Consider the following 72,089-nt stretch of genomic DNA (forward strand, 5'->3'; position numbering starts at 1 on the left):
TAATCCTAGAAGTGAGCCAACTGATTCTCTCCAAGAGCTACGCAAAAGTTGTCCCCAAGTCCGATCCACTCCACGCTTCCTGCAACATCGCTCATCAAGCCTCCCTCTGGTCTACTGGAAAACCTGAACTGGACTATGACCTGAGGCTGCATTGCTCACCAAAAATATGCATAAATTGCCCAGCTGACTACACTACATTGTCTGTAGAAATTGCGCAATCATGTGAATCGAGCCCCTACTGCCTGTAACTGCATTGTTCCAAGGAATTGCATAGATTTGGCTGGCATGCCCTCTTGTTGACTTTCCCTGCTCTCCCTCTGAGAATTGCGTAGATATGACTCGCATGCCCCATGTTGGCTCGTCTTACTCTCCCTTCGAAAATTGTGTAGTTTTGATAGGAAACCTCCCTGCTGCCCCGCTCTGCACTCATCCCATAAACTACTTGTCAAACACTATCCCTCAGAAATGCGCAGTTATGACCAATAGCTCCTTGTAACCCAATCCAACCTTGCTTTGATAAACTGCGCAGAAATGTTTGCTAGTGCCTCCTTCTACCCGCTTTGTCTGCCTCGGAGAAACTGCACAGATTCCCACCTAGATCCCCGGATGATCTGCCCAGTCCTCATCTTGAAAACTGCAAAGAATTTTCTAGCAGTTCCTCCTGATACCCTACCTTGTCTTCCTCCCAGGAACAACATAATTCTGCTTCCCAACCAGGTTCTACCTCGCAACTGTCATAGCTATCCTGGATTGCACAAATCTTCCTCCCAGTGACATCTGCGTAGTTTTTCCCGACAATGCTTTCGAGCCTCACACCTTGGCCTGAGTTGTGCTCTGCGCAGTTTCAGTGCCTTGTCCCTCTCCCTGACACCTGCACTGAAATGGAAAACAATGCATCATGTTAGACTAGGAGATTTCTAGATTAATGTCGGCTCGTCATGAGCGATTGCAAGAATAGGTATATTGATTAAACATGGTAGGACGACAAAAGGGATGAAGAAGGAGCGCATGCTAGAAGACTTGCTCGCAGTTGAACGAACGCATGAAGTACATCGAACAATAAGCAAAAGGGACACATACACGAGCACCATCCAGCAAGACCAAGACCATCAAAGACCCCGCACACTTTTCTATGCGGATGTGAAGACACGTTACACTGAGAGCACACCCATCACCCAACAACACAGTAGCTCAATGCAAACACCATAGTCAGCCAGTACATGTCAACAACTTCATGTTGAATTATGTCATGAGTTGTCTCGGCCACATCACTATTATTGGCCATACTCGCTGTAATAAAATGTAATGTAATGTGAAAGTCCAAGAGACGCACATATTAAGTTGAAGAGTCATGTTAGTTGAAAAGACATAGGAAGTCAAACAATCATGAGGGAAGTCGAAGGGTCACAAGGGTCAGTTACCCCCCTTGGCTATATATACCCCCTCATTGTATGAGCAAAGGAAATTTCACCTTGGCTCCTCCCACATAGCCTTGAGAGTTTGTAGTTTGTTCTTTGAGGAGCGAGGAGTGGCTCCAATGTCCCACTACTGGGGCTAGTGATGTATGGTGTACATATGTGTCTTGGAACTTTTTCTTAATTCAGAATCCTGTCTCACGTGATCATGTTTTCACAAATGTTTTATATCCATTTGTCAGACTATTCTTTAAATGTTTGTAATGCATGTTTGCTTAACCTGTACTAAGATAGTTGAAATACTTTGGTTATTTTAGTACTTACATTGTTGACGATGTGTTGTATTATTTATCACTGTTGTCTCGTTCGTGTGGGCTACTCCATCGGACACTAGATAGACAATCCTTGTGTTTTCTTGGTTTTAATGACCGTCACCCCCGTGTGGACTACTCCGTTGGACAGTGTACATTTTTTCCCTTGAACTTTGGTTTTCACGACTGCCGCATCCGATGTGGACTATTCCCCTTGGCGTTGGACAGACCCTTGTTGTTTATGGGAGCATGCTGCCCTAGGGAGATCTCTTCGGATTTTTCAGGTTTGTTTGAAATATTCACCTTTATGGTAGGTGAAATGTTTTACATGTTCCCTTCCTTGAATGCATTAGGTGCTGGGATCGGATTTTTGAACCAATCTACTTTTCCTGGTGGGAGAAAGTCTTTTGATTCAATGGCGCAAATGTTGTGGGTCTGTACACTGTTGGGAACATTTTTTATTTTTATTTTTTATTTTTTTATTTTTTTATTTTTTTATTTATGTTTATTTTTTATTTATTTTATTTATTTATTTATTTTTTGTTAGGGTAGAAAATCCGGTTGATGGTGCATGGCATCCCAAGGATATTCAAGTTCTGTCATGGCTTCGAGAATATCTTCGTCTGAATGAAAAATATTATCCAAATTTGACTTGGGGCATTCCAGGTCTTGAATCTGAGATGTGATCTTGGTTGTGTTGGTGGATAAGCAAGAATATGATTCATTGGTTGAGGTCGTAGTACCCAGAGAGGTTGATAAAGTGCAAATTGGGTGGTTTTGTATCTTGAAGTTGGTACCACTGTTGAGGTGGATTTTGCCGTCTTGACACCAAAAAATGATGAGTAGACAACACGAATCGTGGTTCCTACGGATGAGGAAATAAATCGTATATGGTGTTGTGTGTCGTCAGCATTGGGTGGTGGCAGAATCTCAGTTATGGGAGACTGCGATTGTCTGGGAGGAAGCTCTTGCATTCTTGTTGGTGTACAAGGGGAAAGAATAGCTTCTTCCATAGGATTCTGTTTTTGAATGCTAAGATGTCGAAATGTATGTAACATAGGGAATGCCTTATTTCTATGAGTCGTATTAGTACAGATTCTACATACCTACCTCATAGTACAGGTTGTTGATGCCTCGCTACCTTATGGAAAATAAGATTTGTATTGGTGGTGGTAGGGGGGATAAGATGACATGGATATGGCTTTGTTGTTGGTTTTCGTTTCTCCTCAAACACACACAGAACGGACCCTGATGCTTCATTCCTAGTGGGTGGAAAATGATTTGATGGTTCGGTCTCTAATCCGGCCAAATCATAATTCTATGCGATAAATCGCCACATGAATCCTAACAATGGAAAGAATTGAGAAATATGGGGACAACGTCGAACGTGATGGTTTCTCACACAAATTTGGAAAGTGTGATGTTTGTACCTTGATTTAATTGGTTGGGTGACATTGCGAACATGAAATAATCAATTGAATTCCTATAGATCAGGGAATTAGTTAATTAAATGTTTTGGTGTGTCGCATAGAGCACAAGTAGGTAACGGTGTGGTATATGTTTGTTGAGATCACCTCCGATCATGGTTGGAGGTTGATGGACCTATCGAAGGAGAGGAGAAAGAAGATTCTTCTCATATGATGTAAAAAATATTTTTGGAACCATCCTCTGTCGAGAGTAATGGGGAATTGGATTGGGTGAGTGCAACTAATGCATCCTGGTATCAAGGAACTTCAGGGAAACGATGGGTATAATTATCGTACTCTGCATAGATGGCACATTCGTGATTGGTGCATAATGCTTTAAGATGTGTGGGTGTGTTCTTCTTCTTGATAGGGGGGAGGGTTTACAAGATCTTTTGGGGCATGTATCAGAGCTTTAAGCTCTTTTAATTCACGACACTCATTGGTGGGGTGCCCTATGGTTTCACACAAGGCGTAGAGTTGAGGGACATTAGAGGAAGGAGCGTTTGGGGCTTCTGCCTTTTTACCTTTTTTATAATCCTTTGGTTTTATCTCAGCTAGTGTTGGTATTGACACTGCTTGTGGCATAGGCGCTACCTGGGTATGTGATGTATGGGGTGTCATATTATCCTCAGGAGGAATAGGGAATACCCCTATTGCAATGTAACCTTTTCTAGTTGGCGTGGCCCTGGGGACCAAATACCAGACTGGTATTATGAGGGCTATGCCAGGAAATGAGAGTGTTGCGATGCCTTACCCCATGTCTCAAAATAGTTTGGTTGATATCAATTCTAGAACCCTTCTTCCTCACTATTAATAAGCACTATGCCACTATATCACCACTTTTTGTGCCATTGTTTCACCATTGAGACTATTTGATTTTTTTTTTTTTTGAATTCCACACCTATATAGCATCAAGGAGTAATAGATAAGAGATGGGGGGGAGGATATAATAGAAGGGAACCCTCAGACACTAGGAGAATTCACAAACACCCTCTTATAGTTGACATCTTCAGAAACCACTAGTGGTCGGGTTTCTTTGAGCTGCTAAAGGGGTACGATGATGATGTTTCCCATGAATTTTCCATGGAATTACACTCTCAAGAGGAAGAAAGTGCCACAACTATTTTCAAAGGGTTGGCCATCTTTCTAAGTCTTGAAACCATCAGCCGAGTGACCATCTTGCCTCTAAGAGTTAGATGATGCAAAGAAGAGAAGCAAGTAAGTGTCACATTTAGGAAAAACTTCTTCATTTCAAAAGAGAAGCCTGTAAAAGACATGAATGGAGTGAGAAGAGAAAGTTTGCCTTACCCTTGGGATGAGGTAGCTTACCATATCCTTAAATATAGATCTTGTGAAGGGAGATTAAGTGTGGTTTATGCCTACCACTTCAGGCTACTCTAGGAGGTGATATTCAAGGTAGAATTATCCCTTTCTCAAAGACTTAGTGTCCCTCATTTCCTTCTGCAGTCAATCATGGATATGAGTCAGAAGGAAAGGGAAGGAAAACAACTGCATTTAGTTCACCATGGCCTCATGAAATTGATAATGGTAGATGATCTGAACCACTTGAGAATCCCTATCATATGGAACAAATTTGTGGACATGGATAGGGAGATTTTCATAGAAACACAAGTCCTCACACCACGAGAGACTTCAACCCCTAATGTTAGAGGAAGAGAAGGAAAAGAAAAGGAATAAGAAGGAGAAAAGACAGAGGAGGAAGAGGCAACAAGAACAAAAGAAGAAGAAAGAAAAACAGAGGAAAAAGATGTGGTAAAGACAGAGGAAGGAGAAGTAGAGATGAAAGGAGAAGAGGAGGAGAAGAAAGGAGACAAAGGAATAAGCCCCGAGGAGACTTCTCCACTCCAAGGAGCAGAAGACACTGAATAGGAAGTAGTTTCAACCTTAGCTACATTGGGCACTCCTGTTAAGCCCAATAGGTAGCAATCAAGACCAAGTCAAATGTATTTTAGAATTGGAAGGAGCACTAGAATTAGACAAGGGAAGCCACAAACTCCTACAAGGGTTCCTATAATTATTGATGAGTCATCCATAACATCTGTGGGTAGCCCTACCACTAGGTCTATCACCTTTAATAAGCCAAGGACACAATCTCCCTTTGAGGAAGAGGAAAAAGAAAAGCTACAGGAGGATATGGGTTTGCTACAGGAGAGACATGGTTTGCTACAGGAGGGGCAGAGTCTGCTACATGCAGGACATGGGAAGCTACAGGAGCACAAGAAACATTCACAAGTGGAAGCCACCACCTCAAAGACTGTTGAAAAATACCTACAAGAGCTCCAAGAACCTATCCCACAACCTAGCTTGAGCTCCTACTCCAAATTCATTGAAGGAGGAAGGATTATCCCTGAAAATTTTTCAATCCCACTCCTTTATGAGTTGGAGATAGAGAGAATTATAACCCACAGGTGGATGAAAAATGCTAAATCTAAGAAGGTAGAGGATATAGGCCTCGTGGAAGAAAAGGTCATTGAAATGGGCAAGAAGTTAAGAGATTTGAGAATGACAGAGTCTATGATGAAGGATAAACTACAGGCAAAAAACATGAGGTTGAGAGAGAGGTTGCAGGAGAAGAAAACACAACTTGCCACCATGTCATGTCACTCCATGGAAGCACTACAATACAGATAACCATCAAAGTCTTATGTCATTTTTCTTAAATAAAAGTGGCTGCAGTTCCAAATCAAAGCTTTGGCACAATATGGATCTTTTCCATTTCAGGACTACAAGAATTTCATTAAATTTTGCAACCAAACTAACATGGAAGACATAGCAAAATTGCTTGAATTTTACATGCACAACCTCATTTTGACAAATATGAATTTTTGGGATCCTAATTCAAGATTGGGAGATATGTAGCTGATGGATTTAGCATCTTGGATGACTCACGAGGAGACAAGAGATGAGGAGGTGAAAAGGGTAATGGCAAAGGAGGAAAAGGAACCATTGTATATTAGTGTAGAGTTAGTGAGCCCAAAGGTTTTCATTAGCAAGCATCGTCTCATCTCTAGTGATGCTACTTTAGCACCCAAATACATTGCTACCCAAGAGAAAGTCATTCTACACTTTGAAGACACATTCATGATGTTGGGAACAAAAAGTCTGCAAGCTTTCTAAAGGAGATGGCACGCATATGGCATGCCTTAAAATAACCACGGTTGATGGGACACTTATTCCAAGCTGAATTTTGGGCAAAAAAACAGTGTTGGGGATCACTTGTGGTTAATTAATGGCTAAGGAAATTGACTAAGGCTTTGGAAAGGAAAAATGACATTATGACACATTTATTTATGAAAATAATGGAAATTAGGAGAAAAGGGAGGTGAAAGGTCATAGGTTGCATGTGAGGAGGAAATTGAAGGAAAATAATGGAAAATGAAGAAAATAGAGGCCTCATTAATAAAAAGTCTTATGAGGATCAATTCACAGACTTTTGTCAGTTCAGTATTGGAGCTCTCCCCCTATTTTCTCTCTCTCATACTCTTGGACACTTAGAGTTTTCTTGGAGCACTCTTGGAGGGTGTGGCATACTTGGAGTTTTGGAGAAAGAAGGCAAAGGAAGAGTAGGAAAGCGCAAGAGGACATTGGGATCAACAACTACAACATGTTTTTCTTGTAGGTATTGAGTTGCATTGGCATGAAGCAAAACCCGTTGTAGTTTTGGCATGAAGCATTTCCTCCATGGTGTTTTTGGAATTGACGAATCCCTAGTTTAACTATGAAGATCATGAAAATTTATTATTATTATTTTAACAATGTTTATTTTATTCTTTACACTACTCAGAAAAAAGTTTGGATATGTTTAGTTTTTGAGATTTAGTTTGATCAACCCTTGATATAATATTTTAGTTTCCTTTTACCCTATAACACTTTATCACCCCACTATTTAATAATAATTAAATTTTGTTGCCATAATATCTTTAATAATAATGTCATTATTCTTCAAAATGATCTCCTCTTTTATCTCTGAATGGTCTAGCCAAGGTTGGGCATCCTTATGCCATCCCATTTGAGTTGAAGGTGTTTTTGGTTAGAGTTACAAACAATTTTAGGAAACCTCTCATGTTTGGTGTTATTTAACCTCTTCTTGTACATATGATATTGTTTCCATGCTTTCAATGGGGAAAGACATGCTTTGATGAAGAGGATATGACATTAGGGTGTATTTCCTTAATTCTCAACATAAACAAAATAAGTAACTATGAAAATTATTAAAATTGTTGTAATAATAATTAAAAAAAGGTGTTATGTCATTTTAATAGTTGTACTATCTAACACTCTAAAATGGTGCCATCTCTTAGACTTACTATAATAACTCAATCAATCTAGACAAAACATTTGCCATACCATGAAAATATAACTAAAATTTAGGTTAATAATAATATCAACCATTTATTATTTATTAATTTCATTATATAATTTTATCTTAGAAAAATTTCTTGCATAACTTATTATTTGTTATGTAATCATTTATCAACTTAAATTTAATTTAATAGAAAACAATAAATAATACGTTGCTATAATTTATATTATATAATTGGTTTTGATGTTTAAAAAAATAAATTTAAACATAATATAAGTCTTATATAATATTTTCATGTTTATTATAAAATGTTATCAACCTCTTAACATAATAGAATATGATAGCCAATGCAAAAAAAAATATTAATAATACCTAAAATTAAAGTTGTTACTATAAGAAACATATTGTTATAAATCCATCATTAAATCAATTTTATAAACCCTTCAAAATTGCGCCAACGATATACTAGAATAGTAACTCAACACATATACTAGAATAGTAACCTAACACATATACTAGAATAGTAACCCAACACAGACACTGTAGTATTTCCTATATCAAATTATAATTAAATTGGTTAACAATACTAACATACAAATTATCCTTGTCATCAAATAATATTAATTAACTTTTTCCCACAAGCCATAAATAATATTAGAAGAAATATTATAAGGAGTCCAATATTAAGAGAGTGAAATATTTGTTGATGTAAGTTTATATAAATTTCTTTTATATACTTTATCATGATAAGTTTATGACAAATAATGGTGAATAGATACATTGAAAGTAGTGAAGTAACCAATTTTCAAACTTAATCTAGTTAAAGTTTTAAATTCTAGATCCATTGTATAATTCCAAATTTAATGAAATGTATTTGTTTTTGAAGTCATTGTAATAGAATTTTTCTAATTTTAATAAAAAATATTTTAAATATGTTAAGTAAATAAAACTAACAAAGTATTGATCATAATAAGATGATAGTTTATTATTATATTGTTCACCTAGTGTTTACAGCCTTCTCAAAAGATAAACCTATTACATAAACAATAGTCCAACGCTGGAATTAAAGGTAACCTGCCTACCGACGTAATTACTTTAAGTGAACATTTGATACGAACCATTCATCATGCGTTGTCGGTGGTAAGATTCGCCTTCCGAGAGAAAGCAATTATTGTACCCACTTACTTTTACAAGTGCCACACCGACAAATATGGTCTGTGGATGCCACCTATTTTGCATAATAAATTATCAGGGCCCCACAAACAATTGATTGTGGTAAACAGATTTGCTTTATGTGAGGGCCCAACCACGAAACTTCTTCCTTTCCCGTTCAAATCAACGGACTACTTCCATTCAATGAATCGTAAAATAATATTTTAATAAAAACGAGAAGGGAAATATATGCAACTCAAATAAATCATCCAGATTTCAGTGCAGTTTTGTTTTGTTTTCAACCGATTGGCAAAATATTGCGATACAGAGACGCAGAGCGTCTTAGAGTTGGAGCTCACTGGTACGCACTTTGCACTTGTGGGATCGAGGGATTGGCCAAGTATTGACATATACAGACACACAGAAGTTGCAGCTGGTACGCACCACACAGAAGTTGCAGCTGGTACGCACTTTGCACTTGTGAGATCCAGGACGACCAAGATTTTGAGGGTGAGTTCAACCACGCAATCTCTCTCGCCTATTTCTTCACCTTTCATTTTTCTATCATAACTCTCTACTGTATCCCATGGCCTCTGCATCTGCATCTGCATCTCCTTCTACTTCATATGAGATCGGCAACAACTACTATCCATTTGACGTTTTTATTAACCATCGGGGTCCCGATGTCAAGAAAGGCCTCGCCAGCCATCTCTACCATAACCTTAGTAGACAAGGATTAAGGGTATTTCTTGACATCGAGGAATTGCAAGCCGGTGACAATTTAAAACCTCAAATCGAAGGGGCTATTAATACAGCCTCCCTCCATATTGCAATTTTCTCTCCAAAATACGCGGAATCACCCTGGTGTCTCAATGAACTCGTCCAGATGCTGGAGACCGGGAAAACAATAATTCCGGTCTTCTATAAGGTCAATCCTTCAGAACTTCGATGGGTGCGGAGTGGAAATGGAGTGTATGCTCAAGATCTGCGCATTCTCGCAAAGAAGAGAGCATTCGATTCTAAACCAAGACACGACTCCCATACTATTGAAAAATGGATGAACGCTCTTTCTGTTGTCGCAGAAATAAGCGGTTTTGAGCTGAACGCGTGTGACGGGTAAGGGAATTCAAGTCTCTCTGTTCTTCTTAGTTATTGACTGGATTGATTATTTGGTATGTCGTACTTTATTTCTGTACTTATGATTAAATTGTGAACAATATTCAGTGATGAGGGGCTGCTCGTCCAGAAGGTCGTTGAACAAGTTTTCATAGAGGTTGGGAAAACACCGCTGGATGTCGCTAAATATCCAACTGGCCTCAACGACAAAGTGGAGGATTTTGAGAGCACAGTGTTATCACAGCGCCAAAGCGAGCAATCTACAGCTGTTGGAATTGTGGGTCTTGGCGGGGTCGGAAAATCGACCCTCGCAAAGGAACTCTTCAATCGACACAGATCAAAGTATGATCAATCTTGTTTTCTCTCTGATGTGAGAGAAAATGCAGCCAAGGGCCTTCTAAACGAGTTGCAGAGCAGGCTTCTTAAAGACTTGGGTCAAGGAGATGTACACATAAGCAGCACCCATGAAGGCATAAAGACGCTCAAAAGACATCTCTCACATTCTCCCTGGGTTCTCGTGGTTATGGATGACGTTGATCATATGAGTCAATTAGATGCATTATTTTTACCAAGTAAACATGCCATTCATTCATCTAGCTTAATCTTAGTCACATCTAGGGACAAGGATCTTCTTATAAGCTCGGGTATTCGCGAGTGTTTTATATACAAGCAAACAGGACTAGATTCAGAACACTCGCGAGAGCTATTCTGTTCGCATGCCTTCAACCAGCCATATCCTGGTATGGGATTTAAAGAACTGGTTGAAGAGTTTTTGAATGCCTGCGACGGATTGCCACTGTCTCTCAAAGTCATTGGAGGACTTCTTTATGGAAAGAATTTGGAATATTGGAAAGCGCAACTACACAAAATCTCCAAAATACTTCCCAGTGATATCCTGGGCAGTCTCAAAATTAGTTATGACAGCCTGGATGAAGAGGAGCAGCATATATTCTTAGATATTGCGTGTTTCTTTATAGGAGAAGACAGGGATACCGCCATAAGAATATGGGACGGATCCCAGTGGCAAGGATGGCTGGGTCTTCGGAACCTAGAAAACAAATCCCTGGTGGAGGTGGACAGTAAGAACCGTCTAAGAATGCACGACCACCTTCGCGACCTGGGTAGACAGATCGCAAAAAGAGAAATTCCGCATCGGCTTTGGCGGTCAGATGACATTGTGTCCGACCATTCACCTGTACGTATTTTGCAGCTTTCGTCCAGCTTTATCAAACTTGTGTTTCTCCTGCTTTTTATTTTAAAAACTTTGCCATATTGTCAATCTTGACTCTAACAGCCCCGAATGGACAATTCAGGTGCGGGGAATCAGCATGGTCGACAGGACTGACCCTGCAGAATCTTTGGAAATACCAACTAATATGCGTGAATTGCAGCTGCTTAGGGCTCAAGGTAATAGCGTGGAAAGAATATTAAATGTTCCACAGCCACCCAATCCAGTGTGGCTCCACTGGGATTCCTGTCCGTATTTCTCCCTACCTTCCTGGATTTCTCTAAAGAATTTGCGAGTTTTGCATATAGAAGGGGAAGAAATGGAAACACTCTGGCAAAATCAATCTCAGGTAGTCATGTTGTTTCTTCACATTCACAAAACTGTTTGTTTTGTTTTTTCTTCAAATTGTAAAAATTGCTTTGCTCTTCAGTTTTGTCTTGTCTTCGCATACATTACCAGAGTGTTGAAATGGAGAGGATAAAACCCACGTTCGAACATGTGAACATTGCAGGCACCTCTGCAGTTGAGGGAATTGAATATTGATGCTCGCCTTTGGAATGTTCCAAAGTCCATTGGAACGCTCAAGCACCTTGAAAAATTTGTCCTGCAATGGACGGGTGGATGGTTGGACGGTGTTCCTCTTGAAACTTTGCCAGACGAAGTCTGTGGTATGCATTCCTTGAAACTCTTGAAGTTAGAGCAATGTAAAAATATCAGGTTTCTCCCAAATTCAGCGGGAAATTGGAAGAACATCCAACGTATCTACTTGCACAGGTGCTCCGCCCTACAGGGACTCCCAGATTCAGCTGGGAACTGGACGAGCCTCAGAGAAATCAATATAAGCAGCTGCTCCGCCCTACAGGGACTCCCAGATTCAGCTGGGAACTGGACGAACCTCACAGAAATCGACTTGAGCCAGTGCTCTGCTCTGCAGGGGCTCCCAGATTCAGCTGGGAACTGGACGAACCTCAAAAAGATCGACTTGAGAGAGTGCTCCGCTTTGCAGGGGCTCCCAGATTTAGCTGGGAACTGGACGAACCTCACAGAAATCGACTTGAGGCACTGCTCCGCCCTGCAGGGGCTCCCAGATTCGGCTGGGAACTGGACGAACCTCAAAAAGATCGACTTGAGAGAGTGCTGCACTTTGCAGGAGTTCCCAGATTCAGCTGGGAACTGGAGGAACCTCACAGAGATGATCTTGACCGACTGCTACGCCCTGCAGGGGCTCCCAGATTCAGCTGGGAACTTGACGAACCTCAAAAAAATCGACTTGACATGCTGCCTCACTTTGCAGGGGCTCCCAGATTCAGCTGGGAACTGGACGAACCTCACAGAGATGATCTTGAACAACTGCTGGGCCCTGCAGGGGCTCCCAGATTCAGCTGGGAACTGGACGAACCTCACAGAAATCGACTTGTGCCACTGCTCCCCCCTGCAGGGGCTCCCAGATTCAGCTGGGAACTGGACGAACCTCACAGAAATCAACTTGAAGTACTGCTTCGCCCTGCAGGGGCTCCCAGATTCAGCTGGGAACTGGACGAACCTCACAAAAATCAACTTGAGCTACTGCTCCGCCCTGCAGGGGCTCCCAGATTCAGCTGGGAACTGGGCGAACCTCAAAAAAATCGACTTGAGCGAGTGCTCCACTTTGCAGGGGCTCCCAGATTCAGTTGGGAACTGGACGAACCTCAAAAAGATCGACTTGAGAAAGTGCTCCGCTTTGCAGGGGCTCCCAGATTCAGCTGGGAACTGGACGAACCTCACAGAAATCAACTTGAGCAACTGCTCCGCCCTGCAGGGGCTCCCAGATTCAGCGGGGAACTGGACGAACCTCACAGAAATCAACTCGAGCAACTGCTCCGCCCTGCAGGGGCTCCCAGATTCAGCGGGGAACTGGACGAACCTCGAAACAATCATAGATTCAGCTGGGAACAGGAAGATATTCAAAATGCCGAGGTTATCTACTCCATTTTTTAAGCCGAGGTTTTGATATGAAAAACAATTCATAATTGCAGCTCCGTCATTAACCTTCAAAGGAATAGCCTACATGTATGTATTCTGTCATCACTACCTGTTAGCTCGACATTTTCCTTCAAATTTTGGCGGGCTTAAATATTTTTGCCGTCTATAAGGTGAAGAAGATAAAGTATATTGAGTGGATTTCATTTACTCCATTCTCAAGCACAATTTATCATTATTAATGTATGATTTATCTTTATAAATAATAATTATATTATTTCCATTATTTTTATATGCATCAATATAGTTTCATATAATTCAAAGATCTTAAAGTTTGAGTAATTCAATTTTTTTTTTTTTTAACATAAAATAATACAAATATGTTTTTATTAATAAATTAAATTTAAATGGATCTATAATATTATTATTAAATTTAAATATTATAAAAAGATATTTATAATTTTCTTAAATTAAGTTGATGTAAGACTTAGTTGATTAAAATTTTAATTAATTTGTAATGTAATATGGCAATATGGATACCTTTAGAGGTTATGGAAATTGGAAAAAATCATTCATTTCAGACAAATATTTTTTTTTCAGAGGAAAAAAACCAGTATAGATTTATATTAAGAAAATATAAAAGGTCTTCAGTACATAAGACAGATGAATGAGCTGTAAGATAAAGCCCTCCACTATTTGCTGAATAACAATAGACAGATAGTCCAAGTCAACCAGTGACTGAAACAGGAAAAACGTAAGACAGATGAAAGAGCTATAAGATAAAACCCCCCACTATTTGCATAATAACAAAAGACAGATAGTCCAAATCAACCAGTGACTGAACCAGGAAAAACCCATAAAACACATCTATATAGCCCGCTTGTCCAAGATTGCCACAGATTACAAAACTGGAAGAAACAGCCCACATAATGTAGAAGGATCCGACAGCTTCTCCTTTTAACGGAGATCCAAAAAGTCTAAAACCATTGGTGCCAGAAATTAAGCAACCGCAGAGTCATGTATCATGAGCATTTGGCGAGAGGACATTTTGGTGAGAAGATTCATGGAAAGCCAGGATCTTCTGAAGAATAGCATGTAGGGGTTCAGTTACTTTAGAAATGTGTAAACTAGCAATTGCACGTGAGGTTGCAAATGAAATGTTGTAAGGCAATAGCATATAGTACTGATTAATGTTTCTTTGACAATTGTTAAAATATAGAAAAATATCAAGAAAAGGCAAGGAACATGCTACAATTAAATCTTACTGCAATACTACTTCTTTGAGCCTTACAAATCATGAGTCTTATGTTGAAGAAATTGATTGTGATTTGCTACCTTCAAAATTAGAGGTTGTTTTGGTACAGTTCCTCGATATTTATTCTTGATCACTTCCTCCTGCTATAAACAACCTTAATCAGTACAAAGAAATTTTTTTTATAGTTTGAAACATGTGTCTACAAAGGACTATAACAATTTTGTAAATAAACAACACTTTGGAAAAGGAAATACATTTTTTTGTAGGGAATTATCCTACCTTGTACAAGTCCAAGACTCTTTTTGTTTTGTTTTGTTTTAGGGAACTCATTTATCATCCTCAAACACATACAATTTGAAACAAAGACCAGAAATCTCAAATTATAAGCTATTTTTACTAATTTTACCAAAATTAGAACTTTGGTCGCAAAAATACACTGCAACATAGAACTTCGAATGAAAAAAAAGACTGAGATTCCACATGCAACAACATAACAACAAATTGGTTTTACTCCCAAGCCAATTTGACTACCCAATCAGGGAAAAAAAGATTGCTTTTTAATTGGACACATTTTCAACCAACTCATTCCCTAGTTCATAGGTTCCCAATCCTTTTGTATCTAGTAAATCCTAAATAACAAGTCCCTGTAGTTCTTGGCAAAGGACACAAGGATTATCTACTTATGTAACCCATCTTGTGCATTTGTCTTTTTATATAAATAAAAACTCCTAGTTTTTGTTTAAATTTTTTTATGTTACTCAATGGTATTATTATAATAATGATTTCTATCAAATTGTTGTTAATATCGCCCCTCAAATTTTAATCTTGTTCCAAGCATAAATTAAAGTTATAAAGTCAATCCTAATATTTGTTGAATTTTGACTTGAGTGGCTTTGAATCTAGTAAATCATGAATAGCAAATTATTGCAACTCCCTAGCAAGATAGTACAAAGATTAGCTACTTGTGTAAATCCATCTTGTACATTTGTTGCTTTTTATATAAATAAAATTTATAGAATTTATGTTAAAAAAGGTTTACTCAATGGTGTTATTATACAATGGTTCAAAATTTTATAACTTCTATAAAACAATTGAAGACTTTTATACAAGTTCCCATCTTTCACCATATTGATAAGAAACCGATAGTGCAAACTATCTTACTATCTATTAATCAAATATGATATTACATAGATACATGAGTATTGTCTCATGATAAGAAAACTATCTTGGACACACAATCTGTTGGTTGAGTGAATATCTCAACCACACACAAAGTTAGGAACATAGTTAGGAACAGACTCCTCCAAATAGAAATAGTCACAATTAAAACAAGTAAGAATTACATATTCCAACACACCCCCTTAATGAGTACTTGTCTCAATATCAATCTGCAAAGTCTAGTTGTGGTCAAACATAACAAAAAAATATGTTGATGTCCATATAAAGGAGCAACCATCCACCAGAATACATGGGTGCTAACCGCTGCAATCGTCAGTCTTGTAGGATGTCCTTCGCACACATGATTCTGTCAACCATTATAACTGCATAAATGTACCTATACCTGTAAATCCCCCTCCAATATCACCATGGGTTTTATCGGATTACCCGTAACCATGCTCTAGGTTTTATCGGATCACCCTCAACCATGCCAACAAGGGCTCTCAGCCACAACCTTGCCACTAGGGCACTCCGGCGACTCTGGGCTACAAACCTGCCACTAGGGCACTCCAGCGACTCTGGGCTACAAACCTGCCACTAGGGCACTCCAGCGACTCTGGGCTACAAACCTGCCACTAGGGCACTCCAGCCACTAAGGCACACCAAAAGACATGACTCAAACAGGCCGAGGGTTTTCTCGGCTAACCCTAAACCATGCTAACAGGAATCTATGTCCCACTTCACTCTTACATGTGGTTTTTAGCTTACCACAAACCGACACTGCAAATACAAAGTGGTTTTTAGATTACCATGAATTGTATGGGGTTACACATGCCTTATCAGGCTTACATTTCACACTCGAGCTCTTGGAGTTACCAGGTACATACTTTACAAAGACCATTATAAAACATGCTAGATTTGCTTACTAATAAATGTATGTGACACATACTACATCATGAGTTTATTCTACAAACTCACACTAATTCACACAAACTCGATTGTCCATCATCCTCCAATATTTGTGTAGAATTTCCCACTGTAGATCAATAGATTATGCAATATACTAAAGCAAAATACAAGATCTACTTCTACAACAAACTTTGCGGAAGCTTAATCAAATATGAGCAAGATCAAATAGAAAACATATAACTGAGAATGAGAAAGCAATCAAACATGAACACAGAAGAATACTCTAGGGAAAGCCTTAGCCTAAAACCCCAATCTCTATAATATCGTACAAGTGGAAATATGTCCAAATTACAGAAATAATCAGCCCACAAGCTATCATTCTCTCTTTGCAATCAAACAATACAACTCACAGACTAAATAGACACAACATATGTCTTCCTCCAGCCCTCCAAGCCTCCTATTTCCTTGCGCAGTTTTTCTTGGCATCTAGTGATGCCACCTGTGTGTATTGGCCTCATCACACACTCACTAAACTGAAGAAGTAACTGCGCAATCTCTAAGGAATGAATTCCTTCTGCATGCAAGAGATATCCTCCAAGGAATATTCCTGCAACTGATAGTACACTGTCCCATCACCTGATCTCAACTGGGTCTCTGATTGAACTGACATGCATGAGTTATTTATGAGAGAATATTCAGTTATCTGAAGTGCAGCAGTTACATGCATGCATGCATTAACTAACTGAACTCACAATTAGTTCAACAAACTATTTGAACTAATCTAACTGGACTTAACTCAGATAACTGAGCTAACTAATTACAACTCAAAGTACAACTCATCATCATCTCCTTTAATCAAGGGATAACTTCCTCAATCAATGGAGAAACTATTGCATGTCTTCACATAGACTTCATGTTTGATTTCCTACAACTAATTAACTCATGATGAATTAATTAATTATTTTACAAACAGCTGCTAAGATCAAATTTGAATTTTACTTCTCTATTTTAGTTTAGGGACTGACTAAAATAGGAAGGTAGCTCGAAATGCTATTTATAGCAGTGCTATTTTTAGCACTTCTATTTTTAGAATTTATTGTTGCTATTTTCAACACTCCCTCTCAACAAGAAATGGAGTATCAGTAACCCCAATCCTGTCTCTGTGGAACTCGAACTTGCATTTTGACAATGCCTTTGTCAAAATATCTGCGTCTTGTTCCTCGGTCGAAACATACAACAACAACATGATCCTCTTGACTACACAGTCTCGAAGATGGTGATACCGGATATCTATGTGCTTGGACTTGTCATGAAAAACTGAATTCTCAGAGAGTTTGATACAACTCTGATTATCATAGTAGATCACTGTAGGATCCATCCTCTGACCAAACAATCCCACTAGAAAATTTCGCATCCAAATGGCCTCACATGCAGCTTGACTAGCAGCCATGTATTCAGCCTTTGCTGAGCTAAGTGCAACTGATCTCTGTTTCCTGTTGTACCAGGAAACTGCAGCTAAACCAAGGTTGAAGATTCCTCCAAAAGTGCTCTTCCAGTCTGATGGACTCCCTGCCCAATCTGCATCTGTGAAGCCTTGAAGCTTCACTCCCTTTGTCCATCTGTACCACAAATCATACTGAGATGTGCCTCTGAGGTATCTCAACACATGCTTCGCTGCCTTCCAAAACAACTTGGTAGGCTGAACCATAGCATGACTCAACTGGTTCACCACAAAGCATAATTCGGGTCATGTGTTCACCAAATACATAAGTGAACCCACCAGCTACCGATAAACAATAGCAGCTACTACCTCACCTGAAGTAGCATCCTCCTTCCTCCAGTTCCCAGCTAGAGGAGTCTGCATGGGTTTGCACTTCTCCATATGCAACCACCTGAGGATCTCATTGGAATACTTGCCTTGAGACACAAAAACATCTCCATCTCTCTACCACACTTCCATGCCTAGAAAGTAGTGCATAAGACCCATATCTTTCATTTCGAACTCTCTTGCAAGGCCCTCCTTGCAAGACTAGATCAGCTGAACATCACCTGTCAAAACCAGATCATCGACATAAAGAACAATGATCGATGACTTACCTTCTACCATGATGTGGTAAAGGTTCACATCTACTTCACTTTTGGTGAAGCCCAACCTGGTGAAATAGCTGTCGATCCTGGTGTACCAAGCACGGGGTGGTTGCTTCAGCCCATACAAAGCCCTCTTGAGTCTGCACACATGCGACTCACGATCGAAGGTCTTGAAACCTTTTGGCTGCTCAATGTACACCTCCTCCTCAATCTTCCCATTGAGGAATGTTTTCTTCATGTCCATCTGATGGATCCTCCAACCCATCTGAGCTGATAGTGCCAACATCGATCTGATAGATGAGTACCTTGCTATAGGAGCAAAGGTCTCATTGTAGTCGACCCCCTCAACCTGTGAGAAACCACGGGCAACAAACCTTGCCTTGTGTTTCTCAACGCTGCCATTAGCCACCTGCTTTACCTTGTAAAGCCATATGGAAATCACCACTGACTTGTTCTGAGGTCTTGGGACAACATCCCAAACACAGTTCCACACCATGGAGTCGTACTCCTGCACCATTGCATCAACCTAGACTGGTTGTTACACTGCCTCCTCGAATGAAGAAGGCTAAGAATCTGCACACTCCCCAACCAGGGCCATGTAACTAGTGTACCGCTCAGGCGACTGATCCAGGGATCTTTTGCTTATAGATGTATGAAAAGAGTCACATGTGAAAATTGCAACTTAACATAGAAATTTAATGTGCACATAAGAAAGGAGAAGAGACACATAAAGGCACAAAAATAAGACACCAAGACTTGATAGCAGAGTTTGTCCAATGTGGACTACGTCTTTGGGCCCTGCTCGATCAATGAGGAAGCCTTCATTGATTAAATGGCATGAAAAGAAGAGAATACAATCACCAATTACATAAAAGGAGTCTATACCTCCATTCTGAAATATGGTTGAGAAAAGGAGGGCTCAGATGAAGAAATGGATAGCACCACTGCGTTCGTGGCATCGAGAAAGGCAGAAACCATATAAAATTTGCTCAATTCAGACAAAATGATCAATAGACCCTCCTGCAAGCTGCTGCGTCGAACTACGTACAAAAAAATCCTCTCCTCCATACTTTTCCAATCATCGGGCTTTTATAATGTCTCAAGGCCACTTAAATCGGGTTGTTTTATTTATAATAGAGGCTGGTTAGGTAGAAGGGTCGGTGGGCACAACAAAACCCCAAAAAATGGCTTTTTATCGTTTAAAACAATAATACATAAAAACCCCATAAAACACTGAAAATCTGACCAAAACTGCAAAAGCCAGACTTCAAATATATCAAATCGGACCTATAAGTCCATCGGGTCCGGTCCTCATCACAAATCGCTATCACTAAAGTCCATCGCCGATCACCGATACGCCGATTAGATCTGGACTGTTGATCTGTCCCTTGATTGGACGGTCCACATTGCATCGCATCGCTCCTTGGTATCGGAGATCGTCGATTTGCCGACCGCCAATTTAATCCTGGCCATCAATCTGTTTCTCGATCCAACGACTAAGATTGCACGTCATTGATCGACAGATCGCAATCGCAACGGCCCAGAGGTCCTGGTCTTGTGCCCTGTGTTTCGCTGACTTGATTCGCTGACACCGATATCAGTGATTGCTATATCGTCGCTCTGAAGCCCACGATATCGCCGATTTCTAGTCTTCCTCCGACCTGATAGATCGACGATCCTTGATCGAGGGTTGTTAAGTCTGCCCCTTGCACGTTTTTCGATGTGATTTCCCTTTTAAAGCTAAAAACCCATTTTTTAGGGAAAAAGCCATATTTTCCAAAGGATCAAAGTAATCTTCTTTCTGCCATAACTTCATCATCCGGACTCGGATTGGAGTGTCATTCACACCGTTGGAATCAGGGTGACGAGCACTTCGATTTGATGTCAAGATACTTGCCTTTCTGCCACTTTGAATTTTGAGCTTTTCCATGCCACTGTGTTTGAAGATCCACCTGGATTAATCCTCCCCATTGAGGAGCTTTTGGACTGCCAAAAGCTTTTATTAGTCAATTGGCAAGTGAGGGAATTGTTCCCTCACTCTTTCTTTCTCCAACCATTTTTCCTTGCTAGGGTGCATCCCCTTGAAACCAACTCGAAGGTATTCCACATCTCCTCGTCGTGAAGTCCTGGTTCTTCTGTTGAGAATGATGTCTTCAGGTAACTCATCGAGATATTCTGGTGCAAAATCATCAACTGTAGGAACTGTGCCCACCTCCTCGGTATCCATAATCAAAGGTGGTTCATACAGGTTTAAGTTCTCCACATTCACTATTGAGTACATCTGCATATATATCGGCAAATCAAGATGAAAGGCATTATTTCCAATCTTCTCCAAAATGGTAAATGGTCCATACTGGATTGGTCACAACTTCTTCCCTTCTCCCTTCATCCTGTCTTTGTTGATATGGAACCACACCTGGTCGCCCACTTGAAATTGATGGTCGACTCGGTGTTTATCATGTCGAGCCTTGTAACGGGCTTGACTTTTCTGCAACTGCTCTTGTACTACTTGGTGAATCAATTGGATTCGCTGAATGAACTGCTGAGCTTTGTCCTTGTCATTACGTCCACTGGAGTCATCTTCCCTTCCAAAGACCATATCAAAAGGGTCCTTTGGCAGGTAACCAAAACATGTCTCAAATGGTGAACGCTATGTAGATGAATGCACTGCTCGGTTGTAGGAATGTTGCACATATGGGAGATGCTCATCCCACAACTTAGGATGTTTCCCACAATAGCCTCGTAACAAGTGTACCATGGTGCGGTTGACAACCTCTGTCTATCTGTCAGTCTGTGGATGAAATGTCGTGCTTCTTTTCAGCTTGGTGTCCATCATCTTCCACAAGCTGGTCCAAAACTCTCCGAGAAAGCAAGAGTCTCGATCTGACACAATCGATGTGGGCAACCCAAAATGGACCCAAACATGCTGAAAGAAAAGATAAGTAGTCTGCTCTATAGTGATTTGCTTTTTACAAGGCATTAGAATACACATCTTACTAAAATGGTCCATGATGACATACAAATAGTCATGACTCTTTCTAGAAAAAGGTAAACCTTCTACAAAGTCCATTGACACACTTTCCCATGGACGACTGGGAATAGGGAGTGGTGTGTAGAGCCCGAGTCTTCTATTAGAGGGCTTTGAAACAGAACACATCACACAACCCTTTACATAGCGAGTCACAATGTTCTTCATGTGAGGCCAAAAAAAAAATATTTGTACATGACATAAAGTCTTTTCGACACCAAAGTGTCCAAACACGAGAGGTGTGGGCCTCTCGAATTACATGTACTCTTTCCCCTGTGGGAATACACAATTTGCCAAGGTGATACAACAGTTTCCCCTGCAAGTGATAGTTTTCCACCTGAGAACCATGGGTTAGTTTTGCATAAATCTCCTTAAAGTCATCATCGTTAGCATATTGTTTAGCATAACTCTCAAAAGATAACAGAGCATTATGCAAAATAACAGAAGCAAAAATAGGAGGGCGAGATAGCATATCGGCCACTTTATTGCTAGTACGCTTCTTATACTTTATTACTAGATGAAAATTCTGAAGAAAGCCCATCCACCTGAAATGATGAGATTGTTGCAACTGGTCTATGACTAAAGGTACTGCAAGGGCTGATGTTCTGTATGGATGATGGTCTCCTTGCCGATCAGGTAGTGTTTCCACTTTTTTACACTCTGGACCAAAGCATAAAGATCCTTGTCATAAGTGGGATAGTTTATCACAGCTTGAGAAAACTTCTCAAAATGGTAACAAATCGGCTTGTTTTGCTGCATCAATACAACTCCCATGGCATAACCGTTGGCATCAGTTTCGATCTCGAATGGCTGTTGGAGATCGAGTAAGGCTAAGACTGGCGCGGTGCTAATATTTTCCTTCAATGTTTCGAAGGACTTTTATTGTCTTCCTCCCCATTGGAAGACCTGTTTCACACTCATCAGTGTGTGCAAAGGTGCTACAATAACAGAGAAATTAGCAATAAATATCCTCCAATACTGGACTGCACCTAAAAAGCTGCGGACCTCGGTTACACTAGTAGGCTTAGGCCAATTTAGAATTGCTTCAATTTTAGAAGGATCAATCTTTAACTGACCCTGACCAACAATATGACTTAGGTAATCCAAAGAGGTTTTCCCGAACTCACACTTTGACAATTTTACAAAGAGTTTTTCTTTTTTCAGTACTTCAAGTACTTTGTTTACATGACACACATGTTCAACCCAACTTTTACTAAAGACAAGTATATCATCTAAATATACAAGAACAAATTCATCAATGAAAGGCTGAAAGAGATCATTCATGACCCTCATAAAAGTGGCTGGAGCATTGCAAAGTCCGAATGGCATCACCATCCATTCGAACAACCCCTGTTTGGTCTTGAAGGCGGTTTTCCACACGTCCTTTTCTACAATTTGGACTTGGTGATAACCACTGCGCAAATCCAATTTGGTGAAATAAACAACATTCTTTAATTGATCTAATAAATCATCTATGCGTGGAAGAGGGTAACGATTTTTCACCGTAATTTTGTTTAGTGCGCGGTAATCCACACACATCCTCCATGTGCTATCTTTCTTTGGGACTAAGACAATTGGTGAGCCACACGGAGAAGTGCTCGGCCTGATGACCCCTTAGTCCAGCAATGCCTGCACTTGTTTCTTGATTTCCCCCATCTCAATGGTCGACATCCTGTACATGCCAATATTCGGTAAAGGAGCGTCATGCTATAAATGGATCTCATGTTGGATTTCCCTCTTCAGAGGTAATCCCTTCGGTTCCTGAAACAGCTCATCATAATTAGAAATTAATTTAGATAATTCCTATTTATGTTCCTGATCACAGAAAAGGAACCATTGTATATTAGGAAAAGGAAAAGGAACCATTGTATATTAGTGCAGAGCTAGTGAGCCCAAAGGTTTTCATTAGCAAGCATCACCTCATCTCCAGTGATGCTACTTTAGCACCCAAATACATTGCTACCCAGGAGAAAGCCATTCTACACTTTGAAGACACATTCAGGATGTTGGGAACAAAAACTCTGCAAGCTTTCTAAAGGAGATGGCATGCCTTAAAATAACCACGGTTGATGGGACACTTATTCCAAGCTTAATGTTGGGCAAAAAACAGTGTTGGGGATCACTTGTGGTTAATTAATGGCTAAGGAAATTGACTAAGGCTTTGGAAAGGAAAAATGACATTATGACACATTTATTTATGAAAATAATGGAAATTAGGAGAAAAGGGAGGTGAAAGGTCACAAGTTGCATGTGAGGAGGAAATTGAAGGAAAATAATGGAAAATGAAGAAAATAGAGGCCTCATTAATAAAAAGTCTTATGAGGATCAATTCACAGACTTTTGTCAGTTCAGTATTGGAGCTCTCCCCCTATTCTCTCTCTCTCATACTCTTGGATACTTAGATTTTTCTTGGAGCACTCTTGGAGGGTGTGGCATACTTGGAGTTTTGGAGAAAGAAGGCAAAGGAAGAGTAGGAAAGCGTAGGAGGACATCGGGATTAACAACTACAACGGGTTTTGCTTGTAGGTATTGAGTTGCATGTGTGTTTTCCTCATTAGTTTTGGCATGCATGGCATATGCATGTAGTTTATTGGACATGATCTGTCATTGGCATGAAGCATTTCCTGGATTGACAATGGATTTTCCTAGCCTTACCACTTCTTGGATTGTCATGGTGTTGTGGGTTTATTTCCATGTTTTTTTGTTGGTTCTCATGTTTCCTTTAGCTTGGGTTGAGTTACTAGTTCCTGGAGCCTTGGTTGGACAAACACTCTGGAGCCCTGTAACAACTTAAGTTGAGTTACTAGTCCTAGAGCCTTAGTTGGACAAACACTTTGGAGCCCTTGGTGGGTTGAGTTACTAGTCCTAGAGCCTTGGCTGGACAAATGATCTGGAGCACTGTATAAGATGTGGATTGAGTTACTAGTCCTAGAAACCTTGGTTGGAACAAACGTTGTGGAGCCCTGGAAGGCTTAGGTAGAGACCAATATGATGATGGTTTTGTGATGTCAAACTGTGAGGTGGAATCACTGTTTGATGGGTTGAGGTGGTTTGTCTATGGAAGCCTTGAATGGTTTTTGATTGATGTGTTTTATGAGATCCCACATTCATGCTTGGAATATGGCACAAGGGTGACTGGCTAAAGATATATTTTTCTCAACCATGTCTACGGTCGGGTGGTTCGTGCAAGTCCCATAACTAGTTGGCCTTTGCATCATTAATATGAGGTTATTTCTCCTTATTATTTCATGAGTATTATACTGGTTTATATGTGGATCATATGGCTGTTGTTTCCTTGGTATTTCTGTTGTTATTATGCTGGTTATGAACAAGTATTATGGTAGTGGCTATATATCTCTCTCATCATATTTTCACTTGTGAATGAATGGACAATGTATCTATGGCCCAATGGATGAATTGGTAGCTAATGTGTTGAGGCATCAATGCTTCTTAGTGATTCTTAGATGAGTATGAGACCTCTATGCTTAGATATGTTGTTTACACATGTAGATTACACATTCATGATATGTTTGAAGAAATGCCTGTCATGGCTAGTAGGGATCCAGTAAAACCCTTGTTCAAGTAATTTCATTTGTATCATCGTTCCAGTGTTATATATTTTTTTTTTGAAGGTGTCATTTAGTTCTAGGCAATGATATGGGCTTTGGGCCTGAAAAAGTGGCTCAAAACCTAGGGATGTAGGCACAACATTAAGCAAAAAAATCCCTGGACACTAGCATACCATGTTGTGGGAGCGTTCAGAGCCTTCTAGATGCATGCATGCCCATATCATGCGAGTGCCCAAGGGTTAATTGGTCTAAACACTCAATGAGACTCAGGGGCTAGTTACCTAAGAGGTTGGGATGGTTCCTGGGAGTCATGTCGCTGATGTGGGAAGTTTGTATGGTGTGTTTCCATCAACTCCACTTCCTTAAGGTGAATTAGGAGGTCAAATCATATCATAGTAACTTCTCATCACATGTTTACCCCAGTTGGACAGTTACTTGGGTAGATGTGGGAGGAGGGCATTACAGATGATGATGATGATTAACATCCATTAAGAGTGAATATGGTCTGTTAGACCTTTATAACACATAAAGAGATTACTCAAAATTCTTTGGAATTTTATTTACATGCTTGAAAAACATTAAGAGAAACATTTTAATATCAACATAGTTTTTTCGAGTTTAAAGGTCAAGAAGGTTGTTGTCAAAAATATTGAAATTTAGATATGTATGCACTAGACAATGTAAGAGAACTTAGCGATTTTCATATTCAACCCTTTTAGTGTTATATAGGTGACAAACACTTTCCTCCCATGGTGTTTTTGGAATTGACGAATCCCTAGTTTAACTATGAAGATCATGAAAATTTATTATTATTTTAACAATGTTTATTTTATTCTTTACACTACTCAGAAAAAAGTTTGGATATGTTTAGTTTTTGAGATTTAGTTTGATCAACCCTTGATATAATATTTTAGTTTCCTTTTACCCTATAACACTTTATCAACCCACTATTTAATAATAATTAAATTTTGTTGCCATAATATCTTTAATAATAATGTCATTATTCTTCAAAATGATCTCCTCCTTTATCTCTAAATGGTCTAGCCAAGGTTGGGCATCCTTATGCCATCCCATTTGAGTTGAAGGTGTTTTTGGTTAGAGTTACAAACAATTGTTCGGTGTTATTTAACCTCTTCTTGCACATATGATATTGTTTCCATGCTTTCAATAGGGAAAGACATGCTTTGATGAAGAGGATATGAAATTAGGGTGCATTTCCTTAATTCTCAACATAAACAAAATAAGTAACTATGAAAATTATTAAAATTGTTGTAATAATAATTAAAAAAAAAAGATATTATGTCATTTTAATAGTTGTACAGATATAACACTCTAAAATGGTGCCATCTCTTAGACTTACTATAATAACTCAATCAATCTAGACAAAACTTTTGCCATACCATGAAAATATAACTAAAATTTAGGTTGATAATAATATCAACCATTTATTATTTATTAATTTCATTATATAATTTTATCTCAGAAAAATTTCTTGCATAATTTATTATTTGTTTTGTAATCATTTATCAACTTAAATTTAATTTAATAGAAAACAATAAATAATATATTGCTATAATTTATATTTTATAATTGGTTTTGATGTTTAAAAAAATAAATTTAAACATAATATAAGTCTTATATAATATTTTCAAGTTTATTATAAAATGTTATCAACCTCTTAATACAATAGAATATGATAGCCAATGCAAAAAAAAATACTAATAATACCTAAAATTAAAGGTGTTACTATAAGAAACATATTGTTATAAATCTATCATTAAATCAATTTTATAAACCCTTCAAAATTGGGCCAACGATATACTAGAATAGTAACTCAACACATATACTAGAATAGTAACCTAACACATATACTAGAATAGTAACCCAACGCAGACAATGTAGTATTTCCTATATGAAATTATAATTAAATTGGTTAACAATACCAACATACAAATTATCCTTGTCATCAAATAATATTAATCAACTTTTTACTACAAGCCATAAATAATATTAAAAGAAATATCATAAGGAGTCCAATATTAAGACAGTAAAATATTTGTTGATGTAAGTTTATATAAATTTCTTTTATATACTTTATCATGATAATTTTATGACAAATAATGGTGAATAGATACATTGAAAGTAGTGAAGTAACCAATTTTCAAACTTAATCTAGTTAAAATTTTAAATTCTAAATCCATTATATAATTCCAAATTTAATGAAATGTATTTGTTGTTGAAGTCATTGTAATAGAAATTTTCCAATTTTAATGAAAAATATGTTAAATACTTAAAGCATGTCATCTTCAAAATAGAATGTGTAAATTATAATGTGATAATAAGTAAATAAAATTAACAAAATATTGATCAAATAAATAAGATGATAGTTTATTATTATATTGTTCACCTATTGTTTACAACCTTTTCAAAAGATAAACCTATTACTTAACATACTATATCTACCTTTTCAAAAGATAAACCTATTACTTAACATACTATATCTTTGAAAACTTATAGTTTTAGACTTTTTTTTTTTTTTTTGTCTCACAAAGTATTAATTAAGGAGATATGTAAATACTATCAAAACATGATGTCATTTCACATTCATCAAATGTGCTCACAAAAAACATGGTAGGGTAGGAAGTTGATGTTGAAAAGTGTCTTACCTTTGAAGTATGCCAAAATTAACAACCTTCTAATCCCTCACATATCTCGCAATAGAATAGAAAGTGATGTAAGCTAGAAAATCTTCCTCATGTCTAAAATATACATCGCAAAAATGAAAAAAACATAAAACAAATGAGATTCATCCTTTTATGGGAAGAAATAAATAATTATCATAAAAAAACATAAAATATAATTGTATATAAAACTTACCTATTAAAAAATAAATAATCAAATGATCAGTGTTAAAAAATCCTTCCATATAACATCTTTGCATATAAGCACTCAAAAACAAACATCTTTATATATCAAAACAATCTCCCTTTTGATCAATAATTAATCAACCAATTAATATCTATTAACTTTTTAACTATTATATCTAATTATACTATAGTAAAATATAATCAATATAATTACCCATAATTATATCAACAAACTTATATTGGCGCATAAATTATGTTAAACACTATCCTACTTACCTTTAAAGAAACACAATTTAAGAAACAAGGGTTAAGAAACACCATTACAGTTTCCTTTAAAAAGTTTATAAAAAAACGGACTTCAATTTTTCTTTTTCAACAAACTGAAACAATAGTCCAACACGGGAATCAAAGGTAACCTCCCTACCTACTTAATTACTTTAAGTGAACATTTGATACGAACCATTCATCATGCGTTGTCGGTGGTAAAATTCGCATACCGAGAGAAAGCAATTATTGTACCCACTTACTTTCAAGTGCCACACCGACAAATATGGTCTGTGGATGCCACCGATAATTTTGCATAATAAATTATCAGGGCCCCACAAACAAATGAATCATATCTTGTGATTGTGGTAAACAGATTTGCTTTATGTGAGGGCCCAACCACGAAACTTCTTTCTTTCCCCTTCAAATCAACGGAATACTTCCATTAAAATAATATTTTAATAAAAACGAGAAGGGAAATATATGCAACTCAACCGATTGGCAAAATATTGCGATACACAGACGCAGAGCGTCTTAGAGTTGGAGCTGGTACTCACTTTGCACTTGTGGGATCGAGGGATTGGCCAAGTATTGACATATACAGACACACAGAAGTTGCAGCTGGTACGCACTTTGCACTTGTGAGATCCAGGACGACCAAGATTTTGAGGGTGAGTTCAACCACGCAATCTCTCTCGCCTATTTCTTCACCTTTCATTTTTCTATCATTACTCTCTACTGTATCCCATGGCCTCTGCATCTCCTTCTACTTCATATGAGATCGGCAACAACTACTCTCCATTTGACGTTTTTATTAACCATCGGGGTCCCGATGTTAAGAGAGGCCTCGCCAGCCATCTCTACCACAGCCTTCGTAGACAAGGATTAAGGGTATTTCTTGACATCGAGGAATTGCAAGCCGGTGACAATTTAAAACCTCAAATCGAAGGGGCTATTAATACAGCCTCCCTCCATATTGCAATTTTCTCTCCTCGATACGCGGAATCACCCTGGTGTCTCAATGAACTCGTCCAGATGCTGGAGACGGGGAAAACAATAATTCCGGTCTTCTATAAGGTCAATCCTTCAGAACTTCGATGGGTGCGGAGTGGAAATGGAGTGTATGCTCAAGATCTGCGCATTCTCGCAAAGAAGAGAGCATTCGATTCTGAACCAAGACACGACTCCCATACTATTGAAAAATGGATGAACGCTCTTTCTGTTGTCGCAGAAATAAGCGGTTTTGAGCTGAACGCGTGTGACGGGTAAGGGAATTCAAGTCTCTCTGTTCTTCTTAGTTATTTACTGGATTGATTATTTGGTATGTCGTACTTTATTTCTCTACTTATGATTAAATTGTGAACAATATTCAGTGATGAGGGGCTGCTCGTCCAGAAGGTCGTTGAACAAGTTTTCAAAAAGGTTGGGAAAGCACCGCTGGATGTCGCTAAATATCCAACTGGCCTCAACGACAAAGTGGAGGATTTTGAGAGCACAGTGTTATCACAGCACCAAAGCGAGCAATCTACAGCTGTTGGAATTGTGGGTCTTGGCGGGGTCGGAAAAACGACCCTCGCAAAGGAACTCTTCAATCGATACAGATCAAAGTATGATCAATCTTGTTTTCTCTCTGATGTGAGAGAAAATGCAGCCAAGGGCCTTCTAAACGTCTTGCAGAGCAGGCTTCTTAAAGACTTGGGTCAACGAGATGTACACATAAGCAGCACCCATGAAGGCATAGAGACGCTCAAAAGACGTCTCTCACATTCTCCCCGGGTTCTCGTGGTTATTGATGACGTTGATCATATGAGTCAATTAGATGCATTATTTTTACCAATTAAATATGCCAGTCGTTCATCTTGCTTCATTTTAGTTACATCTCGGGACAAGGATCTTCTTATAAGCTCGGGTATTCGCGAGTGTTTTATATACAAGCAAACAGGACTAGATCCAGAACACTCGCGAGAGCTATTCTGTTCGCATGCCTTCAATCAGCCAAATCCTGGTATGGGATTTAAACAACTGGTTGAAAAGTTTTTGAATGCCTGCGACGGATTGCCACTGTCTCTAAAAGTCATTGGAGCACTTCTTTATGGAAAGAATTTGGAATATTGGAAAGCGCAACTACACAAAATCTCCAAAATACTTCCCAGTGATATCCTGAGCAGTCTCAAAATTAGTTATGACAGCCTGGATGAAGAGGAGCAGCGTATATTCTTAGATATTGCCTGTTTCTTCATAGGAGAAGACAGGGATACCGTCATCAGAATATTGGACGGATCCGGTTGGGAAGGATGGCTGGGTCTTCGTAACCTAGAGAACAGATGCGTGGTCGAGGTCGACAGTGAAAACCGTATAAGAATGCACGACCACCTTCGGGACCTGGGCAGAGATATCGCAAAAACAGAAATTCCGCATCGGCTTTGGCGGTCAGATGACATTGTGTCCGACCATTCACCTGTACGTATTTTGCAGCTTTCGTCCAACTTTTTCAAACTTCTGTTTCTCCTGCTTTTTATTTTAAAAACTTTGCCATATTGTCAATCTTGACTCTAACAAGCTCCGAATGGACAATTCAGGTGCGGGGAATTAGCATGGTCGACGGGACTGACCCTGCAGAATCTTTGGAAATACCAACTAATATACGCGGATTGCAGCTGCTTAGGGCTCAAGGTAATAGCGTGGAAAGAATATTCAATGTTCCACAGCCACCCCATCCAGTGTGGCTCCGCTGGGATTCCTGTCCATTTTCCTCCCTACCTCCCTGGATTTCACTAAAGAATTTGCGAGTTTTGCAAATAAAAGGGGGAGAAATGGAAACACTCTGGCAAAATCAATCTCAGGTAGTCATGTTGTTTCTTCACATTCACAAAACTGTTTGTTTTGTTTTTTCTTCAAATTGTAAAAATTGCTTGCTCTTCTGTTTTGTCTTGTCTTCGCATACATTACCGGAGTGCTGAAATGGAGAGGATAAAACCCACGTTCGAACATGTGAACATTGCAGGTACCTCTGCAGTTGAGGGAATTGAATATTGATGCTAACCTTTGGAATGTTCCAAAGTCGATTGGAACGCTCAAGCACCTTGAAAAATTTGCCCTGGACTGGACGGGTGGATCGGGGATGAGTGTTGATCTTGAAACTTTGCCAGACGAAGTCTGTGGGATGCATTCCTTGAAACTCTTGAAGTTAGAGGCATGTAAAAATATCAGGTTTCTCCCAAATTCAGCTGGAAATTGGAAGAACATCCAACGTATCTACTTGCACCGGTGCTCCGCCCTAGAGGGACTCCCAGATTCAGCTGGGAACTGGACGAACCTCACAGAAATCGGCTTGAGCCAGTGTTCCGCCCTGCAGGGGCTGCCAGATTCGGCGGGGAACTGGACGAACCTCAGAGAAATCAATCTATCCCACTGCTCCGCCCTGCAGGGGCTCCCAGATTCAGCTGGGAACTGGGCGAACCTCAGAGGAATCCATTTAGAACTCTGCTCCGCCCTGCAGAGGCTCCCAGATTCAGCTAGGAACTGGACGAACCTCAGAAAAATCTATCTACGCGGCTGCTCCGCCCTGCAGCGGCTCCCAGATTTAGCTGGGCACTGGACGAACTTTACAGAAATGGACTTGACATTCTGCTCCGCCCTGCAGGGGCTCCCAGATTCAGCTGGGAACTGGACGAACCTCACAGAAATCAATCTATCCTACTGCTCCGCCCTCCAGGGGCTCCCAGATTCAGCTGGGAACTGGACGAACCTCACAAAAATCAATCTATACTTCTGCTGCTCCCTGCACGGGCTCCCAGATTCAGCTGGGAACTGGGCGAACCTCAGAGGAATCTATCTAAACCTCTGCTCCACCCTGCAGGGGCTCCCAGATTCAGCTGGGAACTGGACGAACCTCACAGAAATCTATCTACGCGGCTGCTCCGCCCTGCAGGGGCTCCCAGATTCAGCTGGGAACTGGACGAACCTCACAGAAATCTATCTACGCGGCTGCTCCGCCCTGCAGGGGCTCCCAGATTCAGCTGGGAACTGGACGAACCTCACAGAAATCAACTTGAGCCACTGCTCCGCCCTGCAGGGGCTCCCAGATTCAGCTGGGAACTGGACAAACCTCAAAAAAATCGACTTGAGAGAGTGCTCCGCTTTGCAGGGGCTCCCAGATTCAGCTGGGAACTGGACGAACCTCACAGAAATCGACTTCAGCCACTGCTCCGCCCTGCAGTGGCTCCCAGATTCAGCTGGGAACTGGCCGAACCTCAAAAAAATCAACTTGAGCGAGTGCTCCGCTTTGCAGGGGCTTCCAGATTCGGCTGGGAACTGGACGAACCTCACAGAAATTGACTTGAGACACTGCTCCGCCCTGCAGGGGCTCCCAGATTCAGCTGGGAACTGGACGAACCTAAGAGAAATCTATCTACGCGGCTGCTCCGCCCTGCAGGGACTCCCAGATTCAGGTGGGAACTGGCCGAACCTCACAGAAATGGACTTGAGATTCTGCTCCACCCTGCAGGAGCTCCCAGATTCAGCTGGGAACTGGACGAACCTCACAAAAATCAACTTGAGAGGGTGCTACGCCCTGCAGGGGCTCCCAGATTCAGTTGGGAACTGGACGAACCTCACAGAAATCAACTTGAGCCACTGCTCCGCCATGCAAGGACTCCCAGATTCAGCTAGGAACTGGCCGAACCTCAAAAAAATCAACTTGAGCGAGTGCTCCGCTTTGCAGGGGCTTCCAGATTCAGCTGGGAACTGGATGAACCTCACAGAAATCGACTTGAGCCACTGCTCCGCTCTGCAGGGGCTCCCAGATTCAGCTGGGAACTGGACGAACCTCACAGAAATCGACTTGAGAGATTGCTCCGCCCTGCAGGGGCTCCCAGTTTCAGCTGGGAACTGGACGAACCTCACAGAAATCCACTTGAGCGAGTGCTCCGCCCTGCAGGGGCTCCCAAATTCAGCTGGGAACTGGACAAACCTCCTAGAAATCGACTTGAGCTACTGCTCCGCCCTGCAGGGGCTCCCAGATTCTGCTGGGAACTGGACAAACCTCACAGAAATCCACTTGAGAGACTGCTCCGTCCTGCAGGGCTCCCAGATTCAGCTGGGAACTGGACGAACCTCACAGAAATCGACTTGAGCGAGTGCTCCGCGCTGCAGGGGCTCCCAGATTCAGCTGGGAACTGGACGAACCTAAAAAAGATCGACTTGACAGAGTGCTCTGCTTTGCAGGGGCTCCCAGATTCAGCTGGGAGCTGGACGAACCTCGACTTGACAGAGTGCTCGGGTTTGCAGGGGCTCCCGGATTCAGTTGGGAACTGGAAGAATCTAGCATATATGGATTTCGATTCGAAAAGGTGCTCCAATTTGCGGTGGACTGGGGATGTGGTGGAGCTGCCGCGGAATGAGGATGAGGTGGAGCTGCGTCGCCAACGGGTGCAGGAGGTTTTTGATATGAAAAACAATTCATAATTGCAGCTCCGTCATTAACCTTCAAAGGAATAGCCAACATGTATGTATTCCGTGATCACTGCCTGTTAGCTCGACATTTTCCTTCAAATTTTGGCGGGCTTAAATATTTTTGCCGTCTATAAGGTGAAGAAGATAAAGTATATTGAGTGGATTTCATTTACTCTATTCTCATGCACAATTTATCATTATTAATGTATGATTTATCTTTATAAATAATAATTATATTATTTCATGTATTTTTATATGCATCAATATAGTTTCATATAATTCAAAGATCTTAAAGTTTGAGAAATTCAATTTTTTCTTTAAATATAAAATAATAAAAACATTTCTTTTATTAATAAAAAAATTTAAATGGATATATATTATTATTATTATTAAATTTAAATATTATAAAAGGATATTTATAATATTCTTAAATTAAGTTGATTTAAGACTGTTGATTTAAATTTTTATTAATTTGTAATGTAATATGGCAATATGGATATCTTTAGAGGTTATAGAGATTGGACAAAATTATTCATATTAGACAAGTATTAGTTACTTTAGAAATGTGTAAACTAGCAATTGTACGTGAGGTTACAAATGAAATGTTGTAAAGGAAATGTTGTAAGGCAATAGCATATAGTATTAATTAATGTTTTTTTGACAATTGTTAAAATATAGAAAAATATCAAGGAAAGGCAAGGAACATGCTACAATTAAATCTTACTGCGATACTACTTCTTTGAGCCTTACAAATCATGAGTCCTATGTTGAAGAAATAGATCGTGATTTGCTACCTTCGAAATCAGAGGTTGTTTTGGTACAATTCTTACATATTTATTCTTGATCACTTCCTCCTGCTATAAACAACCTTAATCAATACAAAGTAATTTTTTTATAGTTTGAAACATGTGTCTACAAAGGACTATAACAATTTTGTAAATAAACTTTGAATTTCTCCAACACTTTGTAAAAGGAAATATATTTTTTTGTAGGGAATTATCCTACCTTGTACAAGTCCAAGACTCTTTTTGTTTTGCTTTTGTTTTAGGGAACTCATTTATCATCCTCAAACACACACAATTGAAACAAAGACCAGAAATCTCAAATTATAAGCTATTTTTACTAATTTTACCAAAATTAGAACTTTGGTCGCAAAAATACACTGCAAGATAGAACTTCGAATGAAAAGAAAAGACTGAGATTCCACATGCAACAACATAACAACAAATTGGTTGTACTCCCAAGCCAATTTGGCTACCCAATCAGGAAAAAAAGATTGATTTTTAATTGGACACATTTTCAACCCACTGATTCCCTAGTTCATAGGTTCCCAATCCTTTTGTATCTCGTAAATCCTAAATAACAAGTCCTTGTAGCTCTTGGCAAAGGACACAAGGATTATCTACTTATGTAATCCATCTTGTGCATTTTTCTTTTTATATAAATAAAAATTCCTAGTTTTTGTTTAATTTTTTTTATGTTACTCAATGGTATTATTATAATAATGATTTCTATCATATTATTGTTAATATCACCCCTCAAATTTTAATCTTGTTCCAAGCATAAATTAAAGTTATAAAGTCAATCGTAATATTTGTTGAATTTTGACTTGTGTGGTTTTGAATATGGTAAATCATGAATAGCAAATTATTGCAACTCCCTAGCAAGATAGTACAAAGATTAGCTAATTGTGTAAATCCATCTTGTACATTTGTTGTTTTTTATATAAATAAAATTTATAGAATTTATCTTAAAAAAAGTTTACTCAATGGTGTTATTATACAATGGTTCAAAATTTTATAACTTCTATAAAACGATTCAAGACTTTTATACAAGTTCCCATCTTTCACCATATTGATAAGAAATCGATAGTGGAAACTATCTTACTATCTATTAATCAAATATGATATTACATAGATACATGAGTATTGTCTCAAGATAGGAAAACTATCTTGGACACACAATATGTTGGTTGAGAGAATATCTCAACCACACACAAAGCTAGGAACATAGTTAGGATCAGACTCCTCCAAATAGAAATAGTCACAATTAAGACAAGTAGGAATTACATATTCCAACACACCCCCTTAATGAGTACTTGTCTCAATATCGATCTGCAAAGTCTAGTTGTGGTCACACATAACAAAAAAATATGTTGATGTCCATATAAAGGAGCAACCATCCACCGGAATGCATGTGTGCTAATCGCTACAATCGCCAGTCTTGTAGGATGTCCTTCGCACACATGATTCTGTCAACCATTATAACTGTATAAATGTACCTATACTTGTAAATCCCCCTCCAATATCACCATGGGTTTTATCGGAATACTTGTAACCATGCTTTAGGTTTTATCGGATCACCCTCAACCATGCCACCAAGGGCTCTCAACCACCACGGCTCAACTCAGCCACGAAGGCACTCCAGCTACTCTGGGCCACAACCTTGCCACTAGGGCACTCCAGTGACTCTGGGCTACAAACCTGCCACTAGGGCACTCCAGCCACTAAGGCTCACCAAAGATATGACTCAACCAGGCCGAGGGTTTTCTCGGTTAACCCTAAACCATGCCAACAGGAATCTATGTCCCACTTCACTCTTACATGTGGTTTCTGGCTTACCACAAACCGACACTGCAAATACAAAGTGGTTTTTAGATTACCACGAACCGTATGGGGGTACACATGCCTTATCAGGCTTACATTTCACACTCGAGCCCTTGGAGTTACCAAGTACATACTTTACAAAGACCATTATAAAACATGTTAGATTTGCTTACTAATAAATGTATGTGACACATACTAGATCATGAGTCTATTCCACAAACTCACACTAATTCACACAAACTCGATTGTCCATCATCCTGCAATATTTGTGTAGAATTTCCCACTGTAGATCAACAGATTATGCAATATACTAAAGCAAAATACAAGATCTACTTCTACAACAAACTTTGTGGAAGCTTAATCAAATATGAGCAAGATCAAATAGAAAACATATAACTGAGAATGAGAAAGCAATCACACATGAACACAGAAGAATACTCTGGGAAAAGCCTCAACCTAAAACCCTAATCTCTGTAATATCATACAAGTGGAAATATGTTTAGATTACACAAAGAATCTGCCCACAAGCTATCATGCTCTCTCTGCAATCAAACAATACAGCTCACAGACTGAATAGACACAACATATGTCTTCCTCTAGCACTCCAAGCCTCCTATTTCCTTGTGTGGTTTTTCTTGGGGTCTAGTGATGCCACCTGTGTGTATTGGCCTCATCACACAGTCACTAAACTGAAGAAGTAACTGCGCAATCTCTAAGGAATGAATTCCTTCTGCATGCAAGAGATATCCTCCAAGGAATATTCTTGCAACTGATAGTACACCGTCCCATCACCTAATCTCAATTAGGTCTCTGACTGAACTGACATGTATGAGTTATTTATGAGAGAATATTCAGTTATTTGAAGTGCAGCAGTTACATGCATGCATGCATTAACTAAATGAACTCACAATTAGTTCAACAAACTATTTGAACTAATCTAACTGGACTTAACTCAGATAACTGAGCTAACTAATTACAACTCAAAGTACAACTCATCCTCATCTCCTTTAATCAAGGGATAACTTCCACAATCAATGGAGAAACTGTTGCATGTCTTCACATAGTGATCCAGATTTAAACAGGAACGCAACAAATTACAGAGATAACCATATACACAAAGATGCAGCGGAAATAATACTTCATTTCATTAATGGAAAATATTGAAATATGCTTACAACCAGAAATGGAAATAAACCAGCTAGGGCGATGGTGGCTTATCTCTGAGAATAGATGTGATGGCTACATGCCTCTGAACTGTGTTACAATGAGGCTTGAAGGCCTATTTATTGTTGAGAAACAATGGAAAACCCTTAACATTCCAAAACCTAACCCTAGGATATGAAACGCCAAACTGTGGGCCCCGTTTTGGGGTAAATTGGTACATCAACTTCCCAGGGTCGTAACTTTGGCATATGATCTCCGTTTGACGCATACAATAGCTCGTTAGAAAAATCTATCCGAGTACTACCATTGTTGGAACGGGCAACATCGGTCCATCCATTCCATGGACCCATGTTGCCCCCGGAATCCCAAAAAAACGTCGTTTACGGCCTCAAAACGGCTCCGGAAGTTCCGGACCCGAAAAACTGCTAAAAATAGTAAGTTGTGCTACAATTAAGGAAACTAAAAATGCTGAGAAAGACAATGGTGGGGGTCCAGGTGGACTTGGCAGGTGGCCACCAATATCCACCTGGATCACATAGACTTCATGTTTGATTTCCTACAACTAATTAACTCATGATGAATTAATTAATTATTTTACAAACAGCTGCTAAGATCAAATTCGAATTTTACTTCTCTATTTTATTTTAGGGACTAGCTAAAATAGGAAGGTAGCTCAAAATGCTATTTATAGCAGTGCTATTTTTAGCACTTCTATTTTTAGAATTTATTGTTGCTATTTTCAACACTCCCTCTCAACAAGAAAGGGATTATCAATAACCTCAATCTTGTCTCTGTGGAACTCGAACTTGCATTTGACAATGCCTTCGTCAAAATATCTGCATCCTGTTCCTTGGTCGAAACATATAACAACAACATGATCCTCTTGACCACATAGTCTCGAAGATGGTGATACTAGATATCTATGTGCTTGGACCTGTCATGATAAACTGGATTCTCAGAGAGTTTGATACAACTCTGATTATTGTAGTAGATCATTGTAGGATCCATCCTCTAACCAAACAATCCCACTAGAATCTTCTGCATCCAAATGGCCTCACATGCAGCTTGACTAGCAACCATGTATTCAGCCTTTGCTGAGCTAAGTGCAACTGATCTCTGTTTCCTGCTGTACCAGGAAATTGCAGCTGAACCAAGGTTGAAGATTCCTCCAGAAGTGCTCTTCTAGTCTGATAGACTCCTTGCCCAATTTGCATCTGTGAAGCCTTGAAGCTTCACTCCCTCTGTCCGTCTGTACCACAAACCATACTGAGATGTGCCTCTGAGGTATCTCAGCACATGCTTCGCTGCCTTCCAAAACAAATTGGTAGGCTGAACCATAGCATGACTCAGCTGGTTCACTGCAAAGCATAAGTTGGGTAGTGTGTTCACTAGATACATAAGTGAACCCACCAGCTGCCGATAAACAGTAGCAGCTACTACCTCACCTGAAGTAGCATCCTCCTTCCTCCGGTTCCTAGCTAGAGGAGTCTGCATGGGTTTGCACTTCTCCATATGCAACCGCTTGAGGATCTCATTGGCATACTTGCCTTGAGACACAAAAACTTCTCCATCTCTCTTCCTCACTTCCATGCCTAGAAAGTAATGCATAAGACCCATGTCTTTCATTTTAAACTCTCTTGCAAGGTCCTCCTTGCAAGACTGGATCAGTTGATCATCACCTATCAAAACCAAATCATCAACATAAAGAACAATGATCAATGACTTACCTTCTACCATGATGTGGTAAAGGTTCGCATCTATTTCACTTTTGGTGAAGCCCAACTTGGTGAAATAACTGTCGATCCTGGTGTACCAAGCACGGGGTGCTTGCTTCAGCCCATACAGAGCCCTCTTGAGTCTGCACACATGCGACTCACGATTGAAGGTCTTGAAATCTTTTGGATACTCAATGTACACCTCCTCATCAATCTTCCCATTGAGGAATGTTGTCTTCACGTCCATCTGATGGATCCTCCAACCCATCTGAGCTGATAGTGCCAACATCGATCTGATAGATGAGTAACTTTCTACAGGAGCAAAGGTCTCATCGTAGTTGACCCCCTCGACCTGTGAGAAACCACGGGAAACAAACCTTGCCTTGTGTTTTTTAACACTGCCATCAGTTGCCTGCTTTACCTTGTAAAGCCATCTGGAACTCACCACTGACTTGCCTTGAGTTCTTGGGACACCCAAACACAGTTCCACACGATGGAGTCATACTCCTCCACCATTGAATCAACGTAGACTGGTTGTTGCACTGCCTCCTCAAATGAAGAAGGCTCAGAATCTATACACTCCCCAACCAGGGCCATGTAACCAGTGTACCGCTCGGGCGACTGATCCAGGGATCTTTTGCTTATAAGTGTATGAAAAGAATCACATGTGAAAATTGCAACTTAACATAGAAATTTAATGTGCACACAAGAAAGAAGAAGAGACACGTAAAGGCACAAAAAGAAGACACCAAGACTTGATAACGTAGTTCGTCCAACTTGGACTACGTCTTCGGGCCCTGCTCGATCAATGGGGAGGCCTTCATTCATTAAATGGCATGAAAAGAAGAGAATACAATCACCAATTACATAAAATGAGTCTATACCTCCATTCTGAAATAATGGCTGAGAAAATGAGGGCTTAGATGAAGAAATGGATAGCACCACTGCATTCCTGGCGTCGAGAAAGGTAGAAACCATATAAAATTTTCTCAATTCAGACAAAATGATCAATCGGCCCTCCTGCAAGCTGCTGCATTGAACTGCGTGCAAAAAAATCCTCTCCTCCATACTTTTCCAATCATCGGGCTTTTATAATGTCTCAAGGCCACTTAAATCAGGTTGTTTTATTTATAATATAGGCATGTTAGGTAGAAGGTTCGGTGGGCACAACAAAACCCCAAAAAAAGGCTTTTTATCGTTTAAAATGATAATACATAAAAACCCTGTAAAACACTGAAAATCTGACCAAAACTGTAAAAGCCAGACTTCAAATATATCAAATCGGACCTATAAGTCCATCGGGTCCAGTCCTTATCACAAATCACTATCACTAAAGTCCATCGCTGATCATCGATACACTGATTAGATCTGGACCGTTGATATGTCCCTTGATCAGACGGTCCAGATTGCATCGCATCGCTCCTTGGTATCGGAGATTTCCGATTTCCCAACCATCGATTTAATCTTGGCCATCGATCTCTTTCTCTATCTGACGTCTGAGATTGCATGTCGCTGATTGACAGATCGCAATCGCAACGGCCCAGAGGTCCTGGTCTTGTGCCCTTTGTTTCGTCGACCCTTTATTTCCAATCTTCTCCAAAATGGTGAATGGTCCATACCGGATTGGTTGCAACTTCTTCCCTTCTCCCTCATCTTGTCTTTGCTGATATGGAACCACACTTGGTCGCCCACTTGAAATTGATGGTCGACTAGGTGTTTATCATGTCGAGCCTTGTAACGGGCTTGACTTTTCTCCAACTACTCTTGTACTGCTTGGTGAATCAATTGGATTCGTTGAATGAATTGCTGAGCTTTGTCCCTGTCTTTATGTCCACTGGAGTCATCTTCCCTTCCAAAGACCATATCAAAAGGGTCCTTTGGCAGGTAACCAAAATATGTCTCAAATGGTGAATGCTGTGTAGATGAATGCACTGCTCGGTTGTAGAAATGTTGTACATATGGGAGATGCTCATCCCACAACTTAGGATGTTTCCCACAATAGCCTCGTAACAAGTGTACCACGGTGCAGTTGACAACCTCTGTCTGTCCGTCGGTCTATGGATGAACTGTCGTGCTTCTTTTCATCTTAGTGTCCATCATCTTCCACAAGCTGGTCCAAAACTCTCCGAGAAAGCGAGAGTCTTGATTTGACACAATCGATGTGGGCAGCCCAAAATGGACCCAAACATGCTGAAAGAAAAGATAAGTAGTCTGCTCTGTAGTGATCTGCTTTTTACAAGGCATTAGAATACACATCTTACTAAAATGGTCAATGACGACATACAAATAGTCATGAATCTTTCTAGAAAAAGGTAAACCTTCTACAAAGTCCATTGACACACTTTCCCATGGACGACTCGGAATAGGGAGTGGTGTGTAGAGCCCGAGTTTTCTATTAGAGGGCTTTGAAACAGAACACATCACACAACCCTTTACATAGCGAGTCACAATGTTCTTCATGTGAGGCCAAAAACAAAATCTTTGTACATGACATAAAGTCTTTTCGACACCAAAGTGTCCAGACACGAGAGGTGTGAGCCTCTCGAATTACATGTACTCTTTCCCCTGTGGGAATACATAATTTTCCAAGGTGATACAATAGTTTCCCCTGCAAGTGATAGTTTTCCACCTGAGAACCATGGGTTAGTTTTGCATAAATCTCCTTAAAGTCATCATCATTAGCATATTTTTTAGCATAACTCTCAAAAGATAACGAAGCATTATGCAAAATAACAAAAGCAGAAATAGGAGGGCAAGGTAGCATATCGACCACTTTATTACTAGTGCCTTTCTTATACTTTATTACCAGATGAAACTTTTGAAGAAAGCCCATCCACTTGAAATGACGAGATTACTGCAAATTGGCCTGTGACTAAAGGTATTGCAAGGGCTGATGATCTGTATGGATGACGGTCTCCTTGCCGATCAGATAGTGTTTCCACTTTTTCACACTCTGGACCAAAGCATAAAGATCCTTGTCATAAGTGGGATAGTTTATCACAGCTTGAGAAAACTTCTCAAAATGGTAACAAATTGGCTTGTTTTGCTGCATCAGTATAGCTCCCATGGCATAACCGCTGGCATCGGTTTCAATCTCGAATGGTTGTTGGAGATCGGGTAAGGCTAAGATTGGCACAGTGCTGATATTTTCCTTCAATGTTTCGAAGGACTTCTGTTGTCTTACTCCCCATTGGAAGACTTGTTTCACACTCGTCAATGTGTGCAAAGGTGCTGCAATAACAGAGAAATTAGCAATAAATCTCCTCCAATACTGGATTGCACCTAAAAAGCTACAAACCTCGGTTACACTAGTAGGTTTAGGCCAATTTAGAATTGCTTCAATTTTAGAAGGATCAATCTTTAACTGACCCTGACCAACAATATGACCTAGGTAACCCAAAGAGGTTTTCCCGAACTCACACTTTGACAATTTCACAAAGAGTTTTTCTTTTTTCAGTACTTCAAGCACTTTGTTTACATGACACACATGTTCAACCCAACTTTTACTAAAGACAAGTATATCATCTAAATATACAAGAACAAATTCATCAATGAAAGGCTGAAAGAGATCATTCATGACCCTCATAAAAGTGGTTGGAGCGTTGCAAAGTCCGAATGGCATCACCATCCATTCGAACAACCCCTGTTTGGTCTTGAAGGCGGTTTTCCACACGTCCTACTCTGCAATTCTGACATGGCGATAACCACTACGCAAATCCACTTTGGTGAAATAAACAACATTCTTTAATTGATATAATAAATCATCCATGCGTGGAAGAGGGTAACGATTTTTCACCGTAATTTTGTTTAGTGCACGGTAATCCACACACATCCTCCATGTGCCATCTTTCTTTGGGACTAAGACAATCGGTGAGCCACACGAAGAAGTGCTCGGCCTGATGACCCCTTGGTCCAACAATGTCTGCACCTGTTCCTTGATTTCCTCCATCTCAATGGTCGACATCCTATACATGCCAATATTCGGTAAAGGAGCATCATGCTACAAATGGATCTCATGTTGGATTTCCCTCTTCGGAGGTAATCCCTTTGGTTCCTGAAACAGCTCATCATAATTAGAAATTAATTCAGATAATTCCTGTTTATGTTCCTGATCACAACCCTAGAAAGCATCAGCTAATTCTGCATTTTTTTCCCTTACAACCATCAGCATGCAACCCTTACTGGAATTCACCAGCCTTTTCATTTGTCTTGCACTTACAAGGTTGGCATTGATTTTAGTTTGATGAGCCCTTACTATATATTCTACCCCATCTTTTGTGATTTGGTATTTGTTTTCATGACGGAAAAAGACCGCCTTTTTGTCATATAGATACAGACTCCCTAACACCATGCCACAGATATCCAATGGGATCACATCTAGTTCTACTTCATCCACTAGCTTAGAAGCAATTACAAATTTTACTTTACATTGCTTTGTTACATTCAGTTTTGCTTTATCATGTATCCATCCAAGTGGGTAAGGTTTTGGATGTGGTTTTGTTTCTAAGCCGAGTTTCTTTACCAAGGATTCTACGATTAAGTTTGCTTGGGATCCAGTATCAAATAGAGTTTCAACTTTAGTATGATTTACAACAACTCTCATATGAAACAGTTCAATTCTCTTTCGATAATTAGGAATGGACTCATTTACAGAACTAGTGCCTTCATGCGATTCAGAAGTAACATGGGGTGTAAGAGTACCTTTTGTTCCTGCGGCTGTGATTAATGCTTCATCTCTCAAATCTGATCCAAGGTCTTGCGCAGTTGCCACTGTCTTATGCTTCCCTTTTCCTCCATACTTCTTTGGATGCTTTTCTGGGTGTTGTTTCCAATAATGATCGTCATTATGGCCTTCCTTTTTGCAATGATTACAATACGACCGCTCTCCTTCTTTGGCTGTTGTTGCCTTCTTCTCCTTTCATTTCCATTTCACTTTAGATTTGCTTAAAATTTAACATTTAATTTAAAGAAAGGATTCTTAGATGCATCCCCGGGATTTCTAGGATTATGGTGGTGAGAGGAAGAAGAACTTTCACTCGTGGAAAGAGAAGGAGGGGGGTCTTCTCCACCATTTCCATGCGTTGAACCTTGTTCTTCTACAATTCTCCCTTCTACTCTCTCCAGCCTTAAAACCAATTTACCAACATTCTCTACCATTGAATACAAGGTTTTTCTGAAATTACGCTCCTCTTCAAGACGAGCTTCATCTTCTGCCATGTTTCTCCTTCTAGGTGCATGCCCCGCTTCTGGATCTAAAGGTTCTATTTCCCCTTCTCCTCTTTGGAGCCTATTTCTTGTTAGCATACAAACATGCAATTCACACCTAAAAAGCCCTGCTCTGATACCACTTGATCCAGGGATCTTTTTCTTATAGATGTATGAAAAAAATTACATGTGAAAATTGCAGCTTAACATAGAAATTTAATGTGCACACAAGAAACGAGAAGAGACACATAAAGGCACAAAAACAAGACACCAAGACTTGATAACGGAGTTCGTCCAACTTGGACTACCTCTCCGGGCCCTGCTCGATCAATGGGGAGGCCTTCATTCATTAAATGGCATGAAAAGAAGAGAATACAATCACCAGTTACATAAAAGGAGTCTATACCTCCATTCTGAAAGATGGTTGAGAAAAGGAGAGCTCAGATGAAGAAATGGATAGCACCACTACGTTCGTGGTGTTGAGAAAGCCAGAAACCATATAAAATTTGCCCAATTCAGACAAAATGATCAATTGGCCCTCCTACAAGTTGATGCCTCGAACTGCGTGCAAAAAAATCCTCTCCTCCATACTTTTCCAATCATCATGCTTTTATAATATCTCAAGGCCGCTTAATTCGGGTTGTTTTGTTTATAATAGAGGCCAGTTAGGTAGAAGGGTCCGCGGGCACAACAAAACCCCAAAAAAAGGCTTTTTATTGTTTAAAACGATAATACATAAAAACCCCATAAAACATTGAAAATTTGACCAAAACCGCAAACGTTGGACTTCAAATATATCAAATCAGACCTATAAGTCCATTGGGTTCGGTCCCCATCGCAAATCGCTATCGCTGAAGTCCATCACTGATCGCTGATACACCGATTAGATCTGGATCATTGATCTGTCCCTTGATCGGACGGTCCAGATTGCATCGCATCGCTCCTTGGTATCGGAGATCACCGATTTCCCGACCGCCGATTTAATCCTAGCCATCGATTTATTTCCCGATCTGACGGCTGAGATTGCACATCATTGATCGGCAGATCGCAATCGCAACGGCCCAGAGGTCTTGGTCTTGTGCCCTCTGTTTCGCCGACCCGATCCACCAACACTAATATCGGCGATCGCTATATCGTTGATTTGAAGCCCCTGATATCGCCGATTGCCTGTCTTCCTCCAACTCGATAGATTAGCGATCACTGTTTGGGGGTTGTTAAGTCCACCCCTTACACAATTTTCGATGCAATTTCCCTTTTAAAGCTAAAAACCCATTTTTTAGGGAAAAAGCCCTATTTTCCAAAGGATCAAAGTAATCTTCTTTCTACCATAACTTCATCATCCAGACTCAGATTGGAGTGCCATTCACACCGTTGGAATCAGGATGATGAGAACTTCGATTTGATGTCAAGATACTTGCCTTTATGCCACTTTGAATTTTGAGCTTTTCCATGCCATTGTGTCTGAAAATCCACCTGGATCAGCGACCTCCTCTGTTTGTGCTAAGAAGATGGTTGTCCCACATTCTCTCGCGCATCCAGCATCAACCTGTCAGCTTCCCTTGAGCGTTTCCGCCAATCTCTGGAAGTCTCAGCATGAGTGGATGTCTCCACTCCTAGATTCTCTACATGCGGTTGCTTCGCATCAATCTCAGGCTCCTCCTCCTTAGGAATCGAAAGTTCCTCATCTGCATGCAACTTGAACTCCCTCTCAAGCGATACTCACATGGCTTTCTACTCTTCGAACTTTAGATCCCTGCGTACCACTGTCCTTTGACTAGTAGGCAGGAACACCCGATAGTTGTGGGGTGTATCCGTGTACCCCACAAGTATTCCCAACTCAACTGTTGGATCTAACTTCTTTCAAGCATCTTTGGTCACATGGCAGTAAACCGATGATCCAAAGATATGGAAGTGACTCACATTTGGTCGCTTCCTTGAAAAAGCCTCCATAGGTGTCTTCATTCCCAGTAGATGGTGTGGGCTACTGTTCTGCAAGTATATTGCTGTATTGCATGCCTCAGCCCACAAATGCAGTGGTAGGCTTTGGTCATGCAACATCGCTCGAGCTTCTCCCACAATCAATCTGTTCTTCCTTTCAGCCACCCCATTCCGCTGTGGGTTATGGGGTGCCGTCAACTCTCGTTTAATTCCTTCTGCAACATAGAAGTCCTTAAACTGCTGGGAGACATACTCTCCACCATTGTAACTATGCAAGGCTTTTATTTTCTTTCCAGATTCTTTCTCTGCCAAGGCTTTAAACTCACAAAACCTCAAGAAGGTCTGATCCTTCTTTTGTATAAATTAGATCCAACATCTACGAGAAAAATCATCAATAAAAATAACATAGTACCTTTGTTTAGTGGTGGTAGCTGTAAAGAATGGTCCACAAACATCTGAGTGAACTTGCTCCAGGATTACTCCAGCTCTATTGTCTCGATCTAGAAAGGAAGATTTCACATACTTACCCAAGGTACAACCTTTGCATGTATCTGTCTGCTCCAGTTTTCCCTTGGGAAGTCCAGTAGAAATCTGCTGCATGATCTTCAAGGCTCCATGGTGCAAGTGGCCCAATCTTCTATGCCATAGCTCGCCAACATCATGGCTCTGCACCATCTCAACTTTGGAACTCAATGCAGCACAGTTGTCTACCTCCAGCTTGTAGAGATTCTTTACTCGAATCTTGATTCGCTTGGTCTGTCCAGTGCTGATATTCCTTAGGAATACCTTTCCTTTACTAAAGACTACATCATAGCCTTTATCTTCTAGCATAGCAACGGACACAAGATTCTTCTTCAGACCTAGGACATACTTTACATCAGTCAGGGTGAGGGGAGCTCCATGCTCCCTCTGAAACACAACTGTACCTTCACCTGAAACATGGTACTTTCCATCATTACCCATCTCGATCCACATCTGGAGATCCTTCTCCTCCCAGGTACTGAAAAGATTCTTGTCATCTGACATGTGGAATGAAGCTCCACTGTCCAGGTACCAAACAAATCCCACCATGGATGAAACCATGCATGCAATAATAGAGAAATCCAAATCAAACTGTGAGGCCAATGCCTCACCATCAGATCCCTTCTTGGATTTCTTCTGTGGACAATTCGTAGCATGATGTCCCACTTCATGACAATGAAAGCATCGCACTTTTGATTTGTCAAACTTCTTCCCACCATAGGAAGAACTGGATTTGGATTGGGACGCCTTCCCTTTCTCCTTCCTTGCCTTACTCGCTAAGGCTTGATTTTCCTCATCATCTTGCTTTGATGAGGATCCATCTCTGGTGCTTCTTCTTATCTCCTCTTGCATCAGATCCGACCAAAGTCATTCCTAATCTGGTAGTTTTTCTCTTCCATTAACCGAGTCTTGGTAGCTATGCCAGCTCTTAGGAAGACCAAGGAGTGCAATACTCACCATGTCATCATTAGTTGTCGTGATCCCTACACTTCCAAGCTCATCCCTGCAGGTGGTGAGCTTGTTCAGATATGTAGAGATCGTGTCTCCCTTTTCACACTTGATTTTCCGAAGCTTTTCTTTCAACGCCAACTTCCTCTGATCACTACTATTCTGATATAGATCTTTCGATGTTTTCCACATTGAAAATGGTGTCTCCTTCCCATGGAGACTCGATACTATGTGGTCTTGAACTCCCTCTAGAAGGATTCTCCTTGCTCTAGTCACACATTTCTTCCATTCCATCAATTCTATAGCATTAGCCGTTGCCGGCTTGGGGACTTCTTGATCAATGAAGTCCTTTAAACTGTTATCCTCTAATATTGTTTCCATGTGATCCTTCCAGGCTATATAATTTGAATTACCATTTGTTATCACTCAGGTTGTCCTTAAGCTCCAAAAAGGATACGTCTGAGGTAACCACAGACCAACTTTGGACTGCAGGTTTTAGCCAACCTGCAATCAGAGAGGGCTCTCTCTTTTAGATTTAGCTTTGTTTGGAAAGGATTTTAGGCTAGGTCTTGAGTTCAGAGGGTTTTGTTTTGTTTTTGGTGGAAGGAAGATGTCTCAAGTAGAGAGGCAAAACATAGTCTTTCAAACCATTGGGCGTGGAGTCAAGGAGTGGGACTGCTGGTGCATTTTCTTGGTCACAAGAGAAATAAGGAGCAAGGTAGCTGCTCATGAAACAACACTTAAAGCTTAAAAGGATGGAATGAGGGATAAGGAATGAGAGGCAACAAATAATCTCTCACTCGGCTTAAAAGGGGGAAGGTGAATGAGCTCTGTCTAGGAGCAATTAAGAATTCCTAGACAACCGTCAAAGATGAATGGATTAGGGGAAACATGAGTCATACGGAATTCATATTCATTACTAACCCAGATGAAAACATAAAGAAATAGCAGAAAATGAGCATAGAGGGCGGTTAAACCAATTCTAGACTATTCTTTCTTTCTACTATTTTAGACAGTATATCAATGGAAAAACAGAGGTAGGAAAACTTATTGAGTCATGTTGCAACACAAGAATTCCAAATTCACTTCTTCAAAACCATTAGACACAGAGCAGATAGTCTTTCCTCCAAGCCTTTCAGCAGTCTTTGATTACAGAAAACATATCAGGTATACAGTGCGAGTCTCCACTAAAGACTATCAACCCCCCCTTTAAACAATACAGAGGGTGGTATATATAGGGAAGATTTTATCCAAAAAATATTTATTACAGCCGACCTAATAGGTCTGGCAGGAAACTGATTACTTTTAACCTAATCTTATCCAGAAATAAATGCAAGAAAATATCTTTGGGCTATGCTGGGGGCAGCTGTATCAAAATGAGTTAATGTCTGTCCTGGTGGCTCTGTGTTGTTCATCTCTCATAAATGTGCATTGGTCTTTGCACCCTTGCTGTTCGGTGGCATTGAATGCTTCTGACTGTGATTTGAGAGCTAGGACGGGCTTACTTTTCTTGTTTTGACTTCCTGGGGGGCTCATCAATGTTCAGGTGCTTCGAGCCCCTAAAAAATCTTCGACTGATACTCTTTGGCTCTCCTTCTTCCTCTGATACTCTTTGGAAATAAGTAGATGCTGCTCTGATGTGCTGTGGGCCTAAATCATCATTTTAATGGCCGTTGTTCAGCCTCTGTTTCCTTCAAAACTGCCTTCTGCTCCTTCCGGCAAGCTTCGCGAAGAAAAACGGTTCATTCAGCGCCTTTCGGTCTTGCTGGGGGCCGCAGAATGAAAATATTCCCTGAAGATTCCCCATTCAGGCCCAAAAAATCTAGTGATGAGGCGCAAATTGCTCATCAAAAACTGCCTCAGAATTGGATTTCGAGGCTCCGAAGTGCGACTTTTGCTCCTTCGCGCCAAAAAAAAGTGCTGATGACATCAGCATGATGTGACGTTGTACGGCGGGTGACGTCAGCAGGATGACATGGCAGGATGACGTCATCATGACGTCATCCTGTAGGGTCGGTGACGTGGCATGACACGTGGCAAGGGGCCACACAGGCATATGACTCGGCGACACGGTGGCAGGAGGCGGTAAGCGGTATTGTGGCGCACCGCTTTTTGGGGATGGTGGTTTCGTGAGGGGGGCCTCCGCCACAACCCAGAAGGTGACGCGTGGCGGGAGGTACGGCGGTAATACTGCCCATCTCCCGGACGCTAACCTTCGGGCGGTTCGGGGATGGGGCGGCCCGCCCACCGTTGATTTGCGGGGCTGGCAATCCAACGGCTGGCGGTAGACGCGAGGCGGCGGGAAGTTAGGACGGGAATATACGCAACATATTCCGTTTTTAATATAGCGCACGGGTGGGTTATAACTTAGGGAACGGTGGATTATGAGGGTTAACACGGGCGGGGTTAATATTTTATACAAAAACTTTGGGTTAGGGGCAGGAAAGGGGGTTTATAGATGTAAAATGAGCGCGGTCGAAGTATTTACAGCTGAGACTGAGGGATGAGGGGTAGAACATGGGTTTTTGAGGGTTTTAGGGCTAGGGGAAGAGGTTTGTAGCATGACCAGGTGTCATCTAACCCCTGCTATGACTCAGATGGGCTAAAAACAACCCCAGGTGGACCATTTTTCCCGGACTTATAAAAATATGGCTATATTGCCAGGGAGGGAATATTTACATATGGGAGTTTTATATACATAGTTTAATAGGGGGAGGGGAAAACTGATAGGGAGTTATATAATACTGTTAGCAGTTAATATGAAGGTGACCAGGAAGCGCTAAGGTCAGGGACCTTAGGCTAAATGTGAGGAAAATAACTTGAAAGGAACTGAGATCCTTGAGTGAAGCAGATCTCCACCAAGGCAAGTGATATGGATGATGATGAAACTAAGAGGCTCAAGCAGACCTTGACCTCTTTGGGGAAATTAGTAAGTGACTTGGGGAATTAGAAGAAGGGGAAGTTAGCGATGTCCAGCTTTGATCTCTTTCTGAATGAAAACTGCTTGTAATGTGATAAAAAATGGAATACAGCAATGACATTTGGACCAGTACACTTTCATGGCTTTCTTCTTCGGTTTCTTCTGGAAATATGGAACACTGTAGCCTGCAGAGTATGACATATTTGGTATGTAAAAAAATCAATCATGAAAAATGAATACCTGCTGCAGCAGGAGGCTTGCAGTGGCTCCACTTGGGGATGGCTTTTCCTTGTGAAAAGCCAAGAACAGTAGGTCAAACTGCCTTGTATTCAATTGCTGCTGTATTCTGCAAAATTTGCTTGGCCGGTTGCCTTATTAATCCTACCTACCTACCCTAACCAGCACTTACTTTGCCGTTAGGTGAAATGAAACAGCCAATGTAGCCATTTAAGCATCATGAACATGAGTGGTTTTTGCTGCTTGTGTTTGCTGTTACCTGAAATGGAGATCTTGCAATCTGATTTGGCTTTGTAAATTTTTGAGAAGATCAGGTAACTGCTGACCTTCTTTGCTGAGCTAAGAAACTTTTCAAAAGGGTCCTGTAATTCTTTGAAAGCCTGCTCAGATGGCACTTGACAGATTTGTGCTGACTGTTCTTTTTCTTCTTCAAATATCCGAGATGGCTGAAAATGAACAGGCAGGGAATCCAATTGGATTTTTTGGTCACATGCTGCCGCTTCTGAGTCTTCCTCAATCTAACATTTACTGGCACTTTGGGGCTGCAAATCTAGTGTTGATGCTTTAGGAGCAGGGCCTGGACTTTCCTCTAGCTGATCAGTAACAAAACATGGTGACACTTGATTGTTAACGGCATGATAATTATCGCTAATAAACTGAAAAGACTTGAAACAAAATGGTAAAGCTCCTTCACTGAAATCAAAATTTTCTGCCTTTTCCTCCTTTTCTTCATAGCTGAAATGGGCATGCTGATCATTGGGTTCAGGCAGCTGAACCTGAACTGTGCTTTCTGCCAAAATAATGTCTGACTCCTCTGTAAGGCTGATTTGGTCGTTAGGCTCACAGTCATCATCATACTGATCATATTTGGGCAGAGAGTTGAAAGAAGAAAAGCTATTATATTCATACATTATGTCAGGAGACTGCTCCATCATGTATGACGGTATGAATATGTCATCTGTTTTGTGGCAGGTTTGTTCATGAATATCATTACTTTCCTTTTGCAAAACAGATCTGTTCTGGTGCTCTAAACATTCAACTTCTATTGTGCACATCTGCTTTAATTCCTCTGCTTTCTTTAAAAAGATGTCAAGTTCATCCTCTTTTTCTGCTTTCAACTTCCCTTTCCTAACTTTCAGATTAACCTCTACATCTACTGCCATGTTCTGCATCTGTTGCATAGTAGAGGGGCTCCTCTCTCTCAGATGAAATTCTATTTCTGGATCAAATGTTGTTGGATAATGTAATAGGGCCAAATCAGGGGGAGGTCTTATATTTAATGGTATTGAATGATAAACTTGATTGAATCGGTCAGAAAATTGTTGAACTGATTCGTTCGGAATCCTTTTTAACTGATTATATTCTTCTATGAGCACGAGGAAATTGACTTTGATCATCCATCTATCAAGGAAGAGTTTAAATAACTGCTGGAGATTTGAGATGCTTGCCTCAGGCAATGCTTTAAACCAAGTCCTAACTTCACTTTGCAAAGAAAGGGCAAACAGCCTAACACTAACATCCTCATCCTCCACTTCAAAAATGTTTAAATAATCTTCAAACGCCTGGATATGCTTCTGGGCAGTAACTCCATTCTCTCCATCAAATCTTGGGAGATACATGGGATGATTTTTGGGCAAAGGATTAAGCACGGGAGGCAGAATGAGTGGCTTATATCTATCAGGAACCTTACGAGGTACGTGATCGTGTACAGGGACTAAATGACTGGGTTCGGTATGAACAGGGATAGGATGATTTGCTTTGACAGCAGTGTCCTCCTTGACTGTCAGGTGAGTATCAGCAGCATTTAAAGGATGCTGTTCTGGTGTACAAGGAGGGCTTTCTTCAACATTTTCAACGGGAAAAACATAAAAGTCAAGTTCAAACAATATGTACAGTAAAATTTTATGGAGGAGAAAGAACATGACCTCTTGGATAATAATCCAGGTCAAAAGCCTGATCTGCTCATAAATTTCTTTTGGGTTCATTTCTCCAGTGGAGTCTTATTATGAGGATGATGTGGAGTCGCCAGGTGAAAGATCAACTTTGGAGTGTCTGATCTCTGTCCACCATCAAAGATCAGAACTAAACTTTGAAAAAGTAGTTCGGAAGGTCTGATTCTCTCAGTGGAGCTTTCTTACCTTAATCAATAAAACTTTCTGAGGATTAGATTCCCCAGCGGAGTCGCCATTATGTTATCACTCAGGTTGTCCTTAAGCTCCAAAAAGGATATGGCCAAGGTAACCACAGACCAACTTTGGACTGCAGGTTCTAGCCAACCTGCAATCAGAGAGGGCTCTCTCTTTTAGATTTAGCTTTGTTTGGAAAGGATTTTAGGCTAGGTCTTGAGTTCAGAGGGTTTTGTTTTGTTTTTGGTGGAAGGAAGATGTCTCAAGTAGAGAGGCAAAACATAGTCTGGTAAGTTTCAAACCATTGGGCGTGGAGTCAAGGAGTGGGACTGCTGGTGCATTTTCTTGGTCACAAGAGAAATAAGGAGCAAGGTAGCTGCTCATGAAACAACACTTAAAGCTTAAAAGGATGGAATGAGGGATAAGGAATGAGAGGCAACAAAGAATCTCTCACTCGGCTTAAAAGGGGGAAGGTGAATGAGCTCTGTCTAGGAGCAATTAAGAATTCCTAGACAACTGTCAAAGATGAATGGATTAGGGGAAACATGAGCCATACGGAATTCATATTCATTACTAACCCAGATGAAAACATAAAGAAATAGCAGAAAATGAGCATAGAGGGCGGTTAAACCAATTCTAGACTATTCTTTCTTTCTACTATTTTAGACGGTATATCAATGGAAAAACAGAGGTAGGAAAACTTATTGAGTCATGTTGCAGCACAAGAATTCCAAATTCACTTCTTCAAAACCATTAGACACAGAGCAGACAGTCTTTCCTCCAAGCCTTTCAGCAGTCTTTGATTACAGAAAACATATCAGGTATACAGTGCGAGTCTCCACTGAAGACTATCAACCCCCCCTTTAAACAATACAGAGGGTGGTATATATAGGGAAGATTTTATCCAAAATTTATTTATTACAGCCGACCTAACAGGTCTGACAGGAAACTGATTACTTTTAACCTAATCTTATCCAGAAATAAATGCAAGAAAATATCTTTGGGCTATGCTGGGGGCAGCTGTATCAAAATGAGTTAATGTCTGTCCTGGTGGCTCTGTGCTGTTCATCTCTCATAACTGTGCATTGGTCTTTGCACCCTTGCTATTCGGCAGCATTGAATGCTTCTGACTGTGATTTGAGAGCTAGGACGGGCTTACTTTTCTTGTTTTGACTTCCTGGGGGGCTCATCAATGTTCAGGTGCTTCGAGCCCCTAAAAAATCTTCGACTGATACTCTTTGGCTCTCCTTCTTCCTCTGATACTCTTTGGCAATAAGTAGATGTTGCTCTGATGTGCTGTGGGTCTAAATCATCATTTTAATGGCCGCTGTTCAGCCTCTGTTTCCTTCAAAACTGCCTTCTTCTCCTTCCGGCAAGCTTCGTGAAGAAAAACGGTTCATTCGGCGCCTTTCGGTCTTGCTCGGGGCCGCAGAATGAAAATATTCCCTGAAGATTCCCCATTCAGGCCCAAAAAATCTAGCAAACTGCCTCAGAATTGGATTTCGGGGCTCCGAAGTGCGACTTTTGCTCCTTCGCGCCAAAAAAAAGTGCTGATGACATCAGCATGACGTCAGCATGATGTGACGTTGTACGGCGGGTGACATCAGTGATGACGTCAGCAGGATGACATGGTAGGATGACGTCATCCTATACGGTCGGTGACGTGGCATGACACGTGGCAAGGGGCCACGCAGGCATATGACTCGGCGACACGGTGGCAGGAGGCGGTAAGCGGTATTGTGGCGCACCGCTTTTTGGGGATGGTGGTTTCGTGAGGGGGGCCTCCGCCACAGCCCAGAAGGTGACGCGTGGCGGGAGGTACGGCGGTAATACCGCCCATCTCCCGGACGCTAACCTTCGGGCGGTTCGGGGATGGGGCGGCCCGCCCACCGTTGATCTGCGGGGCTGGCAATCCAACGGCTAGCGGTAGACGCGAGGCGGCGAGAAGTTAGGACGGGAATATACGCAGCATATTCCGTTTTTAATATAGCGCATGGGTGGGTTATAACTTAGGGAACGGTGGATTATGAGGGTTAACACGAGCGGGGTTAATATTTTATACAAAAAATTTGGGTTAGGGGCGGGAAAGGGGGTTTATAGATGTAAAATGAGCGCAGTCGAAGTATTTACAGCTGGGACTTAGGGACGAGGGGTAAAACATGGGTTTTTGAGGGTTTTAGGGCTAGGGGAAGAGGTTGTTAGCATGACCAGGTGTCATCTAACCCCTGCTATGACTCGGATGGGCTAAAAACAGCCCTAGGTGGACCATTTTTTCCCGGACTTATAAAAATATGGCTATATTTCCAGGGAGGGAATATTTACATATGGGAGTTTTATATACATAGTTTAATAGGGGGATGGGAAAACTGATAGAGAGTTATATAATACTGTTAGCAGTTAATATGAAGGTGACCAGGAAGCGCTAAGGTCAGGGACCTTAGGCTAAATTTGAGGAAAATAACTTGAAAGGAACTGAGATCCTTGAGTGAAGCAGAACTCCACCAAGGCAAGTGATATGGATGATGATGAAACTAAGAGGCTCAAGCAGATCTTGACCTCTTTGGGGAAATTAGTAAGTGACTTGGGGAATTAGAAGAAGGGGAAGTTAGTGATGTCCAGCTTTGATCTCTTTCTGAATGAAAACTGCCTGTAATGTGATAAAAAATGGAATACAATAGTGACATTTGGACCAGCACACTTTCATGTCTTTCTTCTTCGGTTTCTTCTGGAAATATGGAACACTGTAGCCTGCAGAGTATGACATATTTGGTGTGTAAAAATATCAATCATGAAAAATGAATACCTGCTGCAGTAGGAGGCTGACACCATCAAGAGCATATTCGAATCTTAAACCATTGAACACCATTGGTGAAATTGAGATGTGATAAGAACTCAATTTCTATATTTAGGAACCTCAAACTTCGAACTTCTCCCTTCTTGTATATTGTTCTCTCCTTTGATCACCTTTGCTCTGATACCATGTAGAATTTCCCACTATAGATCAACAGATTATGCAATATACTAAAGAAAAATACAAGATCTACTTCTACAACAAACTTTGCAGAAGCTTAATCGAATATGAGCAAGATCAAATAGAACACATATAACTGAGAATGAGAAAGCAATCACACATAAACACAGAAGAATACTCTAGGGAAAGCCTCAGCCTAAAAACCCAATATCTATAATATCATACAAGTGGAGATATGTTCAGATTACACAAAGAATCAAATCACAAGCTATCCTGCTCTCTCTGCAATCGAACAATACAACTCACAAACTGAATAGACACAACATATGTCTTCGTCCAACCCTCCAAGCCTCCTATTTCCTTGCATAGTTTTTCTTGGGGTCCAGTGATGCCACCTGTGTGTATTGGCCTCATCACACACTCACTAAACTGAAGAAGTAACTGCGCAATCTCTAAGGAATGAATTCCTTCTGCATGCAAGAGATATCCTCCAAGGAATATTCCTGCAACTGATAGTACACTGTCCCATCACTTGATCTTAGCTAGGTCTCTGACTGAACTGACATGTATGAGTTATTTATGAGAGAATATTCAGTTATCTGAAGTGCAGCAGTTACATGCATGCATGCATTAACTAACTGAACTTACAATTAGTTCAACAAACTATTTGAACTAATCTAACTGGACTTAACTTAGATAACTGAGCTAACTAATTACAACTCAAAGTACAACTCCTTTTGATCTCCTTTAATCAAGGGATAACTTCCTCAATTAATGGAGAAACTATTGCATGTCTTCACATAGACTTCATGTTTGATTTCCTACAACTAATTAAATCATGATGAATTAATTAATTATTTTACAAACGGCTACTAAGATCAAATTCAAATTTTACTTCTCTATTTTAGTTTAGGGACTGACTAAAATAGGAAGGTATCTCAAAATTTTATTTATAGCAGTGCTATTTTTAGCATTTCTTGTTGCTATTTTAAGCATTTTGATGCTGCCATCTTTAGTGTTATGTCTTCATTATATCTGGTTGTAAATCATTCCTTCAAATACATTTGTCTATTATTGGAATGACCAATTCCAATAGAGAGACTCAAACTCATGACAATAGTTGGCCAAACTAATTGTCAAATTCTAATTTTTAACCAGATTTACATCAATGACGTAATGCTTTCTAAAAACTTTAAACAATGGCAAAATAATTCTCTTTTACATGATATTATGCCGGTCATGATCTTCAACTCCTTACATTGCTTCTGTTGCATTTGTGTAATTAAATACACCAAATTTATGGTATCACTTTCCATGGATAATATGTTTCCATAGAATGTGTGAATGTAAACAAAAATACTTTTGGTTGTGTGATTTATGAGGCGCCTACTCACATAGCTTCACATGAAACAAACTTTGATGGAAAAAATCAATTTACCTGATGGATTCAGGCTCTGTAAACCTGCACACCAGTCTTACACCTCGGTTTTGCAATCGTAGCTCGAATCCCAAAAAGCACACCACATTACTCTTTAGTTGAATGCACCTCACCACAATTCTTTAGCCACGCCATTTTTCTGCTCCTTAGAATGGGCTCTCCTGCAACAAATTTTAATGTAGTTGATGTTCAGATACTTTCCAATCTGCTTCGGATCACTGATTTGATATGACCATGGAACTCTCTCATCTTGTGTCCAACCCACTCAAATTTATGAATGGCTTCCATTTAGGAATAGTCACTTTCTCCCTATAAATGCTTGGTTTGACATCAATCACGACAAGCCTCGTGTTATTCACTGGAACTACATTGATCACTTCCTGGACGATACTGAAAGCACCTTGACCTTTCACCATGGCCATAGTCAACACCAGACCTTTGTTAAAGATCGCAACAATACCCTTCAGATTTTGGATCGAACTACCCTTCAATTCCATGGAAGCTTTCTTCCCATTACTGTTAAATACTGGATGGCATTCAGATATGCTCCCAATGCAGTAGGTATGCTGCATAAACATGTGCAAAGATGTAAATAATAAACAGATAATGAATCCTCTCCATTTGGCCATCGATGAGATTTGTAAGAAAAAGATAGATCACCAAATCAAATGATTCTAAAAAGTTTTAGTAATGAAAAGAAAAGTTGGAGCTCCATTTCGTAGATATCAACGGAGTTGCAAGTTTTGGCCACACAGGTTTGAAGCCGTATAGGTTCTCTACAGATTTCGCTACAAAGCTGAATTTTCTTGATTTCATTGCTCCCAATGAAAATAAATTTGCACAAGCCACACTTCGCCTGTCCACCACTGTCGTGCTTCACTATCTTCCGCAGTATGCACGAATTCACACCACCAAGATGCAGAAAAATACTGATCGGAGTCTGCACTTGAATTGGACCACCTCCAATCAACACTTCAATTGAGCTATCCACAAGCTGCCATAGTTGACTGCTATCAGGTCCACAAATGCCCGTGCCGATCAACCAACTCTCATTAACGAGCCTCACAACCACTCTCGTATTTGTAGTCACATAGCAACAACAAAGGATGGACAAAAAAGATGTAAAAACAATACAAATATACTCTGTTATTTCCTTAGCCCATGATGGACCAAGCTTCCTCAGCCCAGGATGGGCCAAGCCCTCAGGGCTCTGATACCATTATAAGAAATCGATAGTGCAAACTATCTTACTATCTATTAATCAAATATGATATTACATATATTGTTGGGCATGGGATCCTCCAAGGGCAGTTTTGGGGTTAGAGCCCAGATTTTGGTCCAATTCTGTAATTCCAATGAAAAGACTCCGCATTTTGTGGTCACGGAGCGCGTACTTGTTAATGTTAAACACACGCATGGCAAAGAGAAATAGGAAAGATAAAACATGAGAGTACATTTTTATTAACAACTAATATACATTATAGTACATGGTTTCACTGTTGGGTTTCACATCCCAAGGTCTCTTGGACTTCCTTTTGTCTATTCGGATTCCACACTAACCCATTGAGGATTAGGTGTCCAACATTCCCCCCCCTTAATCCGAAGGGTTATGTATGAGTCCAAGAAGAGAGTTGTAATACAAAACATGCAAAAAATGCATGGCAGCATTAAGTTGAATGTGCTCTCTGAAATGTTGGTATAAAGGGCGGTGGTTTAAGGATGACTACCAACACTGGAATGCTTAGTGCAGTTCCCGGAACTCTTCCAAGTCTGGCATGAAGCTCAAGTCTTCTGCTAGAGGAAGTGCTCTTGATGTTTTGAAGAGGGAAACCTTCAACCAATAAAAGGAGGTCTCACACCGCATAAAAGGGAGAACTTCAACATGAAAAGGGAAGTCTCAACCTGTGATGGTTTAAGGATGACCAACAACTTTGGAATGCTTAATGAAATTCCTGGAACTCTTCCAAAACTAGCAAGAAGATGAAGTCTTCTGCTAGAGGAAGTGTCCCCAACTCTATTCCTGGAATTCTTCCGAGACTGGCAAGAAGCTGAAGTCTTTTGCTAGAGAAAGTGTCCCATATTACCAACTGAAGGCATGCTCACGGGCATCTTTGTCTCTGGCTACAACTCTAAACTGGTGTGGCAGGTTATGGCTCAGGCTCGCTTGATGTGACTTTGAAGCTTGTAGATGACCATCATTTCCCCCCCTGTCAGATACAAGGTGAGATGATGGAGAAAAATCAACTGCAAGATTGTTTAATACTCTAGAACAAGTTCTGACATGTGACTGGAATATCTTCTTGGTTGTTGATGCCCATTGCCAAGAAGTGATCCATCCAAGACGAATCTTTGTTATTGCAGGAGGTTTGTTTTTGAAGCATCTGTTTGAAGAATGACTGGTTTTATGATGATGCTTACATGGATGAAGATCAAAACAGTGATCTTTCAGATGGCCAACTCGGTCACAGTGTTGGCATTTCACAATCTGTTGTTGTTGCTGTTGCTGTGGAAGAGGGTCAGAATTTGGAACAGTTGGGGGTGAACTATAATGAATGAATCCAGCACTCTGAAACTAAATGGGCTTTGAGTAGTCTGGAATATGAAAGGACAAGTCCTTCTCATATCTGAGACTAGTTCTGTGTTTGTTATGAACAAGCTCTTGCCAAGGTCTGATGATGGGCTTGGGAAGTGTAAGTTGAACTTCAGCATCTGCATGTAACCTTGTGCTTTATGGGAGTCTGTTTCAATATTTTGAATAGAAACAGGTTCAAAATGACTCCTTTGTTTTAATTCTTCTTGCTGTAGCTGATATTCGAGCTGCAAAAAATCAATTTTCTCTTGTGCATTTTGTAGACAGACCTGAATGTCTGTGAGAGAAACTTTGCTGATTTTTAATGTATCATAAGTAGTAGACAATATTAGAGTTTTGAGGAACTCTAATACTTCACTGATTCTGGCCATTTTTTTCTTTAATGTTAGAATTACACCTTAAAAACTAATCACAGCTACTACTGAATGAAGAAAAGTAATACCCACTAGCAATATCCTTTATAAATGTGCAACAAATGATCAGTGTTCAACCGGCAAGCACCAATTACAATCCATTACATAAAAATAAGAGTTTACTCATGACTAGCACTATGTTCTGACAATACAACCGACTAACCTTTTCTCCACGAAAGATTACTTTTATTTGTCAAAACAATCATTGCCTTTATACAACCCACCAAACTCTTATGCAGCAGTCAAAGTAACAAGGAATCAATGCATATATATGTAGACAAAACTATAATGAGTTTTAAATACAATGCCACACCTGGGGTAGCAGCAACTACAAACTTGCTTGGATCCTTCAAATACTCCTTCACTTTCAAAGCAGAAATGATGGATATCAAAACTTCAACAACTATAGCACCATGTCATGGACAAGAATTGAATGCTCATATATAAATACTTTGACTAGGGTACGAATCAATATTCTCTGATCTTGCCACTTTCTTCAAAGAAAACAATCTACCCTCATATATCACACAGAATTTATGGAGAGTTAACAATGCATATGCTAGAATGAAATATCTTTAAATATATATATATATATATATATATATGCACTGTCTATGATGGCATTAACTCACAGTCCACTTCAACATTTGAGATACCAGATTTGAGTAAGTTACTGACAGATTTTTGGCTACCTCTTCAATGTATATCAACACCTCAGTATCAGCTACAACAAGTTAATAAGCATGTCCCTTGACTCTGCTAAACTCAGCTCACAAGGGGTAAATCAACCAGTAGGCAGTAAACTTGTTCCTTCTTTCTTCTAGAACAGCGTCCAAATCAACATAGAAAACCTCTCCAAATGTCGTACCTTGTGGAGTGCGTTTAAACTTTAACTAGCTGTGAATAGAGGGAAACTTGGCCCTTATTTAACAGAATTCAGCCACAAGAATGATGCCAATTCTCAGCACACAGAGAAGCCACAGTTTCACCATTTTAACTCGAGGGAAATTGTCCCTTTTCACAAGGACTTCGCACTAACTCTGTTTAACAATGGAATTCGTCCTCACAGGCCCAGATTTGGATTTATGTGCTCAGACTACCATGAGATATTTCAACCTAGGATAATTGCATGAATATATTTGTAGTGATGTACACTGCTACCAGAGGTGCCACGCTTCAACTAGTTCATGATTTTCTATAGGAAAAGTCCACGTCCCTTTATCAATAATCCCCTTGACTGATATCACACCAGCAGTAAGTCACACTTCCCACAATCAACAAATAGACTCAGATACTCTACCTCGTGAAAAGAATATATAGCCACACACACAGCCTCTAAATGGCATCCAAACTAAGACAAACTCATTCTGGTATGGCAGAAATTTACCCAGAATATTAACATATCAACCAGCAGTAATATATTAGGTAACTCGTCCCCTTTCTCTTCAGAAAACTCTTGCTTGCTATGTCCACTACCCAATAATAAAATTGAAATAACTCAGCTCACTAAGAGGGTAAAAATTGTGCCACTGGTGTATAGAAACTCGTTCCCATAACTTCTATGAGACTGATCTTGAGTGAATCAAAACATTCGAATCTCGAATAGCTTTTTTTTTGTCTTAACATGCACCTTGGTGATTACCTCCTAATGAACACAAAAAGGAGATAAATATTCAAACAAACACTTTACTCCACCGACATCATAATGGTTGTAAATTTCCATAACGAAAGAAAGGCGTTTCACATAGACGTCCTCCTCAACTTTTCAAATGACGATATTGGAGGCCTCGGCTGGTTCTACTGAAGCGAATTATTCTTCGGTAACCCAAGTTATAAAGGAGCTTCCTGTTGTCAAGCTCTGCGCTCCTATGGACACCCTTGTGGACCTGGAATGGCTATAAACCTTTGTGGAGGATTCTTTTATGTTGGTTGAGCACTGTGCATATGGAGGTCGAGACCACAGCTTTCCAAACATAACACTAGAAGACAATAATAGTTTAGTGGTATAGTTATTGCAAACAATGTTATACATTGGAAGCCAAGTTGTATATGGAGACAACGTTAAATGAATACTGGTATGGCGTTATGACTTGTGGTATGGTATTATGGCGTTACAACATACAACATTAAAAGAGCCATGGGTGGAGGCAATGAATACCAATGAATACACTTAAAGCATGTATGGAGACAGAAAGCATTGTATACGGAAAGCGTTGTATATGGGCCACAGGATGGAGACAACATTGTATATGAGTCGACTATGCAGAAATTAACCACAACGTTTGGAGTCGAATATGCAAAATGGAAATTCTAGAAGCGTTGTATGCTAGGTTTTCAAATAATAACTGCACACTAATGCTTTGTCTTCTAAATAACTTAAAGCAGGTATCTCAAGGCCGCAGTAAGGCAAAGTTGAATGATACCACCATCATGCCATTACATATGTCCATTGAAAGAAACTGAAACTCAAAGCATGTATCGATCTTCACTCAACACTCGTCATTTAAAAACACAACATTATCGACCTTTTCAACCAGGACAATGCACAGTCATCAAAGAATTTCAATGAAACGAAAACTTCATCGACCGTCCAAAACCTTCAATGTACAGTCGACAAATTACATACCAACATATGCAGGAAGCCAACGCATAGTCTACGCTCACCCGGGAAGTCATTGCACAGTGTCATCATCCTTCAGTATTAGGGAGCCATTCATTCATGCATAGAGAATCACCATTGTTTAGAACCCAACACAAATTTAGCTCAGAGAGGACAACGAGACCATTCGCAACATGCAAACAATAATGACAGTTCTATCCCCAGGAATGCAGAACTGACATGCACTGAGAGGCCACAACTAGTGGGTCAAATTTGAGCAGGGCAGAAATTCGCTTGCAGCTCCGATACCATGTTAAACACACACATGGCAAAGACAAATAGGAAAGATAAAACATGAGAGTACATTTTTATTAACAACTGATATACATTTATAGTACATGGTTTGACCATTGGGTTTCACATCCCAAGGTCTCTTAGACTTCCTTTTGTCTATTCAACTTCCACACTAACCCATTGAGGATTAGGTGTCCAACAGTTAAAAGAGTCATAGGGTTATCCACCCTTATTTTGACAATGTAATGTCGGCTGTAGAAGATCTACCCATGGTCCTTGGACCATGGGATTGTATAAATAGAGCGAAGCTCTAAGTAGATAGAGAGATAAGATAGATCGAATAATGAAGATATGATGTATGCAAGATAGCTCTGAAGTGTAAGTCTAAGTTTTGGGTCGTAGCGTAGGTAGAGGCTCTGCAGCTGAGTGCACAGAGGCTTAGTAGTCCACAGTTGAGTGCGCGGACCCTTGTAGCTGAGTACACAGGGCGAGTCGAGTATGTAATCATCTGGAAGTACTAATAAAGAGAAGTTTCTATCATTTTTGTGTCTTTATTTCCTGTTTATGCATCTGTTATATTGGGTATGAATTTCACTTCTAATTCTTATATGATGCATGAATGTGTATAGCTATATTGGTTAAGTGAATGCAAGTAAGAACATTTGTTTACGTGAAGATAATCAAGATCTGTCAATAAGATAAGTAAGATAGTTAGTATAATTTGGGAAATAGCATAGTTCACTGCCATATTAGCGTGAAAGGACTTCAGCCCCTGGTTAGGGCTGCGCGAAATCCAATTATAACAGATCGCGAAGGTACTGAAGGGTAGAACAAAGCGTGAAGCAACCTGCTCGAAGACAGGTCTAGTTGGAATAAATCGACATCACAACCATCTCAAGGGTGTGGAAACTTGTTTCCACCATCCCCCCATACTGCTTCGAGTGAGACTTTAGTCCGCGCTCTGTAGGCTGATGCCAAAAGGGCCAGTAGTGTAGGGATTTGTTTGGCTACCTAATGCTGAACCTCGGTCAGGCCCCTCAAGCCAACAAATGGTTCTGTTGTCGGGACTGAAATCTGCATAAGAGATGTGTGATGTCGTATCATTGGAATCCAACTAAGAAAGAAATTGAAGGCTGGTTGGATAAAAGAATTCATGAATTCGCGACGCAGGTAAACAGAAACCCACGACTGTTAAAAGAACCTTGGTTATATATCTACCTGTATACGTAGATCCATGAAATCTTTTTCGCATCCTTCCCTACCGAGATATACGAGTGGATCACGAAGCTAGCAGATAGCCAAGGAAGGTGGAAACTTGACGGTCCTATTGCGTGGACCCCAGAGCTAGTGCAAAGGTTGGAAGCATTGAAGGATAAGATTGCGCGCGCCGTTGATCATTGGCTCGATCGTATTATAGGAGGATTTTTTACTGAGTTCACGATTGACACCTCAGTCATCTACAATGAGGCAAAGTGACGCTTTCTCAAAGGACCACAAGGTAAGTACATGAAGTCTTTGAATACTTGGATTAAAATGTTGTTGTGCGAAAAGAAGGTTATGCAAATACCTTGATGTTCGGGGCTACCCGAAGCGGAAAGGTTGATAGGAACGAAGGAAATAAGGGTCTAGAAAATAGCCCCTTGATTTCACCTCTGGGAGGGGACGAGGAAGAGCTCACGAAGGTCTCTCCACGAAGTGTTATTCATCTGATAAGACAAAGAATTTTGTGAATCCCACCTCCACCCACACCACCACCGGCTTCACCACCATCTGTTATAGACATATTTGGGCACTGCAACCCCAAACTCATATGTCCATAAACCAAGGACTCTTTAACCCATAAAAGTGTTGTTTCATACCCTAAAGGATCATGGTCAACTGATTACATCATTTTCCAGAAGTTCCACTTGAAAAACCACTCAGAACTGGCCAAAACTGGACCATACTGACTGCACCATGGTCAAGATGCGATGCATACTAGCTGCTACACTGGCCATGTGAGATGCATACTAAAAGAGCCTTCTGTGGGGTGCGATGAGCGAGAATAGACAAATGACAGAGACAGTTTGCTAAGTGGATGATCATGTAATCTTCCAGAAACTTCTCATATGACACTTACCTCTCTGAATTCCCCCAAGGATGAGTAAGAGATCAATGAAATCTCCAAGTGGAACCAAGAACTATCAGTGGAATGACACTAATAAAAAACCCAGAGCTGACTCACACCCTTGCAAGACATCTATAAATGGATCTCTCATCTGAGAGATCTAGAGGCTGGAATTTTGTAATTTGTAAGGAAGTGCTGCTGGTTTACCTGTGAGAAGAGACATTGTATTCTTGGGTGATATTGCTTTTAATGAGGTGAAGAGGGCTTCTATGCTGGGAGGATGATGCTGGATCAGACAACTGGGTTGTAATCCTCTCTTCTACTATTAATAAAGTTCTTTGAGTTTTCCTCCATATGATCGTGTATTTGTGAACCTTATTGTTTACAATGCAATTGTATGGTCAATGTGTTTCTGATTCTGCATTGTTTATGATGTTTTAGATAGAGCTACTTTGATGGTTTTATGTTTCTTTGACTCCATAGGTACTCTTTAAAGCAGGACAAGTAGGAGAAGAGTGGCAAATTCTATCAAGGAAGGGAGAAATCAAGCAAAGATCCAAGTGGAAGATCTAGGTTGGTCCTCTTTTCTTCCCTCTTATCTATTACACTTAAATGAAATCTCGAATTGCTTTGATTGTTTGTTTCTAAGATAGCTACCCATCTTAGTGGGACTAGCAGTTTGAATTGACACTAGTTTTCCCGGAAACAAAATGGTAACTCCGCTGGGGAGCGAATAGTTTGTTTGTTTGTTATTGTTGTTTGCTTTATAAACTACAGACGGAGCCTGAAGTTAGCCAGCTAGCCTTCGAACCGCCTTTGCTATGCAATTGCGAAGTAGATGAATGCTGCTTCAGTAAATCTTTGGGTTGGTTTATGAACTGAACATCTGACTTACAAGCATTTTAAGCACCCTTGTGGTAGCTCATAAGCTCATAAGATCATATCCCTATACTTTGTTTTTACTGTCCATCATAACTCAGCCTATATCACTGAACTTAGTTGCAAATTTTGAGCAAAAACCAAATTCAGTTTCACTCCCTAGTCCATCACACTATCTGTAACTAGGTAGCCTGTATGCATCACACCTCCCGTGTGTTGCAGGTGAGATGCATCCCCGTTTCCCTTAAGGATAGGTGCGATGATTGAGTCATATTGTTTCTCTCTTTAAAAGTTGGTTTTTTTCTCTTGATTTTTTGCTTTATTCAGTAGTTTTTCTGTTCATGATCAGTATCACATTGCTGAAGCCTCCTCCCTTTACATTATTCAGCCTCCATTGATTAGGATTTGTAAATTTTTTTATGTATTTGTCCATCATTTACTGTCCTCCTTTGTCGAAAGTAACTTAATCAAACTGTCGTTTTTGATGCAAAAAGTGTCGTAACTGTCATTTTGAGTCAAAAAGAAGAGTGTCGTAAAGTCTTCCTCCTCTAGATAGTCGATTGTACTTTCGTCATTGTATTTGATTTGGATTTTTAATTTTTAAAGTGTCGAAAGCAGTTTTTCGTTCGAAATCGAAAGTGTCATTTTAGTCTTTCTTTCGTTTTGAAAAGAAATTGTCGAAATGTTGCTTTGAAGAAAATAGTTCAGATCTATACTTAGTTTTCTTTTTAAGCATTCTCACATTAAGGAAACGAAAAACAAATACATGCATTTGCATTTGCATTTAGACTGTGTGCGAAAATGATTTAGAAAAAGTGCATTTAGTGTGTGCTCTTTGCTCTCTGTTGAAAGAATCGTAATCTTCTTTCCTTAGTAGCTAGGATTTTCACTGCTAAAACAAAATAAATGACTGTTTATCATTTTAGATTTCATATTTAGGAATTTTATATCTACATCACGCGGTGAACCTTGAAAGACAAACTTCTAAGCAAGATCAACTCTAAAATAAATCTCAATGAACATAAAAACGCTTTGGAACCTAACGCAACACATCTAGAAGTCTAGGCTAGAGATGTGTTCTGGCGTCGTAAAACCTGGTAACTATTGTTTTCATTGAAGGTTGGTTGATTCCTCCTCTTTGATACGACAAGTGCCAGTACGGACTTGTGCTCCCTGTACCGTCGAGTATATATTGGGAGACCACAATAGGCTAATATCCTTTATCCTTAGGAAGCTGTGTTTGCCGCCCTATCGATAGCAATGCACTGAACACAACATTCGGGAAGATTGACTGCCGTACATAAAGTCCTTGGTAATTTCTCTTTAATTTACCACCAAGGTGTATATTGCAGTTTTGCGATTGGTTTGGTAATCCCTTTGTCTAGATTTCCAGAGTATTCACTTTCGTTCCTTTTCAACTCCTTAAAAGAAAAGGTCCATCTGAGCACTTGTCACTTCAAGCTCATTAAAAATCGAAGGCGACTAGAGTCATCTTTAGCTTTTTCTTGACTCTTAAAAATTGAAAAAGCAAAGTTGTGTCAAAGCGTCATTAAAATTTATTTAATACGGAACATCTTTTTCCCCTTAATTTTGAGTTGATCAAGTAATCCACAATCATGGAAGAAAGTCAATCAAAACCCCGTCGTTCGTGGAGACTAGCGAGTCAACCGTCTTTGACTCCGGAGACGAAACCATTCCGGGCAAAACAGTCTCGTTTAACTGAGTCCAATTCACCTGATTTATTTGAAACTTGTGTTTCAACATTGTCAGAGACTACAGTTACTTCGATCATTTTTGGTACATCTGCCTTTAGAGAAGGAATTCAACTGTTACAAGAAGACATTAGAACTGATCCTAGTGTAACAGTAAACACTTCTGTACCTGAAACAACTCCAGCTAGAGTTGAACCAGAGAATGAAGTTCACTTACCTGAACATCTGGAAGTTGAGTTCCAGAATTCAAAAGGTGTCACCCCTCCAGTATCTGTTACTGCAGAAGCTATACCTTCTTCAGCTCCAGAAATATTTTACAAACCTGACGGTCTACCTCTTCCACCTGGACTGATTGCCATAGAGGAGATAGTAGAGGATATTCCATCCAGTACTCCATTGCATTTTGGAACTGGGATCCACTTATATCCTTCTATTCCTGAAGTTAGTTCTTTTAATCATCCTTCATTGCAAGTTCCTGTCGAATCGCTAGGAAATCTTTTGGATAGACTAAATATGTCTGAGCAACCATCAACATCTAGGACTGTGTCATCTGACACAACTACGACAGAGCTTCCTATTGCCATTCCTACAATGTTTGCTGGTATACCATCTGTCATGGCTAGTTATCAACAACTAGCTAGAGTCCACTCAGGGATTGTTTCGACGACATGGTCTATTCCTATTTCTTCATCCAAAGTCTTGTCTGGTATTTTGAAACTCAACAAATTGATCCTATATGTCAGTATCAATTTGGGTAGTCTAGTCTTCAAAGACCGATCTATCCTTTAAGCATTGGATTGCCACAATATGGGGGCCAGTATGCTTTTTCATTGTTCCCTCCTAGAGAGCAACCATATGAGAGTTTACAACAAAATTCAGGTCAAACGGGAATTACATCCAGCAGTTGGGTACTAATACTTCCTCAACAACCAAGGGTTGTATATTCAATGCAACTAGTCCAACCTGTGTCGAATATTCCCTCTACACCGGCTATTGTGACTATATCGGAAGTACAAGAATTACTTGTTGTGTGTCAACCTCAAGTCTCTCAGGTTATTGGTGGGCTCCAATATTGTAGCAATAATGCTGCAACTCCTGGGACTCCCTTCTTTACTTTTATCAACCCGGTAGTTCCTAACAAACTTGGAAGCGACGATGCTATATGCACAAGTACTAGCTCTTGCCGCAGGCTGTCACTGGATCAGCTGGCACAAGTCCGCTAGGAGCTTAAGCCAACTTCTATGGGCTCTTAGAAGAAGCTTTTAATTGTGATGGATGAAAGATAACTCAAAGGAGGCTAATCTACTTGCAGAAAGAAGCTAAAAGCTGAAAGGAAATGCAAACCCTAGTTTTATCGACTAACCCTACTGGTGCAAGAAAAAGGATGAAAGCTATAGAAATGGATGCCATTGACTCTTGGGAAGGTAAAGTGCATGTGTCTAAGCTACTTCTGAAGTGAAATCTGAAAAGGAACATATTTTTGTATTTTTGAGCAATTTTGTAAAATTATTATGCATGTGCTTTAACTGTTTTTGACTGTGCAAAGGTTGATTGGCGAAAGGAAATGGGGTAGGTGCTTGCAGGAGGTTGGGAAGGTGAGAAGAGGGCCTAAGGGGTCCCTAGCACCCTTCCAGAGAGTTTCACAGTGTTCGGATCTCGAAAAACCGCTCTCGTGAACTTCTACAGGAAGTCTGCAGGGGTTCTACAGGATGTTCTACAGGATGTTCCGAAAGGGGATTTTGGAGGGTTGATGGTGGAAGAAAGGTGGAAAAGTGGAGATGGAGGTTGGATGAGGATGTGAAGAGGTCTAGGACCTGGTGAATGAAGCTGAGGAGTGATTAAGATGGTTGGATTTGTTCAAGGATGGAGAGAGAGCAAGGTTGCACAAAGATATGGAAATTAGGTCAAGTCAGAAAAGGGTGGCAAATGAAGGGGAGGAATCTGAGTTAGGGGGTTGGAGTAGGTTGTCTGATGGAGGAAGGGTAGGCAGGGAGGTATCACAGGTGTTCTGCACACTATTTTCCAAAACTGACCAAACAAAGACTATGCAAACCAAAGATCTAGCTATTTTGACCTAATTTGACCTAGAAACCAGCAACCATGATGAACAGAAATTTATTGGTAGAAAATCATGTAATATAACTATGAAAACTAAGCAAGAACAGATCTAAGCATGTAATCACAATTGGTATCAACTTTTGCAACTAAGAATCTAACACTAGCAATTGCATGAAGAAGCAAGAACAATGTTTTTGTGGAAGCAAGGACGCCTTGGTATCAGCTCATGGTCCCAAGGAGGGAGAGGTGAGATCAAAGATTGCTTGATGGCCTTTTTCTAAGATATTTTCTGTTACCAACCTATCAAATCAACCTGAAAAATGAAAAGCTATTTCAATCATCAAAAACAACCTAAGTAACCAAGCAATTTTTTAATCTACTAGCAGAAATTATTCTATGAATGTAGCAAAAACATGTAAAAGTACACCAAGGAGGTACTGGCACTTGGGTTGGACCCAACCCCAAGAGCTACAACCTCCTAAGAAGAAGCTCAGAGCTGATGTAAAATCAAACTGATCTCCATTACTCAAAAAATAACCATGTCACATTTACAGCAAAAGCTCCAAAATGGGCTGGAAGGCAGAGCAGCACTAAAGTGCGAAATAAAAAATGTTCAAGAAGTAAAATACAAAGGTTGGAAGCCTTCCTACTTATGCACTACGAGGACCTCCAACAAACCTCCTTAACTCAAGGGGCTTGCCTGCTTAAACTACAAGTAATCAGCCACTTCACAAAAGCTGCTCGGCTGCCCTTGGGAATCATCTTTGGTGGGCTGCTGAACTCCAAGCTGATGGTGGAGAACTCGAGGAAGGGGCCATTTAGTGTAGGAGACACCCTTCCTACAAATCCTCAGCCTTGTTCCCTCGTATTTGGCTGTCAACTGGTTCATAAATGCTTGACCTTGGTCCAAAAGTTGTCCAAAAATCTGCAATAAGCACGTATTAGACTTCATGGTCAAGTGACTATTCTCATTCATTCAATTAACATAAATATACTCAAAAGCATGCATAAACTATGAAGAATGGTGGATTAATCAAGAATAATAGGCAAAATGAGCCTAATAAGTTACCCATTTTTGGGGCTCATCATCACCCCCCTGCTAAATGGGTTGCTCATCCTCTGAGCAACTAATCCAGCTCATCATCTTTGATTGCCTTGACTGCCTCTCTAACATCCCAGGCTTCTGAGGTGATGTCCTCTTCTCGGTCATGAAACCCTACTTTTCTCTCTACTTCCTCCCATTGCCTATGCTCCTCTTCTTCTTTGACCCCTTCTAGCAGTCCTAAAAGCAAGGGAGGACTGAACTTTAGGCCAATCCAGTTGGCCTACAGATTTTGCATTGACTGTTTGTAGAGTGGTACTCTTGCCAAGGCCTCCCTCATCCTTGTTGGGGAGTGGTATTCTCTTATTTTTAGACTGTGGGACAGTGTGTTCCACCTCCTTGTGCAAGCATGAATGCAGTTATCCCCCAACAGTCTTTCCACGTCCTCAAAGTGAGCAATGGCCTGAGCCTATATTTCAATGTAATCTGGTAGAACTTGAGGATTATTGGCTAGGTGCTGATGGGCATATAGTAAAGCTAATGTATCCTCTAGTTCTGCCCTGATCATGAGTGGTTCACTTAGCTCCCTGTTCATAATATTCTGAATCTCTGCTGCCCTCTTTTCCTCATGATTTAACCAAGAGGTCATGGCCATAAGTTGCACATCTCCCAATGCAGCATTGGGGTCCCACAAATTCATGTTTGGAAGGGCCAAGTTGTGTAAATAGAATTCTGATAACTTGGCCTTATCTTCTGTTGAGCTACTATCACACAAAGCCATGAATTGATGGTAATTTTGAAATGGAATGGTGCCCCTTTGGGCCAAGGTGTTAATTTGAAATGGCAACCATTTATCTTTAAGATATAAGGCATATGACTTAGTAGGTTGCCTACATTGTAAGGCTTCTACTGCCCAGCTGGCCATGCAGGCCAGTTGGGCTTCTTTCTCTTGTACCTGTTGCTTTAAAAGTTGTATTTCCTCTGTTACTTGTGACTCCTTTTCCTGTAGCAGTTTTGTTAGTGCCTCAACCTTAACCTGCAA

General features: G+C 40.2%; 3 protein-coding genes across 3 annotated transcripts; all 3 read left to right on the forward strand.

Moving 5' to 3' along the window:
* Positions 1–8,916: 8,916 nt before the first annotated feature.
* LOC149212798 (disease resistance protein Roq1-like) lies at positions 8,917–13,181 on the forward strand. The gene is made up of 4 exons (XM_089391911.1): positions 8,917–9,784; positions 9,893–10,979; positions 11,098–11,361; positions 11,524–13,181. Exons 1-4 carry the CDS (start codon positions 9,255–9,257, stop codon positions 13,000–13,002), a joined length of 3,360 nt encoding a protein of 1,119 aa, XP_089248037.1. The 5' UTR covers positions 8,917–9,254; the 3' UTR covers positions 13,003–13,181.
* Positions 13,182–28,856: 15,675 nt separating this feature from the next.
* Positions 28,857–30,468, forward strand: LOC149212799 (disease resistance protein Roq1-like). Its single transcript, XM_089388825.1, has 3 exons — positions 28,857–29,374; positions 29,483–30,393; positions 30,455–30,468. Exons 1-3 carry the CDS (start codon positions 28,857–28,859, stop codon positions 30,466–30,468), a joined length of 1,443 nt encoding a protein of 480 aa, XP_089244951.1.
* On the forward strand, positions 30,409–33,813 carry LOC149212800 (uncharacterized). Its single transcript, XM_089391912.1, has 3 exons — positions 30,409–30,569; positions 30,689–30,952; positions 31,114–33,813. Exons 1-3 carry the CDS (start codon positions 30,471–30,473, stop codon positions 33,241–33,243), a joined length of 2,493 nt encoding a protein of 830 aa, XP_089248038.1. The 5' UTR covers positions 30,409–30,470; the 3' UTR covers positions 33,244–33,813.
* Positions 33,814–72,089: the final 38,276 nt, after the last annotated feature.

Source organism: Pinus tabuliformis, chromosome 1_1, assembly GCF_031772625.1.
Source record: "Pinus tabuliformis cultivar Carrire ecotype Pingquan chromosome 1_1, CPIR1, whole genome shotgun sequence".
Classification (NCBI taxonomy): domain Eukaryota; kingdom Viridiplantae; phylum Streptophyta; class Pinopsida; order Pinales; family Pinaceae; genus Pinus; species Pinus tabuliformis.

Excerpts from the sequence above, each read along its gene's own strand:
- LOC149212798 (XM_089391911.1), top strand. The coding sequence starts at position 9,255 with ATGGCCTCTGCATCTGCATCTGCATCTCCTTCTACTTCATATGAGATC. Across the intron at positions 9,785-9,892 it reads GAGCTGAACGCGTGTGACGG|TGATGAGGGGCTGCTCGTCC; the intron begins GTAAGGGAATTC and ends AACAATATTCAG. Across the intron at positions 10,980-11,097 it reads TTGTGTCCGACCATTCACCT|GTGCGGGGAATCAGCATGGT; the intron begins GTACGTATTTTG and ends TGGACAATTCAG.
- LOC149212799 (XM_089388825.1), top strand. The coding sequence starts at position 28,857 with ATGGCCTCTGCATCTCCTTCTACTTCATATGAGATCGGCAACAACTAC. Across the intron at positions 29,375-29,482 it reads GAGCTGAACGCGTGTGACGG|TGATGAGGGGCTGCTCGTCC; the intron begins GTAAGGGAATTC and ends AACAATATTCAG.
- LOC149212800 (XM_089391912.1), top strand. The coding sequence starts at position 30,471 with ATGCACGACCACCTTCGGGACCTGGGCAGAGATATCGCAAAAACAGAA. Across the intron at positions 30,570-30,688 it reads TTGTGTCCGACCATTCACCT|GTGCGGGGAATTAGCATGGT; the intron begins GTACGTATTTTG and ends TGGACAATTCAG. Across the intron at positions 30,953-31,113 it reads TCTGGCAAAATCAATCTCAG|GTACCTCTGCAGTTGAGGGA; the intron begins GTAGTCATGTTG and ends TGAACATTGCAG.